This window comes from Macrotis lagotis, chromosome X (assembly GCF_037893015.1).
Source record: "Macrotis lagotis isolate mMagLag1 chromosome X, bilby.v1.9.chrom.fasta, whole genome shotgun sequence".
NCBI classification, from domain to species: Eukaryota; Metazoa; Chordata; class Mammalia; order Peramelemorphia; family Peramelidae; genus Macrotis; species Macrotis lagotis.
This window is the reverse complement of record NC_133666.1, coordinates 689,646,953-689,717,450: the sequence shown is the minus strand read 5'-3', so window position 1 is coordinate 689,717,450 and position 70,498 is coordinate 689,646,953. Positions and strand designations below refer to the sequence as shown.

Here is a 70,498-nt window from a genome sequence, read left to right as displayed (position 1 = left end):
GTTCCTTAATGACAGGGGCCTCCTTTTTGCTTGTATTTGTATTTGCTTAGCATAGTTCTTGGCACATGGTAGGGGCTCATTAAATGCTTCTTTAGAAAAACTTAACTTGAACCAGAAGGAAGCTTCCATCTTATTGGATTTATGTCTGATTATTTTATTGGAATTATTATTTGAATGAATTAGTTTTTTGCAGATTCTCCATGGTTTTCTAAACAGACTGTCATGTCAGGTGCTGATTATAATAATTTTGGCTTTTTATCAGTGTTTATGCCTTCACTTTTCTCTCTTGTGTTTTGACAATGCTAACATTTCTAGAAACTGTCAAACATAAGTGGGTAGAGAGACTATTCTTGCTTAACGCTGACTCTACTAGAATAATTTTGAACATTTCTCCATTGTCAATAGTCAATAATTGGTTTTAGATATTTAAAAAGACCTTAGAAACACTTTGGAGACCATCAAACCATGCTTTTTTAGAGATGAGGAGTAGAGGAGTAAAATGACTATAGCTAATTAGACAATAGAGGTGGAACCAGAAACCAGGTCTACAGAGATATATTTGATGCAGATAAGGTCTGTAAATGGAAAAGTGTCTCCTCTAACAAAGTGAACACTCACTTAAGTGTATTGTCAACTAGTTGGGTTTTTGACAATTGGGAGATTGGCCAGACCCTGGGGACACTAAGAGGCCTGGCAGGGCCCTCTATTTGCCCAAGGAGTTATGGGTTGGGCCTAGTTCCAAGTCTTCTTGTTTGTCCAGGAAATATCACCTAGGCCCCACCAGCCACAGTGTTGACCAAGGGACTGGAACCTTTAAAGAAAGAAATGTATTGTTGGTAGCACCTTTCAGACATCTCCCAGCTGTGGCCTTCCTCCAGGGGTAAATGTGATGTCAATCACCCTAACAAACCAACCTCTCTGGATGGATCAAAAGGCCCATCATTCATGGTAATTACAGTAGAAAAAGGTTTCTCAGTCCCCTAGATTGTCAGCCTTGATGGCTGAATTAGCTAGTCTTGTAAAATTGCTTTTTCCACCCTCTCTTTCTTTTTCATTTTTTTATTATAAGAGATGTCTCTCCATGAAGGGAGAAGGAATATATTGGGAAATGAAGGTGAAATTAAAAAATAAACAAGATACTAAGACAATCTTAAAATTAATACACAGAAACACAGAAACATATGCAGACAGAGACAAAATAATGGAGACAAAATAAACCAGATTATATTCTCCTCCTCTTTGAAAGGTCAGAAGAACCACCAGAGAGGTCCAGCAATTGGAGTTGATAGCAGAACACCAGCTGCATCAGGCAACCTCAGGAAGAGACCAACCCCAAGAAGGGACTTGTTTGTCCCAGTCATGCAGTGAATTGACCCAGTATCTGAGACATCATGTCTTGGAAGGGAGTGTCTCATCCATCAGCTCTGCCCCATCCAGAAATAAACTTTATTTGGGAGATGATGGTAATCCATTTTTAAGTTTGAATCCACTCTGCCTGAAGGTCAATATGATAGATGAAAAAGTTACAGCAGTAACTCAGTTATTTTTCAATTGAGTCACATTTCATAGCTCCATTGAGGGTTTTCTTGGCAGAGACACTGGAGTGGTTTGCCATTTGCTTCACCAGCTCATTTTACAGAAGAGGAAACTGAAGCAAACGGGGGAAATGACTTGCCTAAGGTCACACAGCTGGGATGTATCCGAGTCCAGATTTGAACTCAGGAAGATGAATCTTCCTGAGTTCCGACCTGACATTCTATCCACTATGCCATCTAGCTACTTGTTCCAGAGGTTAGCATATTCCATTTCTTACCGTACCTCCTCTGTAAATATTCTTCAATACAAAGCTGACTGATGCTCACTGATGAATTTACATAGAAGGATGAATCAACCGGTTAAATCATATTGGAGATGTGTTAACTGGTGATTGATAATGAGGGAGGAGCATACAAGAGGAGCTTTTGGTTTTAGATATTTAAACAGGCCTGAGAAACACTTTGGAAACCACCAAACCATCCTGTTTTGGAGATGAGGAGCAGAGGAGTAAAATGACTACAGCCAATTAGACAATCGAGGTGTATTACTATATTAAAAAACTGTATTAAACACTATATTAAAAAAAACAACCTTCCAGAAACCCTTAGGGTTGCCCCTAGAACACTGAGGAAATGCAGTGGGCTTCTCCTAGGGATCCAAACTTCTAGTCAGAGTGAGGGTCAGAAGAATGAGAGCCCAGAGCTTTATACTACCATAGTGGAACTCATCTGGGATAAACATTGGGTTCTTTACATTTTCATGGCTTGACTACAAAGATTCTCCTCCCAGGACTCTCTTCATTGAGTTCCCTGGATTTCAAGATCTACTATAGAAAAGTTGAACAGCTAGGTAACAACGAAGAGAGATCTGGGCCTAGGGTCAGGAAGACCAGACTTTCTGAGTTCAAATCTGATCTCAGACACTTCCTAAGTGGGTGACCCTAGGCAAGTCATGTCACCCTGTTTACCTCAGTTTCCTTAACTGTAAAATGAGCTGGAGAAGGTGGGTTTTTTTGCCTTCATTCCAGTGTCTTTGCTAAGAAGACCCCAAATAAGGTCATGAAAAGTTGATGACTGAACAATATAGAAAGAATTGCATTTTTTCTCTCTCTTTTGTTTTAGGCTACAATTTTATAGGTAGTTTTGCAATTCATTTCTTTACTAATCAGACCAGATTCTTTAGGACGACTTTTGCTTATTTATTTTTGCAAGGCAATGGGGTTAAGGGACTTGTCCAAGCTCACAGAATTAGGTAATTATTAAGTGTCTGAGGCCAGTTTTACACTCAGGTCCTCCTGACTCCAGGGCTGGTGTTCTATCCACTGTGCTACCTAGTCGCCCCAACTTTTGCTTATTCCTGTTGTATTATTGTACCCAGTATGAATACTGTAGTTAGTATGAGAAATACAGATTTCGCTTCTCTATAATCTCTACCCCTCTTTTTGTTTTTGAAAACAGAGCTAAGCTACCTTACTAGAAGAACCTTATGGATTAGAGATATAAGGAGAAGGTTTGCCTGCTGTCCTAGAAATCCTAAATAGTCAATCCCAAGGGCATGATCTCTTTTAGGATCAACCTCCTCATCCCTATCCCTCCCCATTCCAGAGAGCCTGTTTTCTTCTCAAACTGAGGTTGCTTGTCTCATTTCAGAGTCTGTTTGGAGCTCCATTCAGCTTCCTTTTATATTGGTGAAAGTCTCCCCTGCCTCTCCCCATTACACTTACATGAACCAATACACAGTGAAGAAAGTAGAATGAGGGAAAGCAATAAATACAGTGATGTGGATAGCCACAAAGATGGAAAGTGAGAACTAAACTTGCTTCCATAGAACAATTCTGAAAACACATCTCCCACCTGATATTTGCAAGAGTGGTGGACTCTGGGTGTGGAATATTGCATACACTGTCAAATTCAGTTGCTATGTTGAGCAATTTTGTGGAACTACCTTTTTTCTTCTTTTTTTTTTAAATTCATTTTTAGCCAGTACAGCTCTTTGGGTGGGTGAGGAGGGATATGTTTGAAATGGAAGGTAAAGAAAAACAAAAGAAAGCAATAAAATATTTTTAAAATTCTTTTTCCCCCTTAACCATTTATGCTTTTGCAGTGTTCAATTGTTTATTATAGTTACCTCTGGAGTTTAGAGTTTGCAAGCCACACACTTCACAGTCTGCTCCAACCCACTTATTAACACCATTTCACATTACTGCCTCTCCCGATCTCTAGCCAACCATATTGACTTTCTCCCACAATCCTCTATTCTCCCTCTTTTTGCCTTGCCTCTGGCTGCCTCTCATTTCTGGCAGGCCCTTCTTTCTCACTACTCACTATTTCCACGAATCCCTGGTTTCCTTCAAAGTTCAGATCAAATGACCCTTCCTCTATGGAGCCTTTCCCAACCTGCTCCAGCTGTGAATGTCTCACCCAAAAGTTGACTTATTCATTCACTTTGTATCTCTCTTCATATTTCTCTCTGATCATTGAGTCCCCTTAATAGAAAGTTAATTCCTTGAGGTCAGGGATTATTCCATTTTGGTCTCTGAAGTTCCAGGACCAGCCCAGGATCTGGCCCTTCCAATGCTTATTGAATAAAACGAGTATTGTTGAGTTGAAGCAAAAGGCCGGAAACATCCAAGCAACTGAGGATTTTCAAAGGGCAAAAAAGGGGGGAGCAAATGTCTTCTTTTTGTGGGCAGCCAACCACTCTCTCCGCCTTCCCCCAACCTTCTCTACTGGTAACTTTACCTCCCGAATCAGTTTTCAACCAGAGGCCCCTGCTCTTGACCCAGGATATGCAAACAAGACCATTTACTGGAACCGTGGCCTCCTACATTTCAACAGCAGTCCAAATTCCCAAGAGAACTGGTTGAACTTGAAGAGCACTTGGCCCGTAGCCAGGCTCAGTCTCAAGATGGGCATTTCCATCTTCTCTATTTTTTATTTAGCTTAGAAGGATTTATTCTTTTCTCCCTCTTGCTGGGCCCCCCACTGAACAATTTTTCAAAAGTGAAATTGGAAACCCAAAGAGAAAATTCTAGAAACATCAATGCAGCGTTAGAGCTGTGGAATGAATGCTCACATTGGCCATGTCCCAAAATACATGCTTTCCTCTGCCTCCTAGGGCCCACACCTCCAAGGCAGGAGGTGGGTGGAATGGGTTACTTAGGTTCTCTGAGCTCTTGGTTTATCTTAGAGTAGATCACAGGCTTCACAGTTCATAGCAGCTTGGGTTTTCCCCTTTGGGCTTTGGTGCAAACAAGGCTCAGGTGGAGGAGATACGAATAAGCTCAAGGAAGATCAAGGAGGAAATTGGACTGGGTGACAAAGGCCTAGGGTTTAGTGGGTTACAGCTTGGGACATATTGGGACTTAGAAACCCAGAGCGTGGGGAAGGGTTGGCTCACTCACAGAGTATGAAATAGGGAAGTCCATGGGCTGGGTAAAAATGGCAGACTCTACAACTCAATCCATCAGTTGGCATTTAATAATGGTCTGTTATGTGGCTGGTAATATGCTAGGCCCTAGGAATGTAAAGGAATATCTATCTATCTATCTATCTATCTATCTATCTATCTATCTATCTATCTGTCTGTCTGTCTGTCTGTCTATCTATTTAGCTACCTAGCTATCTGTGTGTATGAACACACACACACACACACACACACACACACACACACACACACTTACCTGCATAGACACATACCCATACATATGCAGAGAGGAAGAAACACAGAGATAGGGAGAGAAAGAGAGAGAATCAGAGACAGCGAGAGAAAGAGACACAGAGAGAGACAGAGAGAGGTGTCTACATTCATAGGGTGGGGAAGGTCTTAAAAGATTAGAGGGGGCAGCTGTGTATCTCAGCCAAGAAAACCCCAAATATATTCACAGTCAGACACAAATGAACTGTAACATAATAATAAATATTTCATACCATTCACAAGCCACCCTTTGGTTTGGTCCTTCCTGAGTTGGTAGGTATCTACTTTGTTTCCAGTTCTTCTGAAGCAAATGGTATTGTTCTCACAAGCCAGGTAAGAAGAGATTAACTGGTCGTGGTACTAGTTAATGTCTATACAGAACTTGCTATTGTCAGTCCTTTATAAAGAGCAGCTTGCTTGATCCTCACCACCAACCTATCAGATAGGTACTGTTATTAGCTCTATTTACAGATGAGGAAACTGAGGCAAACAGCACTCTATGTGACTTGCCTAGGCTCACACAGCTGTCTTATTTGATCCTCACAACAAACCTATGAGATAGGTACTGTTAATATCTCCATTTACAGATGAGGAAACTGAGGCAAACGGAGCTCTGTGTGACTTGCCTAAGGTCTCACATCTGGTAAAGTATCTGTGGCTGAGTTGGAAGTCAGATCTTCCTGATTCCAGGTCTACATTTCCAACAATAACATTTCCACTGTCAACAGAGTGAACTTGTAATAAAAAATATTTCCTATTAATAGACATCCAGATATAATACTTAAATATATATACATATATGCCACTATATAATTTCTATATACTGATTTCCTATTGACATGTGTAGATCTACACATATTATATGTCCTTATGATAATATACACATAAATATGTGAGATATATAGATAGAGAAATATAGATATGTATAAGCCATACATGTATATGTCTATGAAGACATTTATTAACAGAAAATCAGTAAATATACTATATCCCTCTATTTATCTATCCAACCTTCTTTCTATCTAATTTATCCATCTATCTATCTATATCTATCTATCTATCTATTCAACCTTCTTTCTATCTATATATCTACCTCTCTATCTATCAGTAAATACACACACACACATAGATCAGTAGGAAATCAATATCCCACATCTATGTGTGTATATAATATAAAAAACAGCCAAAATGGAAGGCCCTTAGTTCAGACCATCACAAACTAACCTTGGAGAAGGGGAAGAGGCTGACAAATCCATCACTGGCCTCAGTGGAGCAGAGCAAGGCAATTTCATCTTGTTCCATGGCTGCCTCGCTGAGGGACTAGGAAAGAGCAAAATCCATGGTTGGGAGAGGGATTTCATTTCACACTGAAATTGAGGCTAAGTTGATAGATGGAGTCATTCATGCCAGGAGAGGGAAGGTACAGGTACTTTGCTTCCAAGTTGTCACTGACTTGCTAGCTGTGACCTTAAGGGTCTTTCCCTCCCAGGAACTCCAAAGAAACACTAATATCACCCCTAGGCCATTGGATGATTGGATCTTGAGGAGGAAGGGACTTTATTGGCTAATGGTGTATCTGATTCAATGGAAAGAGCATTGGATCAGGAGCCAGTGCTCTTTCCATTGAATCAGATACACCATTAGCCAATAAAGTCCCTTCCTCCTCAAGATCCAATCATCCAATGGCCTAGGCATTGTTCATACCTGGGCAAGACATTTACGGCCCTGGGCCTCAGGTTCTTTCTCAGTCCTGTTCTTTTTTGGCCATTCTGTTGGTCTTTTCTCAACCCTCTTATTCTTGCTTTATCTGCCACTTTAGAAAACTACCTAGGAAGACTCTATCCCTTAGCTTGTAGCTCTTTTATAAAAATTTTTTTAAAAAAATTTTTTGCAAGGCAAATGGAGTTAAGTAGCTTGTCCAAGGCCACACAGCTAGGTAATTGTTAAGTATCTGAGGTCACATTTGAACTCAGGTCCTCCTGACTCCAGGGCTGGTGCTCTATTCACTGTGCCACCTAACTGCCCCTCATTTAAAGCTCTTCACTAGGGGGAGTCCTTCATTCATGTAGAGTTCAATCTATCACAAACTTTCAACCTGTCAATTTATCTGCTGCATTTGCCACTGTTGACCACCCTCTCACCCTGACTACTGTCTCCTCTCTGGGTTTTGGGGATCCTCCTCTCTCCTAGTTTTCTTTCTTATCTGACCATTCCTTCTCAGTCTATTTTGCTGGTTCATCAACATATCACTTGCTCTAACTGTGGGTGTTCCCCAAGGCTCTGTCCTGGGTCCTTTTCTTTTTCTCCTGTTTACTTTCTCTGGGTAACCTACTCAATAATCATGGTTTTAATTATCACCCCCATGCAGATGACTCCCAGATCTGTACATGTTGTGTTATATTGTGTTATATCATATTGTGTCAAATATTCCCAATTTCTCACCAGAATTTCAGTCCTGAATCATCGTAGCCTTTTAGCCATTGTAAGTCTTGGAAATATCTTTTTTTTTTTGGCAAGGCAATGGGGTTAAGTGACTTGCTCAAGGCCACACAGCTAGATAATTATTAAGTGTCTGAGGCCAGATTTGAACTCAGGTCCTCCTGACTCCAGGGCCAGTGCTCTATCCACTGTGTCACCACCTAGCTGCCCCATGTCTTGGTCATATCTTAAACACAACCTGTCTAAACCTGAACCCATTATCTTCTTCCTCCCCACCAACCTCAAACTGTTCCTTCCTCCAAATTTACCTATTGCTGTCGATTCTAGAAAACCTGCCCTAGGGATTCACACGGCCTATTTGTTCCCAACCTGTGGTAGAGCATTTTGAACTTGTCCTGGTCTGATCAGCCACAGTTGGACACAGTGCACCCTGACCCCAACATCATGATCTCATTTTGGTCTTCTTTAATAATAATGAACAAGAACCAACCATTGCTGTCAGAGGCACCCACCATACTTCCCCTTGATTCCTCACCCTTCCTCATCCCACATAGCCAGTCATTTGCAAGCTCCTTCTACCTTTGTGACAACTTTCACAACACACTCCCGGACCCACTCTTCAATAAACTACCACCTTGATTTAGATGCTCATCCTTTCCTCGAGACTATTTCAAAAGCTTCCTAATTGGTCTCTCCCTTCTCCAGACCAATCTACACACTGTTGCCAAAGTCATATTATTTATGTACAGTTCTAATACTGTGATTATCCTATTCAATCAACTACAGTGGTTTCCTATTGCCTCTTGCATAAAATAGTAAATTCATCTGCTTAATTTTTAAAGTCTTACACCTAGCTTTGTACCCTCCTGCACTCTGTGATCCAGTCAAACTGTCCTCATGAGATACCGAGTTCCCATCTTTAGGCCTTTGCACTGGTTATCCCTCATGTCTGGAGAGCTCCTCTCTGTTCTCTTCCATTAAGAAGCTCAAGCACCATCTTCTATGGAAATCCTTCCTGGATATCCCTGGCCATTAATGCCCTCCCACCCAAACTACCCAATATTTAATTTTCTGTAGTTAACTATTTCAAGTCCTACCCAAAAATTCCATCTTTTCTAGGAAGTCTTTCCCATCATTCTAATCCTTTCCCTTGAGGGCACTGGATGGTATAGGAGATAGCCTTGGATTGGCCTTGGAATCAGAAGGTTGGGAGCTCTAATTTAGCCTTAGACATATACTAGCTATGTGGCCTTGGGCCAGTCATTCAACCTTGATTGCCTTGCATCCAAGGGCCATCTCCAGTCATCCTGATTCCTATCCAGTCACTGGATCCAGATGACTCTGGAGGAGAAAGTGAGGCTGGTGACTTAGCCCAACCCACCTTACTCAACTCCAATTCATGTGATATCATGGCATCACCTCCCCGACATCATGTGTTCTTTGAGAATGAAGGACAAACGTTATTATTACTAATCCTTTCCCCTTAGTTGACTATCTTTGATGGATCCTGTCTAGATCTTGTTCATATCTAGTCGTAAGTCCTCTTCCCCCATTACACTGAGCTTCTTGAGAGGAGGGATCGGTTTTGCCTTTCTTTATTTCTCTAGGACTTAGCATAGTGCCTGGCTGGCATATAACAGGTACTTTTAAAAGGCATTGATTATTTATATTTTTGTTGAATTTCTGTGTGGCAGCTGGGTGGCACAGTGAATAGAGAACCAGACCTGGAGTCAGGAGGAATTGTATTCAAATTAAACCTCAGACACTTCCTAGCTATGTGAGCCTGAGCAAGTCACTTCACCCTGTTTGCCTCAGTTTCCTCATCTGTCAAATGAGCTGGAGAAGGAAATGGCAAACTGCTCCACTATCTTTGCCTAGAAAACCCTATATGGAGTCATGAAGAGTCAGACACAACTGAATGATTGAACAACAAATGCATCAGGTGCTATGCTAAGCAATGAGGATAAGAAAGCCCTGCCCCCCAAATCCTTGCCCTCAAGAAGCTTGCAGTCTAATGAGGGAAACAACAAGTAAAGAACTAGGGACAAGCAAGATATCAACAGGTTAAATTAGAAGGAAAGTGCCAGCATGAAGGACCAGTGGGAATGGCCTTCTTATTGAAGGTAGACTTTTGGGGAAGCTAGGTGGCACAGTGGATAGAGCACTGGCCCTAGAGTCAGGAGTACCTGAGTTCAAATCCAGCCTCAGACACATAATAATGACCTATTTGTGTGGCTTTGGGCAAGCCACTTAACCCCATTGCCTTGTAAAAACTAAAAAAAAAAAAAAAAAAAAACAACAGGGGGACTTTTTTGAGGGGGACAAGGCAAAGCTAGGTAATTATTACCAGAGTTGAACACAGGTCCTCCTGACTCCAGGGCCTGTGCTCTATTCACCTAGCTGCCCTGAAGGCAGACTTTTTTCCAATGATGATTCTATGCTTCTGTGATCTAGGGACCCCAAACCCCCCTGAACTCTGACCACCTTCCTACCATTCACCCGCCCCTGCACTTATATTTTCCACCACTTGCTCTGGAAAGAGTTGACTTCCAACTCAAAGTCCTCTCCCTAGACACTGTCTCATCCATGTAATGTCCAATAGAATTTAAGGTCCTTGAAGGCAGAGACTCTCACTTTTTGTGTCCTATCCTATAGTTGGAACATGGTTAAGGCCTTCAGAAATACTTTTTCATTCCTCCATTCAGAGTGGGCTTCATACAGAGACTGGCTAACCATTGCTCAGGGAGGCTGCAGAAGGAGCTCCTACTCAGATATGGTTTAGACTAGCTAGCCCCTGGGGTCCTTCCTATGCTAAAATCGGGCAATTAGCAAACATTTATTGAGTGTGCAAAGCATAATGTCCTCAGGAAGGATTCAGCTTGGGACCACTTAAGGATATTAATTTATTATAAAGGCTGTGGCTATGGTTATAGGTCCCTAAAGGCCCTTGCAATAATAAATAGTCAGATGCAAACCATCAGGAGGGGAATTTCCCATGGTGCCCCAAGGTTTTATAATTGCATTTCTGCTTTCAGCCTCTCAAGTTGTGCCTGTTTACTGGCCCCTCTGTCCCTTCCCCAAGGACACAGTCCTTTAGATGAGTCACTAATGGATTCCAAGTATGAGATGTCCAAAATATCCCTGCACACTCTGTCCCCACACACTGAGGGGGGCTGTCTGCAGACCCGTCTTCACAGATGAAGGGCCTCCTAGAGTTGACCTGCTGGGTTTCCAAGGCAACAGATCCGAGCAAGTCTTTTGCGTAATAAAGCTAGGTCTGAAATGGAGAGCCTTGGATTTAGAGGCTAGTGTTGTTGTTCAATTGTTTCTTGGTAGTGTCCAGTACTTCCTGGTCCTTTTGGGGGGAGATGGGGGCGGAGAGGATTCTTGGTAAAGATACTGGAGTGATTTACCATCTCCTTCTCCAGATCATTTTATAGATGAGGAAACTGAGGTAAACAGGATGGAGTGACTTGCCCAGAGTCCCACAACTAGTAAGTGTTGGAGACCAGAGAAGATGAATCTTCCTGACACCAAGGCTGGCACTCCATCCACTGTGCCACCTTAGCTGCCTGGGATTTGGAGGTAGATTTTAATAAATATTTGTTCATTCAAAAAATGTATTAAACACTTCCTGTGCCCAAAGCTTGTGTGCTAAGATGTGCCTTGATGGGTCAGTGATCTTGTGGGCTTGGCGCAGATCACTGCCCATCCTTGTCCACTCATCCTGTGTAACTCTTGTCCCTAATCTCTCACAAGTTCGCCACAGCATAGAGAATTCCTGTTGTGAAAATTACTTAATAATGACCTAGCTGTGTGACCTTGGGCAAGTCACATAACCCCACTGCCTTGCAAAAACCAAAAATTTGAAAAATAATAAATAAATAAGATGACGAAGCTGGTGGTCTTTATGTTTCTTTCGAGGTCTAAACCTGATCCTGACTTATTTCACCAATCTGGTTAAATAATATTTTTGTCTTTCTAGACTTCCCAAAGTCTAGAACAATGTCTGACATTATCAAATGTGGCTGCTTGATTAATTGTCATAGGAAATAGTGAGGAAGACCTCTGGTCATGATGAGTAGTTTGGGAATACACAACAGGTTATTAGGGTCATCTCTAGATTCCTTCTCTAACTCCTACCTGCATTGCCAGTCAGGTCCCTAGAGAATAGAGTCCATCAGGACTTAATGGATCACCTGAGAGATGGGTTTATAGGCTTTGAAAACCCCCAACTGTGTGTTATTTATTATTTTTTTTTAGGTTTTTGCAAGGCAAGTGGCTTGCCCAAGGCCACACAGCTAGGTAATTATTAAATGTCTGATGCCGAATTTGAACTCAGGTCTTCCTGACTCCAGGGCTGGTGCTCTATCCACTGCACCACCTAGCCACCCAGTGTTATTTATTATTAATTAATCAGTAGAAGTCTATTATCTTTTAGAAAAGAATTTGCTAATAAATGATAGCAAGATCAAAAGTTACAAAATAATTACCCACCCAATGTCGTGCTGCCCCATCACACATTCAAGTTCTTTGAGGAGACAGTGGACTGAAACTTATAGTACAAAGGCACATGTGTACAGAACAAGTGGGGCTAACAAGTGCCTCCTTACTCCTGATCCTCCAAAAAAATATCCTTTATTCCATTAAACCCTTTCATGGGTAAATCTCCACTGGATCAGAGCCTTTCTAGAGTCTATAGATAGTATTTCTCTTTATTATAAGGGGATATGATTCTGGAAGTTGCCACTTTCCTTATGCGACGTCTTTCAACCTCCATCAATAGGTTCTTCCTCTGAAATAAGCCACTAGCACTCCGTCGGACTCTTCTACTGACTGGTACCAGCGTACAAAGCCTTGATGCTTTGATAAATCTCCTGCTTGCCTGGACAATCTGTTCTTAGAATGTCATTTCATCTACAATCAGGAAAAAATGTAAAAGAGTGGCGACATGTGCACATGGACACATGGCAACTAGGTGGGAGAAGGGTAGTCATATTATCTTCCACAATTCATAGATTTCTGTCTCATTGATACTTCAAAAAGAAGCATGAGAGTCTACATGGTCCTTTTTCTGGCTCTGCACTGGCTTAGTCATGGATCCTTCTGGTTCCTTGGCCAATCAGATGATCTTTCATCATAGCATGGTACCAGTCCCTAAGACATATGGCTAGAAGTATGTGCTCATACTTCACATAACCCACCAGGAAGAGTAATTCTGAGGATTCTCCAAGGACTTGTCTTCATTGGCCATTGCCCCAATTACATGACAAATTCTCTAATTCTCACATGCCAGGGAATATGAGGTTATTTTTGTTTGTCTTTTATTCTCAAAGAGGACGGGGAGGTGATGTCATGATTGCAAGTGAACTGGATTTGAGTAAAGAGGTGTTGTGCAAAGTTACCGGCTTTCCTTTCTCCTCTGGAGTCATTTGGCAGTGGACAAATATAGATCAGAATAACTAGAGATGGCCCTGGATAAAGTGACCTTGGCCTTTTTTTTTTTGGTGAGGCAGGGGTGTTGCAAGGCAATGGGAGTAAGTGACTTGCCCAAGCTCACACAAGTGAGCTTAAGTGTCTGAGGCCAGATTTGAACTCAGGGTCAGTGCTTTATCTACTATGCCACCTGGCTGCTCTGACCTTAGCCTTTTTAAGCTAAGGTCTTTCCCAGACCTCAGTTTGACTGAGGCAACATCCATTCAATGATTAAAGTTAGGTAAAATACGAGGCAAAAAATGGCCTCTTAGGGGCAGCTAGGTGGTGCAGTGGATAGAGCACAGGCCCTGGAGTCAGGAGGACCTGAGTTCAAATCCAGCCCCAGACACTTAATAATGACCTAGCTGTGTGACCTTGGTCAAGTCATTTCACCCCCATTGCCTTGGCAAAAAAAAATGGCCTCTTTTACCTAGTCAAAAAAACAAAAATATGGAAGGGGAAGATCCTCAGCATTTCAAATTTTTTTTTTAGGTTTTTGCAAGGCAAATGGGATTAAGTGGCTTGCCCAAGGTCACACAGCTAGGTAATTATTAAGTGTCTGAGGTCGAATTTGAACTCAGGTCCTCCTGTCTCCAGGGCCGGTGCTCTATCCATTGCGCCACCTAGCCACCCTAATCCTCAGCATTTCTAAATAGAAAAATTGCTATTAGACACTGTGGTAGAGTAGGATAGAATAATACTTAGAACACATATTGGCTGTCTTCTTCTCAGTTCTCCCAGGTGACTGTCTAAGACATTGTGTTATCAATCATTTTCTGGACTTGGTGGACAAAGGTAGAGCCCTCATTGGAATTTCTTTGTACCAGTGATATCCCAGGTACAGAACCATAACAAAAGTCCACAGCAGTTCTAAAGAGGATATAAAAAATACTGGAAATCTAAGATAACAGAGAATGTGGCTTGTTTCCATATGGCACAAACTCATGTGTTGAATAAGCTGCTCAGATTACATTTTAATCATCAGTTCAAGGGAATCAGAAGATCCTTGGTTTAAAGCTGGAGGGGATCTCAGAGGCCATGCAATGACACTCCTGCACTTTAGAGATGAGTCAACTGAGGCCTAAACCTGTGGTAGAGTGACTTATCCCAGGTCACACTACTTGTAAGTGACTGAGCCTGGATTTCACCTCAGATCTTCTCCCTCCAAAGCCAGGGCTCTTCCTACATCCTCATCAATCAATAACAAACAACCAATAATCATTAAAAACCAACTATATGTCAATTATGGTGCTAAGTATTGAAAAAGGAAAAAAGAACCTAAACAGTCTTTGCCTTCAAGAAGCTTACAATCAATTATCTTACATATGGGTAAACTGAGGCCCAGAAACATGCTGGACCTTTCCCAAAATCACACTGCTAGTAAGTAGCAGAACAGGGATTTGAACCCTGGTCTTCTGATGCCACTGTTCTCCTTGGTACTCAATTGATCAACTACCATTTATTAAGCACCTACTGTGTGCTTAGTGCTATCATTCTGTGATACCTAAAATGCTACCATTCTAGGCACTGGAGATAAAAAGACAAAGATGCAAATTATCTTCCTCTCAAAGGACTTACATTCTATTTATTTTCCCCCACACCCACCAATTTCAAAAATGTTTGTATATAAACACAGCTTTTTCAACCTAGTCTCTTGCTCCAAACTATGGGGTAATGTGAACTCTGTCCTTGGACCCATCCACAGGTCCTAGATTGTTTACATGGTAGATGTTTGTAGTCCTCTGCTGGAATTATGCCAGGTCATCTAAGTAATAGGTGTCATTACTAAGTAGTAATTTCATTAATTTGTGACTGAGACCAATTAATCAATTGATTAATTAATTGATTTTTTTTTAGGTTTTTGTGAGGCAAATGGGGTTAAGTGGCTTGCCCAAGGCCACACAGCTAGGTAATTATTAAGTGTCTGAGGTCGGATTTGAACTCAGGTCCTCCTGACTCCAGGGCCGGTGCTCTATCCACTGTGCCACCTAGCTGCCCTAATTAATTGATATTTTGATGTCAGAGGGACTGCCAGAATGGCCTATCATACCTAGAATTCTGCCTTGTATCTTGAGAATATCCCCAAGGGATTATAGGTCTAGAATTGAAACAGACCTTAGATACCATTTAGTTCAACCACTTCATTTTACAAATAGAGAAATTAAGGCCCAGAGAACTTTCTCAAGATCATCCAGGGAGTAACCAATCATTAGAGGTGGAATTTGAACCCAGATTCTTGGATCCTGGGGCCAGTGTTCTTTCTACTGTGCTAAACTGCCTCTGATGAACTGTTCTGTCTTCCATTGGTATTGAATGTCAAGTACTTTTGGCACTTGATATCAATGGAAGACAAAGACAGTTCAGTACTTATTAGCTATGTGATCTTGGGCAGGTCACTTCACCCTGTTTGCCTCAGTTTTCTCATTGGTAAAATGAGAGGAAATGGCAAACTATTCCAGTTTCTTTGCCAAGAAAACCTCCAAATGGGGTCATGAAGAGTGAAACATGGAAACAACTGAACAGCAACAGTCAAGAGAACTAAAATAACACCAGAACTTCTTGGATGGAAAGATCTGAGGGAAGATTTAGTTCAGAAATGAATAGGCTTGATGGCATGGATGAGCTCCTATTTGTTTGGTGAAGTACCCTTATCTCTGAGATTCCAAAGTCATTGAAGTCTTTTTTTTTAGGGGTTTTTTTTGCAAGGCAATGGGGTTAAGTGACTTGCCCAAGGCCACACAGCTAGGTCATTATTAAGTGTCTAAGGTCAGATTTGAACTCAGGTCCTCCTGACTCCAGGGCCGGTGCTCTATCCACTATACCACCTAGCTGCCCCAATGAAGTCTTCCATAAAGTCAATGACAGTCCAAAAAAGCAAAGGCTTTTCTCCCATGCCTGAGATGTTCTCTTTTCTGCCCCTTCCTTCCCTCCTAACTGTAAGCTCAATTCATGGACCAACAACCATAGGGTACCTCTCTTAACCCCTCCCCCTGACTTACTAATGTTTCATCCCCCAAATTACTTCACATATATTTGTATTTAATTTTCTATGAACATGTTGTCCATAGAATATACATTAGAATGGAAGCTCTTTGAGGACAGTGATGGTCTTTTGCCTTTCTTTGTATCCTTGGAAACTAATACAATGCTTATAAATGCTGTTCAATTGTTTCAGTCCTGTCTGACTCTCTGTGACCACATTTGAAGTTTTCTTGACAAAGATACTGCATAGTTTACCATTTCTTTCTCCAGCTCATTTTAACCAATGAGGAAACTGAGGTCAACAGGGTTAGGTGACTTGCCCAGGGTCAAATAGCTGATAATTATCTGAGGCTGAATTTGAACTCAGGAAGATGGAATCTTTTTGACTTCAGATCCAGGATTCCTTCCCCAGAACTACTTAGCCACCGCTATGTATGTGCCCCTACTAGGTCTGATGGCATGATGACTGACTGGTGCATGAATATAATAGAATATTCCTGCATCCTAAAAAAATGGTATATTAGAAACATGGGAAAATGTCAATGAATGGATTCAGAAACAAAAACCCTACATATAATGATCACAAGAACATAAACTGATTAGTACATAAGAAAGACAACTCAACTGATGCCATAAAGTGATAACTGAGCTTGGTCCCTTAGAAGACATAAGAGAAGGCCTCTCTGGGAATCTCTGCAGAGGTCAAGAACTATAGGTATGGATTGCTAAATATAATGCCCAACTTTGGGGGATGTTGGTTAGTTTTACTGAATTGTTTTATTTTTCCTTCTTTTTTATTCTTTATTAGAAGAGATGTCTCACTGGATGAAAGGGGGAAGAGTACGTTGGGAAATCTCTCAAAATGTATTTTTAAAAATAAAAACAATCTTTAAGAGAAGGATATCATGAGATCCTATGAATAAATCACTCACATTTCTGTAGCATGGTAAGAATTACAAAGCTCCTTTCCCATGACATTTATGTGAACCATGTTAGTTCTCATGTCCAACTATGGAAGGTTCTCATTTGCAGATGAGAAAGTTGAGGCTCGGAAATGCTCACCCAGCTAATGAGGTTGGAGCTGGAAGTCAAATTAAGTGTCAGGCCTTGGGAAAGGCTCTGGTGATACAAAAAACAAAACATAACAAAACCCAATTCCAGCCCTACAGGAGATTATATTCTTGTACACTTTCCTGTATGGGGAAAGAGGGGGTATAGTTTATAATGTCACTAAGACTTCATCTGTCAGCAATCTTTCCATGTCATTCACCCTAGCCAGGTTTGGTTTTCATTTTCTCCAGGTGGCCATTTGGAACAAAGCAAATACAGGATGTTTGGGGAAGAACAATTGAGAGAAGCCGGGAGGTCTGGTTGCCTGCCTCTTTCCCTATCAGTTCCAGACTTAACTGGAAATTAAAGGAAGGTTTCTAAGAGCAGAGGGCCCCCAGATCATCCCCAACACCACACCCAACCCAGCCAGCCAACAGTCCTAGAGAAAAATCTCCTGGGATATCCAGAGGGGTTAGTTTTCAGAAACCTCTTGTACAAGCCAGGTCAGGCAAAAAGAAAACAAACAACCAAAAACTCAGTGCAGATCTGGGGCCAGTGGCACCAGACTGGGGAAGGGGGAGACTGGCAAAGAGCCAGCTCATCCAGTGGCATCTGAGCAGCAGAAATAAAGAGCAAATGAAGGAAAAAGAAAAGATAGCAAAGAATAAAAAGCAGTTTCCTTTGGAAACTTAGAAGCCTCCCAGATGCCACATGAAGGAAACAAACAGTCCTGCCAATTTCCCCATCCCCCAAAGCTGATGAAGGGGCCAACAGCCATGAAGGAAAGAGGAAGCATCCTGTGGAAAGCAATGCCCCCTTCCCCCCTTCTGAAGCTGGGAGATTGAAAAGGCCCAAAGCAGTGGAACCCTGATGAGATGTCACTCTCATCTGAAAGAATCTGGAGAAAGCCACAAAGCCACTGGGGATGAGGAGGGGCAGACAGCTCCATGCCAGGGACATAGAAGGATGACGGAGAGTTTGGACACTGTCCAAGTTAATCTTCTCCTCTTGTTGTCCCACCCTCCTCCACGTCCCTGATCTGTTCTACTCTGGCAGCAGTTGAGGACAATGAAAACCGAGTGGGAGATTTCTTAGTATCTGAGAACATAGTGAGATCTCCAGGAAATGATGCAACTCCAACATTCAGAAAGACTCATCCTCCCTCGTCTCCCTCCCCCAGCCCGGCCTCTTTCCGGGAACACCCTTCAAAATCCCCAGGATTTCCTCACACACCAGTCATCAGCCAGCTTGCAAAGAAAGTAAGTAGAAGGAGTTTCTGTAACCCTGTCTGAGAGAAATGACATTGACTTAGGCAGCTGGTGGAGGGAGACCTGAATTTGGCAACAGGAAAGACTTGAATTCAAGTCCAGCCTCAGACACCTACTAGCTGTGTGATCCTGGGCAAGTCACTTTATAATCCTTGTCTGCCTCAGTTTCCTCATCTGTAAACTCAAGGGGCTGAACTTGAGGGTATCTAAGTTTCTTTCTAGATCTAAGTCTGAGAGCATAGATCAGAGGTGTGACCTTGGACATGCCACTTAATTTAGTTTCCTCATCTGGACTCAGGAGCTTCTCCAGCTCTAATTTATCTGGTAGACAGACTACAGCTAGACACATGATAGAAATTATTTCAATGAATGTGTTGGATGAGCTGCCTCTGAGGTCCCTTCCAGTTTTAAATGGTTTGGTCCTCTCCCCGGTACCCAAAATTCTTGACATGCCATAGGTGTAAAATAAATGTTTGTTGCCTAATCGATTGACTGTGCTGAATATCAAAGCTCATTTTAGGACACAGATTTAAAACTGGAAACAGAGTCCACCTAGCCCAAGTCCCACCCCCACCCCCTCCGAGGTCCAGAGAAATTAAGGGTTCAAGGTCACATAGGTAGTGTCAGAGGTAGGATTTAAACTAGGACCTTTGACCCCAGTTCCAACACTTACTCTTTTTTCTTTATTTCTAGAGGACTAATAGCAAAAGTCTGGAAATAGAACCTTGGCTGAGGCCTGGGACATTCCAATTCAATGAGTAGAATGAGATTCAGAACCCTGCCCTTGATTCCTCACTCTCCCCAGGATACTTTCAGAGCTTCCATTTTGGGGCTTCCCCTGAGAACTGTGTAGAGAAAGTTTACTTTTTGAGCTTTAAAAAAATACTTGAGGGGTGGCTGGGTGACAATAATGACCCAGCTGTGTGGCCTTGGGCAAGCCACTTAACCCCACTGCCTAGCAAAAACTAAAAAAAAAAAAAAAAAAAAAAAAAAATACTTGAATAAATTTGTGTCCTCATTGTTGTGAGTATTCTTTCTACCATGTAAACCCTCTTCAGGAGGACCTGAGTTCAAATGTGATCTCAGACATTTGATGCATTAGTTTGGTGACCTTGGGCAAGCCATTTCACCTTAATTGCCTCACATCCAGGGTCTTTCCTGATTCATATCTGGTCACTGGGAGGCTCTAGAGGAGAAAATAAGATTGGTGACTTAGCATAGCCCACCACTTAAATCCAATTTCCTTGCTTGTCATGGCATGACATCCTTTATGTCATGCCCTGAATCTGGCTCTGGAAGACCTGGATTCAAATGCTTTTTATGACCCTTACCAACTGTGTGACTCTATAAGTCACTTTGCATTTGTCTATCAGTATTTTTATCTATAGAATGGGACTAATAACATCATAGTGGATGAAGTGTTACACAAACCTTAAATTAGGCTTAGATTTAGAGTTAGAAGGAATTTTAAAGACTGTCTAATTCACCCTCCTCCTTTCACAGTTAAGGAAGCTGAGGCTCAGGGAGTTCAAATTATTTGCCTAAGATCTTATAAAAAGAAAGGATGAGAGGCAGAATTTGAACTCAGGTTTTCTAACTCCAGAACCATTGCATAGTATTTTCTCAGTACTTCTTAGCTATTCTCAACCTTCCCAGTCTGGGTGCTTATTGTTGCTGTCTTTCAAAACAAAGCCAAGAAACTCTTCATAGAGGTCCCACCCAACAAGCAGAAGTCTAGGCTTTGATCCTTTCCACATTTCAGGGTAGATCTCAATGGGTCATCTCTATATTATCATCCTCTACTGTCCCACTTCCACAATGAGCCTTTTGCTTTTTTCACATTTTCACAAGATGACCCAGATCCTGGCTCAGAGGTCTTTGACTCCTCTTCCTTAGAACAGCCTCATTGGGAATTTGTTGTGTTTTACCCATCTCTTTTGCAGCAGGGAAAATAAATAGCTAAACTTGATAGAGTGCTGTAAATTTTTTTTTTGTTTTTTTGCAAGGTAATGGAATTAAGTGACTTATCCAAGGTCACACAGCTAGGTAAATATGAAGTGTCTGAGGCCACATTTGAACTCAGGTCCTCCTGACTCCAGGGCTGGTGCTCTATCCACTGCTCTACCTGGAAGCCCTTGCCCTAAAAGTCTTAATGCTATTTTAAGCTATAGGGTTTTTTTTTTAGGATTTTGCAGGGCAAATGGGGTTAAGTGACTTGCCCAAGGCCACACAGCTAGGTAAATATGAAGTGTCTGAGGCCACCCAAACTATAGTTTTAAGACTTTTGGGATACCCCAGCTGGATGCTGACCTACAACAGAGGTGGCAGTCCAGTTTTGTCGGCCATGGTCTGCCATATATCTCTCTTTCACTGCTTTGGATCTTTTGCAATCGACAGTACTTTGATATCAGGATATCCTGGGAGGTGTCACCAGAGAGAATCACTTGGAAGGAATTAGTAATGATAGGTGAATAAAACATTTTTACTTATCCAAAAATAATATTCTTTGGAAGAGGATATCAATTCCATGCTAGGATCTGCCTTGGAAGAATGACACAAATTATTTGTAGCAGCATTCGAAAATTGTCTTGGTGTCAGAACCCCTTTACGTTATTAAAAATGTACTGAAATTCTTCTTTTGGCGAGTTATGGCAGTTCATAATTACTGTCCAGGAAGTTTTCTAGGGTCTTTACTGCCCCAGAAGGGTATTGGCTTATAGGTTATGTTTTACAAAATTTGTGTTAATGCTCAATGTGATTCTGTTGCATTTTAACATTCTTTTTGAGGTGGAGAAAATAAAGAGTTGACTTAGACTTGGGTCTACTATTTGGTAATTGAGTACCCTTGTATAGGGCACTCAAAGACAGGGCCCTTTTAATCCCTTTAGGGGATTCCTAGACATGAATCCCACATAAGGTGGTTTTAAGAATTTTCCTCAGTACTCTGGGGTGGGAATATAATGAGCTAGAGAGTGAGAATAAGCCAGGCTCCTCTAGGCTTGAATCCATTTCCCCTAAAACCAAACCTGGAGTCCTGATCTTTTCTAGGAAGGTCCCCCCCCCCCAGTTCCAGATTATATAGATTAACAACATTTCTTCTTTGATCCCATACTATCTAGTACAGGCCTACATCTTTTTTTTAGGTGTTTTTTTGTAAGGTAATGGAGTTAAGTGACTTACCCAAGGTCACACAGCTAGGTCATCATTAAGTGTCTGAGGTCGGATTTGAACTCAGGTCCTTCTGAGTCCAGGGCTGGTGCTCCATCCACTGCGCCACCTAGCCACCCCTAGGCCTACATCTTTTACTTCTGGATTATTACAACAGCTGCTGGTTGATCCCACCCCAACCCCCCCCACCTCAAGTCACTCCACTCCAGTCCATCTTTTACTCAACTATCAAACCTTTCTTCAGAAAATAGAGGTCATTCCTCAACAAGAAAATATAAAACCCTCCATCTGGCATTTAACGTCCTTCATAATATGGTCCCTTTCTACCTTTCCAGTCTTCTTAAACTTCTCTATCATCTGATCTCTTCTCCTTAGCCTGTTCCCCCCTCCCCCCATAATCTGCAATCCAGTGATCCTGGCCCCCTTGCCTTGCAGGCAAATAAGACACTCTCCTCTCCATCTCCTGATTTCCTTGGCTTTCCTCAAGTCCCACCTGCTACAGGAAACCTCTCCTGGTCCTGATTCATGTTAATGCATTTCCTGAGCAATTATCTCCAATTTATCCTTGTTTGTACTTAGATGTTTGCAGCCCCCCTTAGACTGTGAGTTCTCTGAGAACAGAGATAACTGGGTTTGGGTTTGGGTTTTTTTTGTCTTTCTTTGTATCCCCAGAATTTAGCACAATGCTCATTGTAGGGTGGGTCATTAACAGATACTCACTGGCTTGGCCAGGGGCTCAGACTAGTCATTTATCAGAGTCCTGGAACAGAACACAAGGTTCCATTGGGGGGGGGGGGGGTGGCGAGGGGCAGAGTTAAAGAATGATGGGGAGGGTTGGAATGCAAATGGCATGGTCTGGAATGACCTGAACATGATTTAGAGCCCTGGTTCTAAAAAGCAGAAAAATATCTCATCAGGGCCTAGGGACCCAAGATCAGAGTCCAGGTTCTGGTGGGAGCAAGGACGAGGAATTAAAAATGAGCATTGCCTGGAAAGTCACTGGAAAAGCATGTTGTAGGCAAGGTCAGTCACAACACGTCAGGAATTCCAAAGAATCTAATCCAATAAAAATGTATTATGGTACTGTGCTAAACACCGGGGACACAGTTAACAAAAATAAAGTCTCTACCCTCAGGGAGCTTACAATCTAGACAACCCACAGAAGGAGGCAGGAGGAGGGGAAGCAAAGACCAGGCAGCTTGCTATACAGAGTTGAAACCAGTACAACATGGGCAAGGGTAGATGTTGTAAGGAAGCATATGAAAAACCTCTTTTTTAGTTCCACAGAAACTATTTCTCTAGTCTAAACCCCTTCCCAGACTTTCTTATTTGAAAATACATAATAGTCAGCGGAGAACAAAAGGAAGGTCCCAGATCAAAGGTGGAAACCAAGCTTAATTCTTATCTAGTTAAGATCAGGGCCTCCCCCAGCCCCTGATGTGTTTGAGACATGATCTACCTAAGGGCAGAATTCTCTTTTCTTTTCACAAAGGTTTGAGATATTGATCCAGGGAAGGACTTCTGGATGACTCCAGAAGAATCCCGGGAGTTGCTGAGTCATGGCTCTTACAGAGTTAACCTCAAACTGTAACTTATTAAGATCTTTTCCTTGCTTAAAGGTTGGGGAAATGTTTGCAAGCTTGGGAAAATTATACCATTCTGAACATATCTCTCTTCAGGATAGAAATGCCATTAGGATTCAGAATAATAATGTTAAATTAAGGACAACTGCTTTTGGCAAAAAGAGTAATAATGATAATATTTATATTATTGTTATGGTTGGTGCTGAGTTCTTTACAAATATTAACTAATTTGATCTTCATAATAATCCTTCAAGGTAGATTCTATTATTATTTTCATATTACAGTTGAGGAAACTGAGGCAAACAGCTCAAATGACTTGCCCAAGGTCACAGCAGGCTTGGTATCTATTCAATTTTTCTTTGCTAGTTGCAATCTTAATATGGTTGGAGGGGACATCCTTATGGATGAGATCACAAATCCATTTGCCCAACTATGTGGAGGATTTTACGTTGATTCTTTTATCAAATGTCATCTCGAGAGATTTGATCTGACTTTCTAGTAGAACAATTTCATTTTGTGTCTTGACATAGTCAGCCAAAAACTTTAGCTATCTCTCCCAGATTTTGTGTCCCTGGCAAATGCAATTTGCATGCCAATGATGCCTTTAACCAATAAAGCTCAGGGCCCAGGACCAACCCCCTGGGGCACTTCCCTGGAAATCTCCTTCCCAGCTGTCCAACACAACATGTGGTCACACTCTTTGACTCTGGCCATTCACCCAGTTCCCCACCCACCACTAGTCCAAGGTTTAGCACAGGCCTTTGTTTGCTGCCCCTGGATCCAAATCTCTCCATATTTTCTACAAGAAGAGCATTAGGAAGGAATTTTGTTAAATACTTTCCTAAAAATCTAGACTAACTCTAACTAATATCCCCTGGCCTATAAGTCCAGTAACTGTAAAAATAAAAGTGGGGGAAACGAAGTTGGTTTGTTCTTAAGGAAACCATTCCGATTCTGTGTGTCCTTTGTTTCTTTTTCTGTGAATTACAAGACTTTTTTCAGTTGAACACACCATGTCCAGAACTGGACTTTCAGTTCCTGACTGACCACTTGTGGCTGACTTAGTATTGAGGCGCTGGGAACTTTGGTTGGTGAGGAAGTTCCCTTATTGGCTGAAGAGCAGGAAGAGCTGTTGACTCAGTTTACATTTAAAAGGGAAGGAAGACCCCCTCAGTGACACTGTTGATTACTCCTCCTTAATCCCCTCTTCTCTCTAAGGATTTGGGACCCTGCCAGCCCTCTTCTCTGCCTCCCTCTCTCCTCTGTCTGTCTCTCTTTTTCCATCCTTCCCATCCTAGTTCTCCTCCTACCTCTCTGATCACTCCTTCTCTCTCTCCTTTCTTGACTCTGCCTTCAGATCATGCCCTTTAACTATATATGTATCTCAAGGTTCTGTTCTGGGGCCTCTTCTCCTTCATCTCTGCTTTCTGGTGTTCCTAGTTGCCTTTAAATTCCAACTAAAAATCTCATCTTCTATGAGAAGCCTTTCCCAACACCTAATTCTAGTTCCTTCCCTTTCTTAATTATTTCCCATTTATTCTATCTATAGCTTATTTGTACATTTTTGTTTTCTTGTTGTTTCCCCCATCAGATTGTGAGCTACGGTGCCTGTTACCAATAAACAAATATTTATTGACTGGCTGACAGATCTGTCAGGTGATGATCTTTTCAGGTCTATTTTGAGCCATTTTCTATAATGGATGGGGGTAGGGTAGCTTTCTCTATCCATCACCCTGGTTTCCACTGGGCTAACACCAATTATCCTGATCAATGTCCTGCCACTAGACTCCTATGATCCTGAAGGAGAGAGTGAGGCTGATAACTGTACAGCCTTGCCTCATTCAAATACAATTCACTTGCAAGTCAAGACATCTCCTTCAGATCGTCAATGGTCCTCTTTGAGAACAAAGGACAAATAATGATATTCTGGCTTCTATATGGCCTGAGCATGTATGATATCTAAGGCCTCTCTACTACCTGGGCAAACCTGAGCCTCAGCTCCAGGCTGCTTCTTTTTTGTGATGGCCCTTTTTTGATCTTAGGTAACTGAGTTTGGATTCTGAGATTGCTTTGTCCAATCTTAGAGGTGATTTTAAGAGTTTGAGAGGTCTGAAAGCCCAGAGTCCCTTTGGTTGGAGCTGACTGGTAGAGTGAGAGAAGTCTTCAGAAGCTATTCCAGCCCTTTTGGAGAAGAGTTCTACCAACAAAAAGGGCCCAAACTTGATGAGTTTTGCCAGAAGATGTATACTGAGACCTATTTAGACAGTACAGAACCAAGGTGAAATATAACAATGTCTATTCAGGGATTCTCCAAACTGCCTTAAGCTGATATCTAATTATAAACTTTCCAGGAAAGAGTAGCCATAGTTATAAATAGAAATCCTGAATCCCATTTTGAGTTAGATGAATGTTCACTGTGAATGCTTCCTTTAGCAATATGTGTGTGTGTGTGTGTGTGTGTGTGTGTGTGTGTGTGTGTGTGTGTAGGAAATAAATATTTGTCCTAAGCTGGATTTACATTGGACATTGTGTACGCTTCTATTTTCCCCTCTTGAGGAAATTCAAGGTAAACTAGATGTCATTTTTCTCCAGATTAGATGACACAATGAGTTGAAGAATGGGAGAAGAAATTCTCTCAATAAAGACTAGGCTCTACCAGTAAGGAACCCATGTATGGATCTAGAGCACAGAAGGATGGAGTATAGCATCTCAGAGTTTAGAATCAAGAGAACTCTTTATTGTTAGACAGAATTTACATCTTACTCACTGACTCATAATTTTCAAACCACCCTCTCCCCAGTGTGACCCCTATGTGACTAAGAGCCATAGCCTTGGAATGCTGCTAAGTCCACTTTGGGATACAACTCTGACAGTGTGCTCTTCGATCCTCTGGGATTGTTGGTCTCCCTTATCTCTTAAGTCTTTGTATGTCAGAAGCAGAGGATGGAGACAGGCTCTGGTTTGTCTCTCTCTCTGAGAGACTTCTGTGTTTTTGTGTCCCTTGTTTTGACTTCTGAGACTGAGGAGTTCTTATCTCTCTTCTCTTTCTTATTATGCTTATTCTTCTATGTAGCTGCCAGTCTCCACCTTTCATCTTTTGCTTTGGGGCCTCAGTCTTTGTTATCTCTGGGTTAACGGAGTGATAGATGGGGGGCTGGGCAGGGGAGGGGGAAAGAATCTTTGTTAGGGACTGTTGTGTATGGGAGCATTATAAACTATCATCACCTGGTGGCCATGTTTTACTAAGTGCCACAGGAGTGGGAGTGGAATAGGGTCTGGGAAGGATATTTAAGCACTTGTATTCAGGTGAATAAACAGAGCACTTGGAGATCTTGATGGAGTACATGTCTCCCTTGTCTCCCTTGTCTCCCTTGTCTCCCTTGTCTCCCTTGTCATCCTTGTCATCCTTGTCTCCCTTGTCTCCTGCCCCTCCAAAACGTTCACCTGGGGAAGATTGAGGGAATCCAGAAGGGGACTCAACATGAGTCCAGACAGGGACTCAACACTTCTTCATTACTTCTCTGATCCTTGTGACTTCTTCCTTCTCTTGGCTTCCTTTTCTCCTGTATCTCAATCTCTCTCCTCTTCATCTCTCTCTCTGTCTTTGTCTGTCTCTCTCATTTTGTGCTTACCTATGACCCAAATGATGGCTCCCTTGAGAGAATGTAACCACCTTGAGGGCAAGGACTGTCTTACCTTTGTCTTTGTATCCCCAGTGATTAGTACATGATGGTTGCTTAATAAAAGCCTTTAGATTGGTTACAGAGAACCTACAGAAAAAGGTCCCTTATTTGTCAATGGGCACTCATTTCAAGGGTATCCAGTGAGTTCCTTGAGAGAAGAGCCTGAGGGGCAGCTAGGTGGCGCAGTGGATAGAGCACCAGCCCTGGAGTCAGGAGCACCTGAGTTCAAATCCAGCCTCAGACACTTCATAATGACCTAGCTGTGTGGCCTTGGGCAACCCACTTAACCCCATTGCCTTGCAAAAACCTAAAAGAGAGAGAGAGAGAGAGAGAGAGAAGAGCCTGTCTGATCGATCTATTTGTATATCCAGTGCTTTGCCCATATTTTATTGTTCAGTCATTTCAGTCAAGTCTAACTCTTCTGGACCCCATTTGGGTTTTTTTTGGCAAAAATACTGGAGAGGTTAGCCATTTCTTTCTTCAGCTTACTTTCCAGATGAGGAAACTGAGGCAAACAGGGTGAAGTGACTTGCCCAGGATCACATAGCTAGTGTCTCAAGCCAGATTTGAACTCAGGAAGATGAGTCTTTCTGGCTCCAGGCCTGGTGCTTGATCCGTTACAGAGCCCCCCAACTGCCTATAGTAAGTACTGAATAAATGCTTTGTTCATTCATTCACTGTTCTCCTTTTCCTTGCAGTTATCCCTTTCTCCTCACATCTTCCTCCTGGCTTTCCAGGTTGACTTCTAGTCTCCACTAAATTGTCAGCTTCTACAGGAAACCAACACCTAGCCCCCTCAATGTTAGCATTGTCTCTCTCCTGATCATATCCAATTTAACCTGTACATAGTTTGTACATTGTCTTTCGCTCTCCTGCTATTAGTCTGTGAGCTCCCTGAGAGCAGGGATTGGATTCAGGGCCTAGGGTTTTTTTTTTGGGGGGGGGGGCGGGGCTTTTTGCCTTTCTATCCACAGAACTTATCACAATACCTAGGACATAGAAGGCACTATCTACCAGGAAGTTTTTTTGGTTAATATTTCATTCCTTCCTCATATGCCAAAGTTGAACACTTTTAAATTATCTGTCTTTCTAGTCTGGAAGAAAGAACAAGTTTCCATTGCTCATATCTATGAACAGGGCTTATGTGTATTTGTGTCTGCTGATAACTTTGTAAAATGATAGCTCCTTCCCAAGACATTTACTTAAGGGAACCAAGGCTTTCTTTTGAAACCGAGGGTTGAAACCGAGAGCCCTGAGTTTTACAGAAATGGTTCCTTATCATGGGTACTCAGTCAATTTTTTTTTAAATTACCATCTGATGCAAGAATTATCTGAGACCCCTGGAATGGCCTCTGAAAGAGGATCTGAAACTGTTTGAGCTTGGGGAGGAGATAAGTGCCCTTTCAGAAGGGCAAGAACAACACAGTTAAATCACAGCTTGTGAACAGGCAAAATTTGTTTTGATCAAACAAGAAGAAAATCCCCAAGTATGAGGAGAAAAGGTTTCTTGTGTGGATAATCCCCTTTCCTCCAGAAGCCGAATCTTCCTCCAGAAGCTGAATCCCTGTCCTTTTCTTCTCTCCCCTGCCATGGCTCCTCCAATGGTCATGTGGGCCTCAACCCATCCTGCCCAGTTATAGAATTCCTCATTCATCTCTTCTTCTTCTTCCTTCTTCCTCCTCCTTTCTCCTCCTTCTCCTTCTCTTTCTTCTTCTCCTCCTCCTTCCTTCTTCTTTGTTTCTTTCTTGGATTTCCTAGCTACCTATTAGTCTTTTGGAAAGGCATTATAAGAATAAAGAAATGACAAGGTTCAGGTTTAGTTTTTGACATATCCCATCATCATGACTGCTTAAATTTCCCAGGACCCCAGGTAGTTCCTCGAGTCTCGATTATAGCTAATCTGCATTAGTGGAAGGAGTTTTCACACCAGGAGTTTCCTACTTCAGTAAAATCACTGAGATCATAGGCTTCTAGATTTAGGCCTGAAAGGGACTTTAGTGAGAGACAGCTAGCCCAACCCTTTCATTTCAAAATGAGGAATTGAGGCCCAGAGAGGTTAGGGGAGTGATCATCTGGCTCACACATACCCAGGATTCAAACCTAGGTATCTGAAATGTCAATTTATATAGTGGCTAGCCCAGTTTCTTGGCTATTGGGTTTAAGAGCTATATGTGGGAATGAATGTGTTCCTCCATAAAATGGGTAATAGAGGAGTTAAACTAGTGTCATTTTGCGTTCCTCTTTCCACATCATAAACTATTCCTGTCATTGTTGTTCATTCTTATCCAATACTCTCTCTGACCCCATTGGGGGTTTTCTTGGCAAAGTTACTAGAATGGTTTGTCATTTCCTTCTTCAGCTCATTTTTACAGATGAGGAAACTGAGTCAAACAATGTGAAATAATTTGCCTAGAGTCAAACAGTTAAGTGTCTGAGTCTGGATTTGAACTCAGGTCTTCCTGACTCTATGTCTGAAGTTCTAGCCACTGTACCACTTAGCTGCCTAAAAACTCTATGCCTAGAATATTAATTGACTGGAATGATGTCACAAGCCAAAGACATTCCCTCCTCTGGCAGAGCCCCATTTCTCCTCCGAATGTTCTCTGTGACAGAGCTGGAGATGGAGGTCCTCCTGAGTTAGTCTGTGAAAAGCATTTGTTACTGTGCTTGGGACACGTACCTCCCTTGCGGCCAAGAAACTTAATGTTGTCCATGAGACCATGGAGGGAAAAGTTTTAAGATTCTTAGCATTTACAAGTCAGAGGAATAACCAGGTTCTCAGCAGCTGGTTCCTTGACTGGTGCTACATCAGAAGCTTGGATCTTCACCAAATGGAGATGCCAATCATGGATTGGCCTTCAGGCTTCAAGAGAGCCATAGATCTAGATGAAAAGTACCAAGGAACTGGCAGGAGGCCCTGTCCAAATGGAACACTGACTTGCCTCTGGGGTCTAACTCTTAGCCTATGATCTCAAACACAGTCCTTAAGTCCAGATCACAGAATGAGAGTTCAAGACATCTAAGAGACCACCTGGTCTAAAGCCTCCATTTTGGGGGATTGGTAGGGAAGAGAATCTAGAAATATTTATTCCTCTATCAAAGCACTTTTCAAGGCTGGGAGAATGGGGCATTCATGGAGAGGGAGCATAGCCAAATGCTGATGCCTGAGAGCATCCCTAGGTTCAGGGAGTTGCTGTTGATGTCAGTCTGTCTTATTCTGAATTTCACCTCCATACCACCCCCTTCCCCCAAATCCACCGAAAGCCATCTCCAGGAACATCCACTTCTATGGTCTAGGTCTATTTCGATGCTTAGAAACAAGAGGGAATACTGAGCAGCAAGGAACACCCAACCCAGCTCCCATAGTCCCCTTTTCTGATGCTGCTCTCCTAGGAAAAAAAAAAATTGAAATTCATTGAATGGAACCCAAGGAGCCTTAAACCTTATTCCTTCCTCTGTCATTATAATAGATTATTGGCTTTGGGTTAGTAGGGCTTTTAACCCTCCCAAACCATGGGGATGTGTAAAATTCCAATGTGTTTAGAAACCTCATTCCCTTTTCCTGGAAGCTGAGGATGCTTGTAGCCAAAAGAAACAAATGGAAAACTAGTTCTACTTAGAAGGTGATAAGAGATCTATTAATTGGGGAAAGGCTGAAATATTATTGAGTTTGGGAGGCCCGCGGAGATGGGGAAATGAAGCACTGTCCCTTTAAACAGCCAGAAGATTAGAGGCTATAGCAAATAGTGGGCTAAGGCATGTGAGATAATGTGGCCAGGGTCTCCTCGGCAGACAGGTCTCAGCCAATCCCATCTGACTATTCTGGGTTACTTCTAGCCATCTGTGTCTTCCCTTTGATCCTCCTCAAGAGGGGGGAGTGGGGTCTTCCTCCAACAAGGCAGGGAGAGCCTCACCCATCCACACCTCTTGCCCATCTATATCTTCCCTTTGATCTTTCTTGAGGGAGATCTACTATGTCCTCCTCTCCCCAACAAGACAGATAGGTCCTCTCACCCGGCCCCGGCTGCCTCTTCTGGGCTCCTTCTGACCCTCTGTGTCTGCCCTTTGACTGGTGGGCCATATATATTTCTTTTCATCTTCTTCAAGGGAGACCTACTATATGGGGGGGGGTCTTCCTCCTTGGCAGACCCTCATTTATCCATGTCTCTTGTCCATCTGTGTCTTCCCTTCAGCTTTCTATTTTTTTGAGTTTTTTTGAATTTTACAATTTTCTCCCCTACCTCGCTTCCCTCCCCCACCCCCACCCCCAGAAGGTGGTCTGATAGTCTTCACATTGTTTCCATGCTATTCATTGCTCAACATGGAGTATGTTGAGAGAAAAATCATAATCTTAGAGAAAAAAATATGAGATAGCAAAATTACATAATACATAACTTTTTTTTAATTAAAGGTAATGGTCTTCAGTCTTTGCTTACGTGCCACAATTCTCTCCTTGGCTGCAGATGGGATCCTCCATCGCAGATATCCTAAAACCCCTGCAATTTTCCATAGGAGGATCATGTAGGTCAGGGGCCTTCCTCTGGACCCGAGGGTGTCGGGCCAACCTTTTGGCTCTCCTGGGCCACGTTGTCCAGGGGCTGACTACACCTGAAGCCGAATATTCATGGCTACCAGCCCTTCTCCCCATGAGCAGAGTAATCAATGTAATCAAGCTGTGGGAACGGGCTGGGCAGCCCCATGTGCCCTTGGCTGGCGGGCTGAACCCCCTGCCCCCCAACAGTTGACATCCCTGGGCCCTGACATACCTGTACCTCTGATCAGCCTTGTGTATCGCGCTGCAGCCTCACGGCCGCCCTGGCGAGGGAGCCCCCCGGGGCTGCGGGAGGCCGAGGAGGGCCCACGAGCTGGGCTCCTCTGGAGGCCGAGCCCCCTCCCCAGCTCCCAAGCCGGTGCCACCCGCCGGGCTGATGGGCAGCTCATCTCCCTGGAAACATGGAAGTCACCCGGGTGACCGGGGCATGCCGTGAGGAATGAAGGGCACGCGTGGGCCTCTGACGGGGGGGCAGCGTCACCGTGTCCTCCCCCTCTGCTTGCCCATGCGGGTCCCCACGCGGGCACGGGCAGGGGCTGTGGGAGGGGTCGGTGTGTGGGGGCGCAGTGGGGCCCCCCGCCTCTGACAGCCGGCGGTCGTCCTCCACAGCGGCCCGGGCCCCTGGTCCCCGGGGAGCAGAGCGGGGCCTGCAGCCCCCCATCGTGTGAGTGTCCCCGCGGGGCGACCCCTGCCCCCCCGCCTGACCGAGCCACGGGGGCGCTGGGGGACCCCGGGCTCTGTCCGAGGCGCCGGAGGAGGGCAGCGCGCCCCGCGGGGGTCTCGGCCCGCGTCGGTCCCAGGAGAGGGCTCGGACCCCAGGGGTCCCTCTCGGGGCCTCAGTTTCCCCACTGGTGTCACGTGGGCGCGCTCTCCCCCCGCTCCCCGCGCGCGCGGCCGCGGCGCTCTCCCCCGGCTGACAGCGCCGGGCTCCGCCTCCCGCCCCTTCCTCCCGCCCCCGCGCCACGAGGAGCCAATCGGCGGCGGGAGGAGGCGCGCGTCATCGCGGCGGAGCCAATGGGAGGCGGCCACGCCGGTTATACGGGCGGGCGGGCGCGGCGGAGCGGCAGTCGGAGCGGCGGCGGCGGCGGCGGGGACGGGCCGGCGCGCAGGACCAGGCCCAGCCCCAGGACCAGGCCCAGGACCAGGACCAGGACCAGGCCCAGCCCCAGGCCCAGGCTCCGGCTCCGCTCCCTCGGCCCGCAGGCGCGCGCAGCCCCGCACGGCCATGGTGGTGGTGGCGCAGGCCCCGGGCCCGGCCGCGCCCAAGCTGCTGCTCCTGGCATCCGGCAAGACTCCGGGGCCCGGAGCCGGGGTCCCCCCCGCGCCCACCCGCGCGCTGCCCCTGGTGGAGGCCCCGGGCGCCGCCCCGGCCCCGGCCCCGGCCCCGGCCCCGGCCCCGGCCCCCGGCTCCGGCCAGAGCCCGGCCCGCAAGCGGCAGCGCCTCACGCACCTGAGCCCGGAGGAGAAGGCGCTGCGCAGGTGAGGCCGGCCGGGCCGGGCCAGCGTGGCGGGGCGGGGCCGGGCTGGGGGCCAGGCGGGGTGGCACGCAGCGCCCGGGCGGTGCCCGCAGGCCCCCGGAGGGCCCCCAGGCTGCTCACTCCCTCCGCCTCGGGGCCGCCCGGCCACCCGCCACCTCCCCTGGCTCGGCGCTGCCCCGCTGGGCCGGGCCCATCTGCCCCGTGTGGGGGCCGCCCCGGCCCCGGCCCCGGCCCCCGGGGCGGGGGAGGGAGGGGTCTCGGAAGCCCTGAGTGAGGCCACACTGGGAGAGCGCCCCGAGGCCCGGGGGGCCAGCGGGCAGCGGCGGCCGATTTGGGGGAAGGGGCCTGAAAACCTGGCGCCAGGATTGGAGCCGTGGACAGTGAGCTCCGGGGGGTAAAGGCCCGTTTTTTCATCCCCAGGAAACTGAAAAACAGAGTCGCGGCCCAGACGGCCCGGGATAGGAAGAAGGCCCGAATGAGTGAGCTGGAGCAGCAGGTGGTGGACCTGGAGGAGGAGGTGAGGCTGCGCCCCAGGAGCCCGGGCCCTTCGGCCACCCGGACCTGCCCACCGCGGCCCCTGCTCTCCTACACGCTCACTTGCACGATGTTAACTGAGCCAGTCCCCTTGAAGCACATTGAGTTTAGTTGGTGTGTGTGCGTGTTTGTGTGTGTGCCTGCGTGCACCGTGCAGTGCCATTACGCCAGGTGCCAAGATGAGGGGACACAGCTGTGATGCTGATGACTGACAGTGGTTTCGTTGAATTCTAGTAAAGCATTACTGTTTTACTGTTCTACCCTCTGCCCTGTGCCCAAAGTTGTGAAGGCCCACACCAGCCTCCCAAACATTCCACTGGGCAAAACCCAGTCTCCCCAGGGGTGAAGTAGGCAGCTGAGACTTCCGGGATGGGACAGTCCCTGTGAGTGATTCATGGAGCAGGCCCCAGGGGTAGTCGAGGCATCAGCTTCAAGATCCAAGGCCTCACCTAGACCCTGGTGGGCGGATCCGAGCAGAAGCCCTCTGAGAAATGTTGCACTTCTTCATCTTTGGTGGTATCCAGTCTTCAAAATGACTGCCAGCCAGTGTAAAGACTCTTGATGCATGCATGCCTCCTAACTTTTTTTAAGAGTTAATTGGGGGGCAGCTAGGTGGCACAGTGGATAAAGCACCAGTCCTGGAGTCAGGAGTACCTGGGTTCAAATCCGGTTTCAGACACTTAATAATGACCTAGCTGTGTGGCCTTGGGTAAGACACTTAACCCCATTTGCCGTGCAAAAGCCTAAAAAAAAAAAGTTAATTGGCTTCTTGCCATGAGCTTTCCCTCAGAAACTCAGGCCCACTGTTTTCTTTTCACCGTGGCTGTGCCATGTGAAGCCCTGAGTGTGTCACTTACGGACAGTCAGTACCTAGAATTAGAGTGAGGGTCCTTTGGACTTGGAATTTTTTTCTCACCAGGACCTCTTTGGAATCTCCCTTAGGCCTCCCGGAGGCTTTCAAAAATAATCCTGCACACTTGACTCAAAATGTCCATTATTTATGCAGTAATATTCTCCAAAGAGAGAAAAACATTCCCTCTGAGGCCAGATATGCCAGTTTCTCTGAGCTAGGGTTCTAGGTCGTCTGGCAGTCTCAAATTAGATGTTCCTTTCTTTTCCAGAATCAGAAACTTTTGATTGAAAATCAGCTTTTGCGTGAGAGAACCCATGGCCTGGTGATTGAAAATCAAGAGTTAAGACAGCGCTTGGGGATGGATGCCCTAGGAACCGAGGAGGAATCAGAGTCCAAGGTAACAAGGGTCTGTAAGTAACAGAACCGCCACCGTTCTGAGTGATGGTCAGTGTCAATTCAGGACCTTGGACACAAAGTTAGGGGGAGAGAGTTCTCAAGAAGGGATCCTGGTCCAAAGCACCCCTGAGCAACAGGCAGGGGCCCCCCAGGTGGACCCTTGCTCCCTGGTGTTGAAGGGCTGCCCCCTCCTGTCTCCTTCCCAGGTGAGCGATGGCCGGCTGGTGACCGGGTCTGCTGAGTCCGCAGCACTCAGACTACGTGCACCTCTGCAGCAGGTGCAGGCCCAGTTGTCACCGTGCCCGGACACTGCCCCGGGGGCACTGACTCTGCTGATTCTTCAGACTCTGAGGTAAGGATGGGCTGGCCCCTAAGCAACTGGTGCACATACACCCCCTTCCCTACATACACACACACACACACACACACACACACACACACACACACACACGGTGCAGTCTCTTCCTGACTCCAGTATAATCTACAGTATCTCTCCAGGAGCAGAGACTGGCACATCCCTTCCCTCTCTATGGAGTTATGGGCACTTGGACTCTCCTCGGAGGTACCACTAACCATCTTGTCTCTTACAGTCAGATATCTTGTTGGGCATTCTGGACAACCTGGACCCAGACATGTTCTTCAGATATGTCAGCACAGAATACTGCCTGGAGGAGTTCAAAGAGGTGGGAGCAGAAGAGCCCACCTCCTTACCAGCCTCCCCCTCTCCTTTGGTGGGGCCCCCATCAGCCAAGCTGGAAGCCATTAATGAACTGATACGGTTTGACCACGTGTACACCAAGCCGCTCATCTTGGAGATTCCCTCGGAAACAGATGGTCAAGGCAGCGTGGTAGTGAAAATCGAGGAAGCCCCCCCCCTTAGCCCGTCTTTGAAGCAAGACCCCCCTGAGCCGCTCACTGTGTCTGTGAAAGAAGAACTGCCCGAGAATGACCTGATCCCGGAGCTGGGCATGGAGAACCTGCTCTCCTCCAGTCACTGCCTCAAGTCCTCTCCCTGCCTGCTGGAGGCGTGTAGTGACTCTGGCTACGAGGGCTCACCCTCCCCTTTCAGTGATATGTCCTCCCCCCTGGGCACAGGCCCCTCCTGGGAGGACACTTTTGCCAATGAACTCTTTCCCCAGTTGATCAGTGTCTAAAATAGTATTGTTCACTTGTTGTCCAGTCTGAAGGCCCCCCCGGGGGGGGGCATTCCCTCGAGGGCTTCCCCTCTTGGGCCAGGCTTTGCTGGAGCACCCCCAGTGCTGGCCTCGGCTAACTCACTGGACTCGCTTTGTCACCTGAGGAAGATAGGAAGTTAGGGTCTGAGCCCTTTACTTTGTTCTCCCCTTCCTATTTTGCTACATTTTGCCTCTATTAGTCAAGTCCTTTAGTTTTCTTGGATACGCTGAGAAAATACCTGGCGGAGGGGTTAGCGTTCCCATTGTGTACAGTTGGATAATGTGAACATTAGAAGAAATCTTTTGTAAAGTTAGAGAAATTTACTGTGTAAATGCTTAATGATACGAACTCCTTCATGTGAGCTTGGCTTTGGGGAGGCGCTTTCTCCATTTTATTATTTAAAACTACCCGTGCAATTAAAACGTGCAATGCAACTCTCTGTCTGATACTTCCCAGCAGGCCGGGTTCCTGGACAGTCTGGCCCTTGAGGAAAAACTGCCTTTGCTAAGGATTCCTTGTGGTTGGGGCTGTCTCACTGGTGTAGAAAGCCCCGAGTCAGTCAGGCTTTAAAGGAGCTTGCCCAAGGTCTGTCCACTCTGTCAGAGGATAAGGGGGATCAGGGCTTCCTGACTTGCCCAAGGCCACACAGCTAGGTAATAAGTGTCTGAGTCTGGATTTGAACTCAGATCCTCCTGACTCCAGGGCCCGTGCTCTATCCAACTGCGCCACCTAGCTGCCCTGCTTCCTGACTGTTAACTCCTTATCTCCTGACAAGTAACTAAATATTGACTGTTTGGTGCTCTGGGCGTTGTGGGAATACAGGGCTTCCCATGGGGGGGGGGGGGGGGGAATTATGTGTACACACATAGACAAAACATGTAGAATAAGTGGGGGAAAAGGCAGAAGGTACAATCTCAAGGCAGGCAGGGATGGGATAGGCCACAGGCTGAAGAAATGGGAATAGCATAATCAAGTATCTGTCAGAGCCTTACATCTGATTCGAGAAGGGGGGCCCAGGTCAGCTGAGTGGGGAGGCAGTATCAGCCCAGGCCTAGAGCAACGAGGGGCCTGAACCAGTCAGTCTTTATTAAGAGCCTGTGTGTGAGTGGACAGATCAGGACACAGAAGATGTGCTAGGAAGATGGGACCCTTTAGGGACAGCCAAAGATGATGCCATAGTTGGGGACCTGGATGTGTCTAAAGATGGCAGCCTCAATGGCAATAGTGAAATGGGGTAGAGAGGGAGTTTCTGGGGATCTCATCACCAAGCACTGTAGTATGGAGAAGCAGGAGCCAAATAGCTCTGAAGGGAGATAGCCTATGACGACTGAGGAGAGGTCAGATAAAAGAGGTGGCCTTCCCTATGTTCTAGAACTTCTCTATCTTATTAATATCAACTTAAACACATACTGGACCATTCTTCAAGACTGGCAGCCATGGAGTTCTAAGTTAATTTATTTAAAACTACTTTTTACTCAACCAAAAGCTCTGGTATGAGAAGGTGGCATCATTACTGGAGTCCCTGGGCAAGTCCCTTCATCTAAAAAAGAGAAGGTTGGTACCTCCCAGCTGCAAATCAGAGACCGAAATCTACAATCTAGAAATGAGTCTGTAGTTCTCTAAGGAGAGTCTAAATATGATTTGAATAAATATTTCAAAGAGCTTTCAGAAGGAGGGGTAAATACAGCTATTCTTAGGAAATCACATTTTTCTTTTCAAATTTTAGGGTTCTAAGTTTTGTTCTGGAGCAGCTAGTTGATACAGATAGAGTGCTAGATCTGAAGTCAGCAAGATGCATCTTCAAATCCAGCCTCAGACATTTTGTGTGACCCTGGTCAAGTCACTTAACCCTGTTTGCCTCAGTTTCTTCATCTGTTAAAAAAAAAGAGCTGGAGAAGGAAATGACAAACCACTCCAGTATCTTTGCCAAGAAAACACCAAAACGGGGTCACAAAGAATCAGACATGACTGAAAAATGACTCATCATCAAAACCCCGAGAGAAACCTTAATCAAAGAGGAAAATAACTATTTTTAATGTAGCCTGCCTCATGGGCACTTTTGTTTAAAAGACTACACAAGGAACTGAAATTAAGGTGGTTTCAAGGTAAAACAAGTGGCCACTTCCAACTGAGGCCCAGGAAGTGTTGCCCCAAATTCAATTGCATCTGAAATTTGGGACTCCAAAATTCCATTGCATTTGCCAAAAATAGGAGAGGTTGAGGCTGCTTTCTCACAGTGACAAAAATGGGATAATGGGGTTTCAGATATTTCTTTGAAATCCTGGGTTTCAATGCTGGCAACACCCCCATTAGGGAAAAAAATATGGAGATGACGTGATTTTTGAGCCAACTTTCAAAAAGAAATGATACCACCACAGGCCCAATTTACTTTTTGAAACTGCAGCTGTGAAGCTGGGCCATGGGCCTTATACACAAGAATAACTCCAGGGAGACCCATTTCAGACCATCACAGATCACACCATGAGTTTTGGTTCCTGCCCAGGTGGGTGAGAATCAATATTTTACTAAGAATTTGTCGCTAAAGGTTTAGCGTTAGGACACCTGGTTATTTCGAGGCCTGTTTGAAATAGAAATAGGCCAGATTCAAATTGAACATTACAATCAGTTTATTCATCTATTCAAAATGCTTGTTATACTAATTAGCAGAGATAGAGAACTACTGGAGGTTTTTTCCTCCCCTTAAGTGAGGGGCTTCCTAATGAGTTTTTAATTTGGAGAGAATCTGGGATGGCTCGTAAGTGGGGACGGTGCCATCACAGCTTTCAGAGAAGAGTTGTGGATAGGAGAGTCAAAGAAATTGATAGCAATGGGGCTACCTGGGAGGTGGTGGGCTTGGGCTTCCCCCTCCCTGGCAGGGTTAGGTTGGATAACCATCCTTCTGGTCTGCTGCAGGGAGGAGAGATGAAGTGACTTGGTCAGGCCACAAAGCCAGGAAGTGTTTAAGGAATGGATTTGAACTCAGCTTTCGGACTCCAAGTCCATCTATCCGTTGCACCACCTAGCTACTCAATGATGACAAAAATGAAAGGTTGTCTGCCCCTCAATAAATGTGCCTTCTCCTGGGAAATATATAATTTCAGGAAGCAGCAAATATCACCAAGGAGACTGGGAAAGAGAATGAGCTAGCAGCAGAGTTAAGCAACTGAGGCTGAGCTGAGGAGGGACGGATGAAGGCCTCCAAGAGCCCAAGAATGACCAGGTCCCAAGGGGGAACTACTTTGCCTAGAACATGGGATGAAGGAAGGTGAAAGAGTAGGCTGAGGCCAGGCCTTATCCTGTGGCCTTGGGGGTCTGTTTCATCTCAGGAATGATGGAGTTAGGGTGTGATATTCCATCTCCAGGTAGGTCTGGCTCCTCCTCCGGAGTTAGAACCCTGTTAACTTTTGCATCGTCCTCCCCAGAAAGCGACTAGGCTGCCCCCTAGTGCCCGGACCTATCACAAACCTTGCACCACCATGGGTTCTGAGGGCAAGGTCTCCTAATCTGGGCCCTGTACGACTCACACTGATTTTCAAAAAATGTGTAAGTGTTAAGTGTCTTCTTTTGAAATTCTCCTTTAAACATGATTCTGAGAAGGGGTTCATTCAGGTTGACTACGCAATAGAATTCAGGTCACAGAAAATGACCGAGTCCCATCCCAGATAGTTACTCAAATACCAAAGGAGGCTTCCTTTCTCGGAGACCCTCCCCCACTAAGCATATTACAAATATCATCTCCCTGGATCCTCATAACAATCCTGAAAGGGAGATGCTGTTACAATCCTTTTACAGATGAGACAACTGAGGCAGAGAGGGGTCAGTTATTTGCCTAGAGCTAAGAAATGAGGAAAGGTGGAAAAAGGGCCAATCTCCCCTTCCAAATGACAACCTAAGCAGACAGGCCAACTTAGCTGAGGCGACAGGGCAACCCCAAGGGAGAGATGGGAGGGAGCATCATCTCCCTCAGACTCTGATGAGGACAGCCCATCAAACCCTGAGCCTGCTGCCATTGAGGGCACTTTACAGAGGATAAGGGGCCCACCATCTGCTGACCACCTGCCACAAGAGGCAGGGGCACAGGGGCCCTGGTCCAAGAAGTGGCAGCCCCTCCCAGACCACCAGTCCTGACCTCAAGGCTGACATTCTTCACTTTACTACATAGTGACTCCCCTGTAGAGATCTGTTTCACCCTAAAAATATGGGAGAAATAGGAAAATAAGCAAAGGAAGAAGACAAAGGGCATTATTTGAATCTGGTAAGAAAAGAAATTCTACAAGTATGTATTAAATAGCTAAAAATGGGAAAAATTCCCCTTTCTCATATATTTTCTTTTCTAGGTTTTTGCTAGGCAATGGGGTTAAGCAACTTGCCCAAGGCCACACAGCTAGGTAATAATTAAGTGTCTGAGGTCAGATTTGAACCCAGGTCCTCCTCACTCCGGGGCCAGTGCTCTACCCACTGTGCCATCTAGCTGCCCCTATGCATATATTTTTACTGGGATCCTTTAGCCATTATGGACAGTTATCTTAAAACTAATTGTTTTTGGAGCAATCCAACTTTTAAAAAATGAATGTGCAACTTTCAGAAATCTCTTCCCTTTAAACATAAAGGAGATTTAAGACGGGTCTTTTGTCTAGTGAGGGGAATGTTAGACCTGAATGATTCACAAGAATCACAAGTTTTTCTAAGCTAAAACCAACCTCAGAGATTAGAGAAATGGGACACAGGCATCTTAAAGAATCCAAAACACAGAAGATTTATTGAAAACTATGACATACAGACAGACCAGATTTTCTTTTGAAATAAAACAGCCAACAACTTCCAGTATTCCCTGGTAGTATATTGTTCTTGTCACCAGTTAGTAACAGAGCCCTAAGTTCCAGAACCAAATTAACAAATGAAGCTTGTGCATCAACATTCATCTGTAATACCGCTCAGTTCTCCTCCCTTTTTCAGGATGGAAAGAATTTCATTCTTGTCATCAACCAAGTCTATAGTAATCAAAAACCCTTCACCTTACGTCAGAACTTGCAGAAATCTACATTTACTTTTTCACGTGAGAGTCCCCTCTTCACAATTTCGACGCTCACCGACTCCTGGTCCAAGCAACAGGATCCAGATGAAACAAAATATACAAGTTAACTCACTAGGAAACCTCTAAAGGCTCTCAAAAAGCAGAAGCTTGATGCTACAAGAAGGGAAAAAAATAAAGCCGAGGCAAAAGGAGGGCAGAGGGAATGGCTCAGAGGAGTCAGCACCAAAGGGGGTGGAGAAGGAACAATGTCTGCTGTCAATAGAAGAGAATGAAAGTTCAAAAAGGAACATTAAAAATACTTACTTTTCTGCAGAAACAAACAGGTATGAGAGTCACAACTCCCCTGACCCCAAGTTCCCCAAAGCTGCCCAGGTAAGAGACCCTCGTCCAGCACCAGGCCAGGCCTGCCAGCTCCGGTCCTCCATGAGTCCACTCCTCCCTCACACAGAGTTAACCTCAACTTCTGGGGGCAGTCACCCAGCCACCTCCCCCAAGAGTACTTGGCACTCCGACAATCTTTTTGGCTACACTGTTTACAATACAAGTTGGTCCCAGGAAAGAATGACCTGGAGGCCAGAGCTGGCAGGTTGCCATGACTGAGAAATGTCAACCAGCCTCCAAAAGAGAGGAACGAGAAGGGGCACGTTTCTAAGGACACTTTACATTCAGCTCCAAGTCCAAGTATAAGAAATGATTAGCTGGTTTCCATCTGGCTTCAATACTGGTTTGAAATGTGAATAGCTTTTTCCTGTATAGACATTAAATAGTTTAAATATTAAACATTACATTTATTTTTCCTGACTATACAGGCAGAAATAGTGAAAGCCAAAGCAAAAGAGGCAAGAGCAGAGCCAGGCCCAGTGGCAGCCGGCCTTCTCCAAGGCCAAGGAGCCAAGTTCTAGAACGCGATTCTGCTGGACACAAAGCAGTGTTTTCCTATCTGGATCATCAGGCTGCTACAAAGGGAAAACCTGGAAGAGCGTTCTGAGAGTCAGTCCCAACTTGCGACACAAGCTGTTCAGTAGCCCTGGGACCAAAGACCTAATCCATCCAGCATCTCAAGTTAACCAAACCCTGGACCTGAGGTCTCCAGATGCAGAAGCTCAGAGAGTTCCCTAATGGCAGGAGAATGATCAAGTGTGAGGTTATTGTGACAGGCGGAGCACCAAGCCCAGGGGCTAGTTCTGGACATCCCAACTGAGATCCCCAACTCATCCCGGGCCTTCTAAGGCATCTGTAGAAATGCCTCTGGCTAAAGCAATGGCACCATCTGAGAAGCCCTCAACTCCAGATTGAGTGGAATGAAAACCCTTTCTCAGGATTGCCCAAATTTACCCGAGCTACACTCTCAATCATCAAAGTTCGACTCAAAGCACTTAGAACATCCAACAGCAAGGAGGCTGGAGCCATCACTGAAACACCGAGTGAACCGAGGCAGAGCAGCAACTGAGTATTGAGCCCGCCAAGGCCCCCACCCAGCAGAAAGCTGAGCCCCTGCAGACTGGCAAAGCACTCCAGTGAGCAGACCACAAGCAGCAAGCACCAAGCTCCCCGACCCCGGGGCTCTTCTTTACCAAAAGCCTCAGACAAACACTTTACCTTCTTTCTATAAATTTAATAGAAATGGAGAGAACCTGAACTCTCTGCCAAGACTGAATCTGTGTCTTGACAGCCAAACCCTCCTTCCCTGATCTGTTTTCTGAACATATCAAGGAGAACATCTTCCAAAAGTCTTGTAATTCTCAGAAAATGATATGGCGGGTGACTCTAGCACCCCGATACTCAACTCCTCTACCTCTTTGCCACAGGCAGTGATTTGACATTCCCAATAAGCCTCCTAGAAGATGGCTCCAAAGAGAAGATTCCTTGGTAAGAAGCTGCCCAAATCAAGATTTTTTTTTTTTTATAAATCACAGGTAGAGATATTATCTCCCACATTTCATACAACTTTCAAGTCCTTAGGCTAGGAGGGTGATACAGCCAACAAAAGAGCCTTCAAGAATTTGACCCAAGTTTTAGAATTGGTTTTCTAAAGTTCCATCTCTTCCTCTGTGCAGCCAGCTGTATCCAGGCTACTGTAGAGAGGGACCCCAATTTGTTGGGGCTCTGAGAAGAGCTCAGTCTGTTGGTGGAAGGCAGTGCTGGCTCCTGCATGCTTACTTTTGTCCCCTCCAGCCTCTTCTTCGTAGTTCTTAGCACAAGGTGAAGGCTTTGGCTTATCAGGAAGGAGTTCTGGGAGAGGTTTCCAGAGCACCAACTCCATCGAAGGCCGGCTCCTAAGAAATGAAATGTAGTTTTAATGGAGACACAGAACATATATGAATATTTTCTATCTATTCCTTAAGCCTAGAAATGGAACAGCTTTGGAAGAGGGGATGGCTGGTCATGATGATCAATCCAGAAGTAATTGTTAAACACACCTCTGAGCTAAGTAGGCACTATTGGGGCTGAGAATACAAAGACAAAAATGGAGTCCAGACCCTATGGGAGCTGACATTGTATCAGGGAAGATAACACATAGAAGTATCTAGAGAAGAAATACAAAATATTAATAAGCTGGTAAACTAGGAAGTAGTTGGGGGGGGGGGTTCACAAAGGGAAACAATACCAATGAGTTGCTGAAAGAGAGCAGCTGAGGGGCCTGTACCTGCACATTCAGAAGGCGTGTGTCCAAAAGGATGAAGGAAAAGTAAGAAAATAGAGAACAAGTATAAGAGAGGAGCACAATCCTGACTAAAGAGGCTCACACTTCATGAGCCTTTAGGCCTAAGAATGAGCTGAGTCTGGGCAAGGAAAGCTAATGACAACAAAAAGGGCTAGTTTTAAAATGTTTATATATCTTTAGTCTATATAAATTTCCTTAGTACTGCACATTTTATAAGCTGGAGGCAATGACAATGAACAAAAACTAAAAGCTGCTGTTGTTTGTTGTTCTTCAGTCATGTCACAACTCCATCTGGGTCTTTCCTGGTAAAGATACTGGAGTTGTCATTTTCTTCTCATTTGACAGGTGAGGAAACTGAGGCAAACAGAGTGAAGTGACTTGCCCAGGGTCACATAGCTAGTGTCTGAAGCCAGATTTGAACTCAGGAAGCCAAGCAGCCATGTCTTCCTGACTGCAGCCCGGCGCTCTGGTGCCACCCAGTGGCTAACAAAGAGGACACTACCATCCCAGGAAAGTAAGAGAGCCCTCAGCTGGCCTGCTCCTGTTCAAATCCTGGCCCAGTGAAGGACCCAGCAGAGAGGGCCTGGCCAGGTTCGCTGATAATAATGTTTGTCCTTAATTTTTGAAGAAGACCATGACATCAGGGGGATGATGCCATGATAAGCACATGAATTGGATTTGTTTGTTTTTTTTGTATTTTTAAGATTTTTGCAAGGCAAATGGGGTTAAGTGGCTTGCCCAAGGTCACACAGCTAGGTAATTATTAAGTGTCTGAGGCTGGATTTGAACTCAGGTCCTCCTGACTCCAGGGCTGGTGCTCTATCTACTGTGCCACCTAGGTGCCCCATGAATTGGCTTTGAATGAGGGGGCTGTGCTAACTCACCAGCCTCCTTCAAGAATCATCTCAGAGGGGCAGCTAGGTGGCACAGTAGGGGCGGTGCAAATCCTAGAACATATTAAAGATTAAACCATCAATGGAAAGACAGGTCATGTCAGACTAACTTCATTCTCTTATTATTTTGACATGGTTACTAAATAGGTAGATTAAGTCCCTGAGTGATGCAGGCTATCATTTATCTAGATTTAGGAATGTGCTTGATAAAGTATTATTTTTTCAGAAAAGATGTAGGCTCAGTAGAAATGTAGGCTCCATAATACAGTGAAAGGCTCTACAGCCAAAGTAGCCATTCCTGGTTCAGGGTTGAGGATGGCAGGGAGCAGTCTGGTCCTGGGTTGGTGAACACTCGTAACAAGGCTGAGAAACAAAGTTCAGAAAACCTGCCCATTCAATTCTAAGAAGGATGCCCAGGGAAGCTCTTGTAGTAAATGTAATAGAGATAACAATAGGACCCAGCACTCAACAAGATGGGGAAGAAGCCGTATATTTAAAGATCTGGATTCAACGGGTCAAGAGTGTGTGTGTCCACCCAGGTGAAAGAGCTAGAGAGACTTTGGCCTGCACGAGGCGACACTTAGTTACTTGGAAGGCAGCCAGTGTTGGGTGTAATGCGAGCACCCCCTTCTGGATTCTGAGATTGATGGGACCTTCGGGGTGGGACCGAGAAAAGGAATCACAACTGTCTGTATGCAGCTGCCTCCTGAACTGATGGATTAAGCTCCAAACTTTCCCCTGCACTCCAGTTCTCCATCAACAGCCTGGGTCGCCTAGCTATGGCCCCAAGTCTGGGTCTTCCTCAATCTGAGGCCGAGGCTGCCTCTCAAGACACAAGACTGTACTTTCTCTTGACAGACCTTTACAAACTGGTTACTCTGCTTACTGAGTGTGAGCCTAAAGCCCTCCGGCCCCAGACTACTGATGGTTTAGATGTTTTTGCTCAAGTTTCCTTGTGTCCCCTCTGTGTGGTCACTCCCTGACTCTGGCAGCTCCTCAATATTTACACCCCCTCTTTATTTGGCAAAAATTATAAACGATGTTACATTTATGCATAAGAGGAGAATCTACAGTGAGCTCCATCAAAAACATCTCTTCCAAACATATCTAGAAAATACATCAGGCCAAATTCTCATCAAGAAATCCAAGGGGAGGAAAAAAAAAATCTCACCGAGTCATTTTCCCAGCTAAGATCAGCAGAGGGAGACAGAGGTGTCTGTGGACCCCTGGCATGAATTTGGCCAGATTGTACTTGGGAGAGGGCAAAAACCATCTCAGATACAACACAGTGGAACTCAAATCTCTACATGGTGTAGAAACAGATGACAACAAGAGGTTCCAAGAAATAGGTCTGGGGTAAACTGAAGAGGGGACCTGAGACTGGGGAGCAGCTGCCTGATCAGAAGCCTGCAGGATAATAGCAGGACAGGAACCTCAAACCAAGAGGTAAGTCTGCACATCTGAAGGAGCGGAGCTTCCCAGCTGACTGACAGTGGCCAAGTCCAACAGGAATCTACTCAACCTCTGGAGTGAGGCCACAGGCCTGCTGCTTAGACTGGGGGCAAGAGATCAATCTTTGCCTTGGATCAGCTCCTTCTGGGAGCACTGGGACTGTGAAGGTCCCCAGCCCCAACTGTCCCTGAGAGCCTGGAATAACCCATCAAAGTAACAGCAGGATCAGGACCTTCCCTCCAGAACTGTGCAGAGCCTGGTTCTACTATGAAGTCTGAAATCAGGAAATAAGTTAGAAGAATAAGTAAAAACTAAAAGAATCTTATCATGAAAAGTTATTATGGTGACAAGGATGTTTAAGAAACATAACCAGAAGAGAATGACTTCAAAACATCTATAAATACTCAAAGGAAAACACAGATGCAAATCAACTAGAATTCCTGGAAAAGAATTTAATGTGTTTATAATGAGAACTCTAGAGGGAAAAAAAAATGAGGAAAATTTGGCCCAATAGGTACAAAACCTTGCCCAAGCAATTTAAAACCCTAAAATAGGAATGGAAAAATTGAAATACTGAAAAATCATTTTCAGTATCACAGAAAAGAAGAGAGAGCTTGGAATACAATCCAGAAAGCAAAGAATATAGGTGTAAAACCAAAAACAACTTACTCAGCAAAACTGATTATAATTTTATAGGGGGGGGAAATGGACCTTATTGAATATATATGTGACTTAAAGGGATGGTTTCAGAGAAATCTGGCAAGATTTTTATGAACTGATGCAGAGTGAAAGTGAGCAGAACCTAAATTTATACAACAGTATTGTAAAGAGAAGCAACTTTGAAATCTGTGACCAATGCAGCAACTGATAATTCCAGAGAACTAATCATGAAACACACTGCCCAAACCTTCCAGAGAAGTGATATACTCAGAGAACAGGATAAGACATATTTTGGGAGAAGATGGCTATTGCCAAAATTTGTTTTGCATGTCTATTACAGATTTCCAACAAGAGTTTTATTTTTCATTCTTTTCCAATGATTAGTGGAGAGAGTTGGAGGGAGAAGACATATTTTTGCAAACTGAAAAAAATTAACTTTAAAAAATATCTCTGCAGAGGCACAAGGAGGTGAAATCCTTGTTACAACTATTTTAAATGCAAAGAAATATAAAGAAAATTTTATGAAGAGTGTGAGAAACTATCAAAGACAGTATATTTTGGAAATTGCTTCCTGAGAATACTGAAAGACAAAAGGAAATTCTTTAAAAGATTTTAATCATATCTAAAGTAAACTCAATCAATCAATAAGCATTTATACTATGTCTGAAATACTAAGAAACAATGAAAGGAATGGGAAACGACTCAGAAGAATTGTTTTCTTTCAACTGGATAGAAAGTTACTAGGTACAAGAAATCCCAATAATGCATCTTTATTTGTTTTCCTGCAAGGCAATGTGGTTCAGTGACTTGCCCAATGTCACACAGCTGAGTACTTATTAAATGTCTGAGGTCAAATTTGAACTTAGGTCCTCCTGACTCCAGGGCCAGTGCTCTATCCACTGTGCCACCTAGCTGCCCCCCTTATTTGTTTTTGACCTAGGCTTAGGATAACTTTTATACTGGGACCATATGACATGGTACCTTCCCTGACCTGCATTCACCACCCAAAAGGGAATCCTAACTAATAAGCAAGAGGCAAGGTTAGTAACTGTTTCTCAGGTCTAGGTCCTGGATTCAAGGAATGGGCAAGGAAATCACCAAAAGCTGAAGGTCATTTGGAGAGGTAGCCCAGGATGCAAGTATGTTTTAACAGCTCAAGAGGCAAGTGGTACCTGGAAAGTGAACTTACATGGACTCGATTATTTTCTTTGTAAGGACTTCATCAAACCCACTCTTCAGGCCCTTCTTCAGAGTATCCGATAGAACAAGACTGGGCAGGTTGCTGACACGTCTGTCAGCTTCAACTTCTTCATCTTCATCAATTATCCTGAATAAATCAAGGAAACGGGGGAGAGGCAAAGAAAGTTAATCTGATGAATCTGTAAAACCTGGAAGGGAGTTAAGAAAAGTAGTAAATGGGGACAAGTTGGTAGAGTAATGGATAGAGTTCCAGTGTGGAGTCAGAAGGACTAGAATTCAAATCTGGCCTCAGACAAGTACTAGAAGTGTGACCTTGGCCAAGTCACTTAACTCTGATTGTCTCAAAGGGAAAGAAAAACAAAGCAATAAATGAATAGCCTATGGTTATCATATACAAGGAAGACTCACTAGAGGGAGAAAGTGGCATACACACCAAAACATTGTTCAATGACGGTTTCAGGAGTGGGATATTTTAAAAAATGTTAAAAATAGGTTTTACAAGTAATTAGGGAAGAAATATTAATTTTAAAAAATTAGTGTTTCAGAAAGCTTAGTTAAAAAAAATTCTATTTGATTGTAAACTCTGTATCCCTCAGAGTTCCTTATATTTCGTAGAAGTAAAATAATTAGCTTAGTTTTAAAGAACTAAAGTATGCTCCTCTTTCTTAAGCTCTTAGAAGTAGGAATGAGCCCTCATGGATTATTAGCAGAGCCTCCTGTCCCAGGAGTCTCCCTAGTCCTCCAGCTGCTGCCCCCTTTACCTGTCTTCAATCTCTTGTAGCTTCCTCCGGGCAGCCTCACACTGCTGCTCTCCAGTTGTCTGATCCATTTCCTCACAGAGAATGTCAAACATGCCAGATGCGGAGAGGCTGCCACGGCACTCAGTGGCCCTGGGTCCTGCTATGTCCTGAGGGCCACACAGGAGCCAATCACCAGGACTGGCACAGAGCACAGGTTCTGTCAGTCTTTTCTTCCTTAGGGGACAACTAGACAAATCAAGTTATTCAATAAATACCAGGACATTGTAAAGCTTGTTACAAACCAAAGAGAAACTGCTTGAACAGGAGAAATCCCTTATCAACATAAGGGGCAAGGTGAAAAACAGCCCCATATCTTCTGTCAATCTGACACCCCTTTTTGTTTTATTCTACAAAGTCAGGGGAGAAACATTCAGCTTTTTAATCACATGACCACAGAAGCATCAGGAGTCCCAAGCAGCCCGGCCCCCATGTTGACCTATGCTTACCATCTCCCCATAAAGGTCACCCTGCTCTAGGCCAAGCTGTCTCTGGCAGCTTTGGGTGACAGTGAACTTTTTCTGATATCAAGTCTGAAAGTTTCTGCTGATCTCTGGGTTCTGCCCTGCCAACCAAGTAGAGGAAGCCTTGCATTGAAAAGCTCTTCTAATATTTGAAGATAGCCATCAGGCTCCTTCCTGACACTTCTCCAGATGCAAAGCTCAAATTCCTTCAACCAACTCTCCCAAGGAATGGACTAAAAGCCTTTCCTCATTCTAGGTCCCCTTTTCTGGACACAGTCCACCTTATAAACAATATCCTTAGATAACAGTGTCCAAAACAATACTGGAGTGATGTGGTCTGGCCAGGACAGAGTACAAATGGACCACATCCCGAGAAAACCTGCCCTTCTTAACGCAGCCCAAGATTATATTAGATTGGCTTTTTGGGTGGCCACCTTATACTGTGGACTTCTGGAGGGTTTGCAGTCTACTTAATCTGTCAGATCTTTTCTAGATAAACTGCTGCCATCTAACCAGAAGTCCCTGATCCTACAGTTATGAAGTAGATTTTTTATATGCCTGTATTTATCCTTACTGAATTTCATTTTATTCAATTCAACTCCATGCTCTTGTCATTGCAACTTGTGTCCCTGCTCCTTGCTAATGTGACAAGCATGCCAACTCTACCACCTCTGAGGTTCTTCATTAGAAACCCATCCCCACTGGAAGCACCCCTCCACCGGCTCTGAATGCATCACCTCCTTAATCCCGTAGCACTGTGCTCTCATTTTCTCTACAATAATAACACAGCTACTTAATCAAATACTTGAATAAAGCTGGGAAAATTCTATTTCTATCATTCCTTTCATTGACCGAGTTGGTAACCTTTTTTACAAAAGGGCTAACAAGGCTCTTTCTGGCCACCTGCTGCTGCTATCCAAAAGCCTGAGACCATTCTGCTGCAGAGGAAGACAGAAGGGGATAGCTTCATCCTGTTCTCTGGGAATAGACCTTGATGAGGTCTGCTTTCCAAACTTTCCAGGTGTTAGTAATGTAATTTTATTATTTCTTCCCATAAAGTCAGAAGGCTGCCTTTTGGATTGGTCCCTAACTTAGGTAGGGGACACTTTTTCTGCCTGAGGCATGCTCCCTTTACAACCTAAAAGAGTTCTCTTGCGCCAAGACATATTATCCTAAGGTGGCATTGGCAAGTGCCAAGAACAGAACATTCAGTTAAGAGTTGTACAGCATTTAAGAGGCAGAGTCTCTCCTACTTGCTATCTTCTAGCCCTTCACCTGGGCACTGACCAGCACAGCTAGTACCCTGTCTTGAAAGACCCAGGGTCAGCCCTCTGGCCAGAAACAGACATTCTTGACTTGGGTCACTGCCCTGAGGTAATGACAAAGTAATATCATTTTTCCTAGGGAAAATTCCCGCTTTTGACCAAGACTGAAAAGGATAGCAGAAAAGGCAACGCTGAGCACCATTTAGGAACTAAATACATCTGAGAGGAAAGGCATCTTAGCTAGATCATTGAGGCAGAGCTGGATTTGAACTTTGGAAGAGGTGAGTCAAGGTCCTACCCCTATCCTTACTAGCCATGTGACTGGAGGCCAGCATGGGGAAGTGGCTTAGGCATCAGGAAAACCCTGAGCTAGTCATTCTCACCCTCTGAGCTGTGTCTTTGGGGTGAAGTTAGAGGGGTGACTACAGCTTGGTGCAAAACAGAGCCTCAAAGCCTTGGCTCTGAGTTGTACTCTTGCAATTTTGTAGCCATTCAGATCCCTCTAAATGAGAGAAGCTACAAAACTCTTTAGCTTGCAAACATGTTACCAGGATGAGAAATTCTGCACAAAGACCCAAAGATGTGAGAGAGATCAGTCTAAGTTTCTTCACCTGTAAAAGGAGGGGTGCTGGTATTCAGAAAGCACATTAGAGTTCTTTCCAGATCTAAAATTCTATAACCAAGAATCTCACGGAGACATAAAATCTTTAAAGGTCTCTCAACTCAATAAACCAGGAGAAAAAAAATCCAATTTAAATGAATATTCAGAAGCAGAAATGAAGACAGACTCACCTATCATCTTCCTCTTCTCGTTTGTGTTTTTTTCTATAGTGAACTGAGATTCTGTGAATAGAAGAAAAATTCACTAATTGGAAAAAATGCTTAGATTAGTAACCTTTCACACAACACAGCAAATTAAAGAATGACAGCTTTTCAGAGAATATTTGGTCAAGTTCTGCACAGTATTAGAAATATTATTCTTTGTGAAGCTCACCACAGGCCCCCCCACCCCCTGCCCTGGAGTCTTTGGGTCAATTCATGAGCATTCGTCCAGGCCCCATTCTGGGAAGGTCCTAATGAGGGGACAGGAGACAAGATAATAAAGGAGGTAATGGGGGGGGGGGGTAGGAGGAACACCACATAAACCCCTTCAACATAGGTCAGAAAAAGCTAAATCCAATAGCTCCAAGTGTTTCTTCATCCATTGCCCTTATCCCTGTCTGCCCCGATTGCACTTATCTAATCAGCCCATGCACTGTAATGTGTGGGATGCAGAGGCAGCAAGGTGGTGGAGTAGATAGAGAGCTGGGCCTGGAGTCAAGAAAGCCCAAGTTCAAATCCACCCTCAGATCCTGGACAAAAATAGTCATTTTAACAGCATCTATACAGTTCTCTAAGGTTTGCTAAGTGTTTGACAAGCATCACCCCGTCTTCTATGGTCACAGCCACCCTGGGAGGTGACCTACAATGTACAGAAGAGGAAATTGATTGACCATGGCCTCAAGTTTTCTCATCTGTAAAATGGGGAGTCCTCATAGCACCTACTTTCTGCTGTGGTTGTGCATAAAATAAGACACTAAAAACCAGACCACTCTGTAAACCTTAGGGCACCCCGTAAATGGCAGCTATTCTTATTTCACACTGCCTTCCCCCCAATAGCTCACTTTTCCCCTCTGCATCTGTCTATCCGCCTATTCCTTAGAATGTCCCAAGGTGCCTGATGGGCAGAAGTCTGGTAGTTCTCGGGGGCACAGAGGACTTCTAGAGGAAGGCGGCAGAAAATCATGGAAGATGTTAAGGAAGGGGACCAGCAGGCCTTAGGCTTAAAAGAAAATCACCCTCAGGTGGGGGAAGGGAGGGTGGTTCCAGGAATGAGGAGGTTGGGCTCAGAAGGCCAGGAAGCAAGGGAAACAAGGAATCCTCCAGTTTGAGTAAGGCAGGGGGAGTTGGGTCTTAGGAAGTGGGCCTTGAATGCCAGGCCAAAAAGCCTCTATTCTTTCTAGGAAGAAACGGCTGAACCAGTCCAATGAACACCTTCCCTCTCTGAACAGAGCAGAACGCTGATCCTGAGGGCCTGACCCCCATGAGCCCCCTTTTCTATCAATCATGGAGGCTGGACCAGGAGACTTCTAAGGTCCCTGGTCACTTTAAAGCTCATGGTCTGACAATTCTAAGGGAGATGGGATGCAGAAAAGGGAGGCGGGAAGAGACCCATCTAAGAAGAGGGCTGAAGTAGGGTCTGGCTGAGAGTGGAGGCCAGGGGAAGAGAAAGCTGGCCTCCTCACAGGCTGCTTACCTCCCAGGGCTGTTGGGGGATCCAATGAGATCCCACTGGGCAAGTGTTTTTTTTTACAAAAGTTAGAGCACTATAAAAATGCTGACAGGGATATTGCGGGGCAGGTGAGGAAAGGGGTGAAGGCTCCCAACTGAAGGCGCTTTCTGAGTAGCTAAGCTACAAGGAGCCAGTCTGCTGGGGGAGGGGGAATGTGGGGGAGGCCCCCCAAGTAAAGTGGGGTGCTCAGTTCCTCATCTGTCCTCCACCGGGGCCTGGGTCCCATCTTGCACACCCCAAGGAGGCACGGCCCTCCTGTCACGCATCCCAGGGTCCCTGAGAGGCTGAAGGGGAGGCGGGAGCCCACGGAGGGGGGAGCCGATGGAGGGGGAGCCCACGGAGGGGGAGCCCACAGAGGGGGGAGCCCACGGAGGGGGAGCCCACAGAGGGGGGAGCCCACGGGGGGGAGCCCACGGAGAGGGGGATCCCACGGACGAGGAGCCCACAGATGGGGGAGCCCACGGGGGGGGGAGCCCACGGAGGGGGCAGCCCACGGAGGAGCCCACGGATGGGGGAGCCCACGGACGAGCCCACGGAGGGGGAGAGCTGATGGAGGGGGAGCCCACGGACGAGGAGCCCACGGAGGGGGGAGCCCACGGAGGGGGAGCCCACGGAGGGGGGAGCCCACGGAGGGGGGAGCCCACGGACGAGGAGCCCACGGAGGGGGAGCCCACAGAGGGGGGAGCCCACAGATGGGGGAGCCCACGGAGAGGGGGATCCCACGGACGAGGAGCCCACAGATGGGGGGAGCCCACGGGGGGGAGCCCACGGAGGCGGGAGGCTGGGGTCCCCGGCACCATGGCAACTGCATCTATCCCTCCGCCCGGGGGTCCCGGCTGGGGGCGGCGCGGCCGCACGCACTCACCGGCCGCCTCGGGGCGCGGCGGGGCCGGCGGGGCCCGGGCAGGGGCGGCCGCGGAAGGCGGGCTGCGGCGGCGGCTGCAGGCTCAGGGGCAGCCCCGGGAAGGGCCGGCCCAGCGCGGCCATGGCGGGCGGCCCGGCGGCTCCTTCTGCTCCGCGTCGCCTTCCTCCGCCTTCCTCCTCCTCCTCCTCCGCCGCCGCCGCCGCCGCCGCCTCCTCCTCCGCCTCCTCCTCCGCGGGCTCCCGGGCGCGCCCCCGGCCCCGGCCCGACCCCGACCCCGCTGAGGCGCGCCGCGGGCACGAGCGCGGGCGCGGACACGAGCGCCGGCGCCACCCCGAGCGACCCCGCGCGCGCGTCACGACTTCTAGAAGCCTCCGCTTGGGGCTCTCCCGGGGCACGGCGGGACGCTCCCGCGGGATGCTGGGAAATGTAGTCGGGGGCCCGGAGCCCGCGCCGAGGCGAGCCAAGATGGCCGCCGCGCCGCAGGGCGCCTGCGTGGACCCCCCCCCCCCCCCGCTGAGCTTTGAGGTAACGGGACCTCGGGGTCACCCAGGGGTCACCATGCCCGCCGGCCGGGGCGGGGCTCGGGCTGCCGCACGTTAACAGTGATAAATAAGACACGTAATAAATAATCTCGCGGCCCCGCGGGTCCCCCTGTCCTGAGCCCACCGACCCTGTCAGTCCATGAGGCGGGAAGCATTTATTAGGCACCTACTGTGTGCCAGCCGCCGATAAGCACCTATCGGGCACCTGCTCTGTGCCAGCCGCGCACCGCTTGCCCTGTGCCAGCCTCTCCCTGAGCAACTATTAAGTGCCTGGCACGTGCCAGCGCCTCTCATCCAACTGTTTCAGGCGGTTCTGAGCGCTCAGTCCCTTGGGGGGGGGGGGGTCTTCTTGGACCCCCCACTGGGGTAGCTTTTGCCATTCCCTTCTCCCGCCCATTTGACAGATAAGGAAACAAAAAGGCAAAGAAAGTGAAGTGACTTACCCAGGGTCACGCGGCTGGCTCTGAAATCAGCCTGAAGTCAAGGAGGCGCCTTTGCTCCAGGCCTGGCGGGGGACCCACCTGGCTTATGAAGCACCTACCCTGTGCCAGCCCCTCACCAGACATCGCGAAGCACCGACCGCAAGCCAGGCACTGTGCTAAGCGCTGAGGTTTGTCTTCCTCCTTGAAGAAGACCATGACATCAGCGTGACAAACGTGACTTGGATTTGAGTGAGGGGGGACTGGGCTAAGTCACCAGCCTCACTTTCTGGGTCCAGGGGCCACATACAGATCGGGATGATTCGAGATAGCCCTGGAGAGGAGGTGATCGGGGTGAAGTGACTTGTCCAGGGTCACCACAGAGTCAAGATCTGAACCCGGGGCCTCCTGACTCCAGGACCGCCCCTTTAACAGCATATTTTACTGATCTACCAAGATCCAGAATACGGTCCCACAGTCTTAGGGAAATTTGAATCCAAAAAGAAAGTTCTTATTTGGAAGAGAGGGTTCACCAGACCAGAAGGAGGGGCATGCCGTCCAAGGACCGAGGCCAGGAGAACTGCGCACCAGAATAGCAGTCGGGCTGTTTGGTTGGGAGAAGTGTCTGTGGAGTGCTCCACCTAGGAAAACACTGAAGAACAGAGCAAAAACAGCAACCAGGAAACAATGCTGGTCTGTCATCATTCCTTGGGGTCAGTGCAAGGACCAGGAACATTTTACTCCCTCTCCCTTTCTCCTTGCTCATGGTCTTTTCCATTTCGCTTGGATATTTCTAATTCCTGATTTTTTTGTCTCCTATAAAGGACCAACTATACTAGATCTGGGACTCATCTTGTAATGACATACAGAAGGACTTCAAAGGAGAAGCCATAGAAATAAAGGGATGGAGAGGATAAACTTTTCCCATCTGACTTGCAGGGAATGGGTGTATCAGGGAAAGGCATCCTTTTTCCTTCTATCTTCATACCCCAATGGAAATTAAGACAAAGGAAAAAGAATTCTATGATTTTGATTTTATTCCTAACTCTTCTATGTAGCTGAATAGGAGAAAGACATGAACCACCTGGTTGGGGGTGAGTAGAACATTTCTCCCTGAATTGTGAGTTAGCAATACTCAGGTGGCTGAATTACTGGGGGGGGGGGGGGGAGGAATTACACATCTAAACCACTCCACTTGTCACACGATGCTGCTGGGTGGCTATACTAGTTACAGAACCAGAATTTGAATCCAGGCATTTTGGATCCCAAATCTATGGGTTGTAGTAATTAGAGTTAATTTCTCCACACTTAGAGTGGAATCTCCTTGAAAGCAGGTCAGTTTTATTTACATACATATATATATATCCCCTGATCACAATGCCTGGTACAGTTTATAGTAGGTCATTAATAAGCACCTGTTGATTAATTGATTGACCCCACCTGCTTCTTATTAAATGTATGAATGTGGGAGCCCAGTTGCTTTGGTACCACAGACTACTCTTTTTCCTTTTACAGGGAGATATTAGGGTGGCAGCAACTACTAAACATCTCAGAGACTCAAGACAGTCCCTCTTTGAGAGAACCAAGGGCTGGATACATAATATAAGGAAGCTATGCAGCTGGAAGGGTCCATAAAGATCATTTTCCAACTCCCTCACTGTATAGAAGAAACCAAAACTGAGAGGAGGAGGTTCACAGTGGCAGTCAAGGTTTGAACCTAGATCTCTAACCATAAATCCACTTCACTTTTTGTTATTTTAAATATTTTTTCTAGTAATCCAAGATTCACTTTTTTCCCCTTCCCACTATAACCCTTCTCCCATTGAGAATATAGGAAAAACAAAACCTGTTACAATCATGTATAGTCAATCAAAACTTCCACATTGGTCATGGCCAAGTAAAATTGTCTCCTTCTGTCTTCTGAGTCATTCACTTTCTTTCAAGAGGTGGACAGTACGTTTCATCATGTCCTCTGGAATTCTGTTTGGACATATTATATGGATAAGAATTCAACCCAATTGCATTCCAAATTCCCAATTTATGGGCATCCCCTCAGATTCCTACTTTGCCACCTCACAAAGAACTGAAGATATTTTTGCTTTTTTTCCCAGTATTTCCATATTTCTATATTTGAATTTAAACCACTTTAGTTATATTATTATTATTCATTCATGCTGACTTTTTCATGTTTCTAATCATTCCTGTATTTGAACTTCAAACTTCCTCAACAGTTCTTTTCTTTCCATAAGGAATGCTTGAAATTCCTCTGTTTGATTAAAAAGCCATTTCTCCCCTTTGTACTGAAGTAGAGAAAATATTAGACAGAAAAATATCTTTTATAAGTAATCTATTCTCTCTGCCCAGACCATGCATCTAACATTAAGACTGACACCCCTCCCCTTTCCTATTGTCCAAGCTATGAGATGAGGTCATTGAACATTTAGTAAAAATGTCTTGTCCCTCCCTGGCAAAGGACAAGGGTAAATCCCTGTCCCCAGGTGCAAAAGAAACCCTATCAACAGAACAATGGATCCCTGCCCTAGCCTGAAAGGATTAAATCTTTGAGCTACCACCCCTTTATCTGTATATCTCTAATTACCACTTCTCTGCTCCCAGAGTTACTGCCCCCATCAACATATACCTAAATTGCCTCATCTTCTTAACCCTTTTAAAGCTCACTCTTTTCACAGTTGGGTTGCTTATCTTCCACTGAGAGGGCAGCCTGCTCTGGGGGAGTAAGATTCCTCAAATAATCTATCATACCCCTATACTTTTCCTTACTGCTTATCTCCTCATGAATCACTCTTTTTCTCCCTTAACTTCTGCTAACCCCGGCAATACTCAAATACTTAATAATTCTTAAATAAACCTTTTTGTCACTAAAATTTCTTCTGTTCAGTCTTTATATGAATTCTTTAATGTTCTGCCTGAACCTTTAGCTGGTTACATTTTTCTCAGACATCAGTATTCTCATTTTTGCTGGGTAGATTATTCTTGGCTTAAAGCCCCTCAAGATACTATTAGGAGACACCCAGTTTTCCAGAGCTAAGTAAGGCCCAGTAAGTAAGCTATTCCCTTGCCTTGGCATAATAACAATCCTTTGCACTCACCCTTTGGATGAACACTGTTGCAACTAAATCATAGAAATGGTGGTCCCTGACATTTGGTTACTAGACAACCTTGCTTCACTGTTTCTGTTGTGCCTCACTGCTGTTGTTAGACTATTACTATGTTATTTAACTCTGTCTAGCCACAAGTATATAAATCAAGGTTTGACTACACTGAGGCAGGTCCCCCCGAAATGAAACGTGGCACCAGCCTTAAGTTCTTTGACCACCAAAGAATTTGTTCCTCAGCTACAGTGAAAGGATAAGAGACAAGAGCCTCTTTTCATAGGAACAAAAAGACCACTTTATTGAGTATCCTTAACTTCTATATAAATCTTTCCAATGCCCTTAGACAGCACAAACATATCTCATGAGTTAATCAGTGGAAGCCTATCATATAAAAAAGATCATAAAGTTGCTTGCCCAAATTCTTGTCATACTTCCTTATCTATACAGTTTTGGTATAATCCTGTTATCTCAGGATGAGCCACTTCCTGGGCAAACACAAGAGTAGGAGAATGAAGATGTCCCAAGATACTGAGCCAGCAGTATTGCAAAACCACAGAGGGGCAAGAGGGTCTTGGAGACCTTTGTCCTTGTTATCTCACAGCTGTGGTCCTCAAGGGTCACTAACACCCCCACACACACCCCATTGGGGTGGACCCCGGCACATGTGTCTAATTTCCCTGCTTGCTTGGAAATTGTTTCCCTCACTATGAAATTAAAGTTCTGTTTGGTTCCTGACTCTCCCGTCTCTAGCTTGCTTTTTCATTTACTCCAAGTTCAAGACCCTTTTCCCCCAAATTCAAAATGCCCATTCTGACCATGGGGAATTTAATCAGGCCTCCCCCACCCCCAGGAAGGGCAGTCCTTAGTCCTCTACTTACTAAATTGTCAGATAGGTGATGCAGTGGAGAGAGCACTGACTTTGGAGTCAGGAGGATGGGAGTTTGAATCCAGCCTCAGACACTTACTTGACACCTTAGCTGTTTGACCTGGGGCAAGTCACTTAACTCTGATTCCCTCACATTCATGGCCATGTCCAATCATCCTGAATATCTGTCCACTAGATCTAGATGGTTCTGGAGGAGAAAGTAAAGTTGGTGACAGGACAACAACCCCCCCCAAATCCCAGTTCAAATTCAAGTCATGACATCACCTCCTGATGTCATGGTCTTCTTTGAGAATGAAGGACAAACATCATCATTATCATAAACAACTTAAGTATCAAATACCGAGTTAGACACTACAGATACTTAGATACTGAAGCAGGGCACAGAGTAAATGTAATCTTTTGAGGCTTTTCTGTATTGTGGAGATTGTTTTTCCTTCTATGTTGTCTATGTTGTGATCTCCATTTCCTAAATCTTGTAATCTTGTTGGAGTTTGGCCATGCCCTTTGGGGCAGGAGAAGGTTTTAGCACGTAGTACTAGAACTCTCCTCATATTCAATGAGCACTGTCTGAGCCTTGGAGACCATCCCGTGGTACATTCATTAGAGAAAATCTGGAGCCAGGTGCTAACCACTCCTTAAGTTCCACCTTTGCCCAGTCAGGTAAAGGTATTTGAGTGAACTTCTGCCCAGCTCTCTTTCTGCTTCTTGTTTTCTCCTCTTCTAGATTCCCAGCAAACTTGACTAGCTCTCTCTAAGAGAGTTAATGCTCTATCTGGTCTGGCCATGTGGCTGGAACATTATGACTCCAGCCCCATGTGACTGGATCCATGCTGATCTAAGATTCTTTACTCTCTTCTAAGCTTCTTCTCTTTCCATTTTCCCTTTTAACTTGGCTACTCCTTTGTCAGCTTGCAACTACCAAGCCCATAGGACTGGATCTGTGTCGATCTAAGCTTCTTTCCTTCCTTTTTCCCTCTTTAGCCTCAACTTCTGCTATTCAGCCAGTCCTTTAAGCAGCTCACTATCTTGCTGCTTCACCAGAGAGCTTAACCTGTGAATTATTTATGTCATCTGTGAACTTTTTGTAGTAACAACCTGTGAATTAAAATCTAAGCCTTTCTCATCCTCCTGATTCAGAGAGTTGGTGACTTTTTCACCCCCCACCAAACGAATCCCCATATATCTATCTTTAAGACCCTTTCCCATGAGATTGTTTTCCCATCATCAATACCAAAGACAAAGAAACAGACACAAAAGTCTTATACTCAATGAGCTTACATTTCACTTATAATCAAAATCCTTACTTTTTTCTCTGCTGGGTAAATTTTCACCCAGCTGCTAGATTTAGAGTTGGGAAGATCTGAGTTCAAATCCAACCTCAGAGATTTCATAGCAGATAACTCTGGATACATCACTGAACCTGCATTTCCTTCAGTTTATATAAACTGCAAAATAGGGATAATAACAGCCCCTATTTCACAGAGTGGTTATGAGGATAAAATAAGATAATAAAGAATATTACAAAAAACTAGTACAGTTTTAAGCTTTTTGCCAAGTACTTTGCAAACCTTCAACTGCTATGCAAATAGTTATTCTTATTGTCTTCTCCCTCCTCAATTGTACCTAAAGTCCTGTTCCCCCCCCCACCCCAGGATCATTCCCTCATATCTACCATTTTCTTTCTGGTGTTTGTTAAAAAGTAGACTTGGAAGAGAACATAGCTGGACTCCCTTTAGTCTTTTATTTGAAATTATTTTGCCTCTTTTGCTATAATCTCCTGCAGGATCTTCCTTTCTCCCAAATCATTTGCCAATTGCAAAAGAAAACTTGATTGGGCTTCCCTTAATCCCAGGATCTCCTCTTGATGCAGTAGGCATAGGGGGTGATGAGAACAACTGGAGACAAACTTTGTAAATCTTCTGTTTGCATTTTTAAGGGACTCTTCCCTCTTCCTTTATCATCTAATTTAGGCCACACCTGAGGGCCTGATTTTCAACCTGATTTTTATTGCATGTTTTCTGGTGGGGTGGCCAGGGAGAACAGGCTCTGGAAACTCTCAAGACCACCCAAAAAAGACCCCTCCCCAAAAGGCAAAAATCTCCAAAGTGGGATTTGGGTCACTCACAGGTCACCCCCTCCCATGGATTCTGGGGGAGAATTTAAGGAGATGGAGGAGGGGGCTCCTGCTCTTCTACCTCCCAGTCTCTGGTTGAAGCCTTGGTTAGCTGGCCTGACCAATTTAATCAGCAATCCCTGTGGTCTTCTCTTTAAACTCTTCTTAACTTTTCTATTACTTTAACTTCTTTTAATAAATCTCTGTCTTCTTTCCAAAACCTGCATTCCCGAGTCTGAGTCCCAATTCATTTAGGGGCAGTTATTGAACTCAAGAAACCTATTCTTCTGACTGATAAAGATACTGTTTCTCAAGTTCTGGTGGAAATGGCTGTGTCAAAGGACACATTCTTTCTTTTATAACAATTTAAATTCTTTCTTTTTTTTTATTTAAAGAAGTATCTTTTCTGTTGCTGCTAGGTAATACTGTAGAGAGAGTTTTGATTCAGAGTCAGGAAAACCTGAGTTCAAATTGGATCTCAGACACAAGCTGTATGACTCTGTAGAAGTCACTTTACTCTGTTTATCTCAGTTTCCTCTTCTGTCAAGTGATCTAGAGAAGGAAATGGCAAACCACTCCAGTATTTTTGCCTTGAAAACTCAAGCACATTCTTGAAGAGTTGGACACAACTGAAATTGCTAAGATCACCAAACTTCAGTGAAGGACCTTGTCCCCTTGGCAAGGACTCAGTATGTCCCTGCCCCCAGGCATAAGACTAGCCCCTATCAATAAGATAAATCCATGCCCTAACCTGAAAAGATTAAGTCTCTGAGTTACTGTCTTTCACCTTCAGGACCTTGATTACCTCTTCTTTCTGCTCTTTTAAAAGCTCCCTCTCAGTTGAGTTCTGTCAGTTCTTGGGGAATATGATTCCCCAACATAAATGCCCTTTATTTAACTTGGAGAAAATTGAGTCTGGATTTTTTGAAAGATGACCTGCACCCTGAACTTCAACAAAATGTCTGAACAACGAAAGACAGCATTGTGCCTCTCAGAGTAAATGTTTAATAAATGTTTCTGGTTAGAGAAGCTTCTTGTAAACCTTAAACAATAATAGAAATGTGAGTAATGAGCATCCTTGCTACTCTGAGGAATGAAAGAAAAAAGAGTTCCATTTTCATTCTTCCATTTAATACTTCTACCACATTTTGCACCTTTCCATCAGCCTCTTCTGAACATCATTTGTAAAATGAGGAACTTGGAAAGACCACTGGTTTAAACCCACCTCTGATACTAACAATCTCTCTCATGTTAAATAAATAATGCAACCTCCATAATCCTCCATTTCCTTAAGGAAATTGAACTGGATGGCTTTTATGGTCCTTTCTGACTTCAGCTTTAGAGCTTAGAACTTCTAAAGTCTTTTCCTATGCAAGAACAGAACTGGAAGTGATGGAAGAAAGTGCAAAGAGACAAATTTTGGCCACAGGATACAGTAGGTTCTCCTTTACTTACTAGTAGTTCAATCGTGTCTGACTCTTTGTAACTCCATCAGGAATTTTCTTAGCAGAGATATTGGAGTGGTTAGTCATCTTCTCCAGCTCATTTTCCAATTGAGGAAATTGAGGCAAACAGGGTGAAGTCACTTGCCCAGGACCACACAACTAGTAAGTATTTGAAGTCTGAGTTGAACTCAGATCTCCTTGACTCCAGCTCCAGTGTACAATCCAATGAACCACTTCTCTCACTGGAGTTCTTCAAATAAAGGTTTGATGACCATATATCTAGTGTGTTGTAACAGGAGATTGTTTTTTAACCCATATGGGTTTCTGAATTCCTTAGACTCCTTACCTCATTCCAGGGGAATATTCAAGGAAAACTTTGATATGAGGACTGCTGAGTCCTTTTCAAGGGCTGCTTTCCACCTTTGATGTCCATCTGAGCCAACTAACTCTCACCTGTGACTCCAAGAAACTGTAGCATGCAGAGCAGTCACACCCAAGTAAACTGTTTCAGCAGGCTGGCTAAACAAAGTTGAGGAAAACTGAGGGAGTCCCAAACTCATCAGTGAGTTGTGGGGAGTGTCTACCCCAAGCATGTAAAGTCTTCCACTAGTGGAATGGACAGAGGAGAGCAATTCATTCCAACAGCCATGAAGCCAGCTGAAGCGGGTGCTATGGAGCACTTAGAACCTGGTTAGACATCAAAGATGTCAAGGTCATTTACTGCCTCTAAGCCATTACCAGTTGTCTTGATTCTGTCTTGCCAGGCTAGATCATGATGACTTTGGAAGAGAGAATGAGGCAGATGACTTCTCATGCAGCTCTATCTCACTTAAATCCAATTCATGCATGTATCAAAAGACATCACCCAGGGGGGCGGAGCCAAGATGGAGACATGAAGGGATCGAGTCTTAGGAGCTCTCTGATAAAAACTCATAAACTAAGGACTCTAAACTTTTGAGAGACAGAACCCACAAAGGGACCCAGTGAGGCAGTTCTCCTACCCAAGGTAACCTGGAAAAGAGCAGAGAGGCTCTGCTCCCCGGGGCCGGAGGGGCGGCCCGCTGGAGGGGGTGGCCCGCCAGAGCCAAGGAACTTCAGCCTCCCAGAGGCAGCCCCAGGGTGCTGGGGGCCGCAGCTCGCAGCAGCGGGGGAGTCTCCTGAGCTGCACCCCAGGGAGCACCAGCACAGAGCGGATGGAGCCCAGCCCTCAGGGCACACAGCCAGCAGCCTGGTCTTTTGGCAGCCTAGACCCGGAAACAGAAGCCGGTGGAGCCAGTAAGCAGGAGCCCCCAGGGCATGAGCCCATTGAACCTAGGGAGGGGAGTGAAGAGAGACTGCAGAGCTCTGTCCTCTGCCCCTGGAACAGGACTCTGGAGCTCTGACCACATTCAGATCCTGATCGCAGTCTAGGCCCCTCCATAGAACAACAGGGCCCCCCCACCTCAGCCCCATGGCAGAGGGGGGCACATATGGTCATTCACAGACCAGGAGGGAGGACAGAACCTCACACACTGAGACCCTTGTGGGAGTGTCCCAAAAGCTCAGGAAGCACCCCAAAAAAACAGGCTTAGGCTGGGAAAATGAACAAACAAAGAAACAAGAGGAAGACCATTGAGAAATATTTTGCAAATGAGCCCAAGAAGGATCAAAATACTCAGTCTGAAGATGAGGAAGCACAAGCTCCTGCATCTAAAGACTCCAAGAAAAACAGAAATTGGGCTCAGGCTATGATAGAGCTCAAAAAAGACTTTGAAAATCAAATGAGGGAGTTAGAAGAAAAACTGGGAAAAGAAAGGAGAGAGATGCAGAAAAAACATGAAAATGAAGTCAGCAGCTTAGTCAAGGAAATCCAAAAAAATGCTGAAGAAAATAGCATGCTAAAAACCAGCTTAGGTCAAATGGATAAAACAGTTCAAAAAGTTATTGAGGAGAAGAATGCTTTAAAAAGCAAAATTGGACAGATGGAAAAAGAGATAAGAAAACTCTCTGAGGAGAATAAATCCTTCAGACAAAGAATAGAATTCAGGGAGATTGATGAATTTACCAGAAATCAGGAATGAATACTTCAAAACCAAAAGAATGAAAAATTAGAAGAAAATGTGAAATATCTCATTGAAAAAACAACTGATATGGAAAACAGACTTAGGAAAGATAATTTGAAAATTATTGGAATACCTGAAAGTCATGATCAGGAAAAGAGCCTTGACATCATTTTCAAAGAATTACTACAGGAAAATTGCCCTGATATTCTAGAAGCGGAGGGCAAAATAGAAATGGAGAGAATCCACCGACCCCCCCCCCCCCCAAGAAAGAGATCCCAAAAAACCAACCCCCAGGAATATTATAGCCAAGTTCCAGAACTCCCAAGTCAAAGAGAAAATATTACAAGCAGCCAGAAGGACACAGTTCAAATATCGTGTAGCGGCAGTCAGGATCACACAGGACTTAGCAGCAGCTACATTGGAAGCTCGTAGGGCTTGGAATACAATATACTGGAAGGCAAAAGAGCTTAGAATGCAGCCAAGAATGAACTACCCAGCAAGGCTGAATGTCCTCTTCCAGGGAAAAAGATGGGCTTTCAATGAACCAGGGGAATTTCAAAGGTTCCTTTTGGAATGGCCAGAGCTGAACAGAAGGTTTGATCTTCAGATACAGGACTCAGGTGAAGCATGGAGATTGGAGGAGAGGGGGGAAATATGAGGGACTTAATGAGGATGAACTGCATGTATAGAAAAATGATACTGATAATATTCATATGAACCATCTCAGTTAATAGAGCAGGTAGAGGGAGCTTTTATAGATGAAGCACAGGAGAAAGCTGAATTCGAAGATAAAATATGGTGTAAAAATGGAGTCAATAAGAAAAAAAAGGGAAATGGAATGGGAGAAAGAAAAAGGAGAGGGGGAATAGTCCAAGCTATTTCACATAATAAGATTTTTTTTTATTACAATGAGCTATTGCAATGATATGGAAGGGGGGAGGCAAGGGGGAATGAGGGAACCTTTGCTCTCATCAGAGATGGCTAGGAGAGGAAAGAGCAAATATACTCAATGGGGTATAGACAACTGGAGTAAGAAGGAGGGGGGAGCAGGGGGAAGAGGTGGGATGTGAATAAAGGAGGAGAGGATGGACCATGGGGGGACAGTGGTCAGATATAACACATTTTCTTATTTTACTTCTTGCAAGGGGCTGGGATTGGATGGCCTGCCCAGGACCATAGGGCCAGGTGGATTCTGGGCCTAAGGGGTGGTATGGGGGCTCAGGGCTTCTTGGCCCCAGGACCAGGGATCTGTCTGCTGTGCCACTCAGCAACCCTACAGCAGAGTCAGAGTGAAAGGAGAGAGAAAATATAGTACATGGTAGCGGAGAAATAAGAAAGGAGGGAGTTGCGATCAGCAATGGCAATGTTGGAAAAATATGGAAGTAACTTTTGTGATGGACTTATCATAAAGAATGTGATCCACTCACGACAGAGTTGATGGTGTTGGAACAAAGACTGAAACACATTTTTTGTTATTATTATTTGGGGGAGGGTGCAGGGCAAGTGGGGCTGGGTGGCCTGCCTGGGGCCACATAGCAGGGTGATCATTGGGTGTCTGGGGCCAGATTTGGACCCAGGTGCTCTTGGCTCAAGGGCCAATGCTCTGTCTGCCACCCAGCCACCCCTATTATTATTACTATTTTATTTTATTTTGGGTCTTTTTTTTCTTCTTTTTGGTTTTTGCAGGGCAGTGGGGATTGGGTGGCTTGCATGTCACATGGCTGGGTGATTATTGGGTTTACGAGGCTGGATATGGACTCGGGTGCTAGTGGCTCCAGGGCTGGTGCTTCGTCCATTGCGCCACCTGGCCATAGCTACAATTATTACTATTTTTTTTATTTTAATTTTTTTTCTCCCCCTTTACTTTTTTGCCCAAGCAAGTCTATCTATATTCATGGGGGGAGGGGTATTTTGTTTACTTGTAAACAAGTATATTTTATTAATGTAAAGAAAAACATTTGTACAAAATGAGAATAAAAATAAATTAAAAATAAAAAAAATAAAAAAATAAAAAAAAAGACATCACCCATATTTTGCCATTCTTCAAAGCCCTGTGAGAACTGTAGTCACAACTCTGCACACAGGTGACCCAGGCCATGGGGTCATTTCTCCACTGAAAGCAACAGTGAGATTTGGCAGCCCCCTGAGTGACTGATGATGATAATGATGATGATGTTTGTCCTTAATTCTCAAAGAAGACCATGGTATCAGGGAGGTGATACCATGACAAGCCTATGAATTGGATTTGAGTGGGAGGCACTATGCTAAGTCACCAGCCTCACTTTCTCCTCTAGAGCCATCTGGATCCAGTGGCCAGATATGAATCAAGATGACTGGAAATGTCTCTCCATGAGAGGCAATCAGTATTAAATGACTTGCCCAAGGTCACACAGCTAGTAAGTGTCAAGTATCTGAGGTTGGATTCAAACTTTTGTCCTCTTGACTCCAAGCAAGTGTTCTATACACTGTACCACATAGCTTCCCCAGGTGACTGTGCAGCCCTTTTAAGGATCCTACTGCTCACCTCCTGATGTGAGGAAGGGGCTAGAAAAGGTGCCCTAAAAATTATCTGCTTATGCAACCCTGTCCTGGTTACTGAGATGGGTGGAGATCCCACAGTGTGATTGAGACACAAACAAATCTACAAAAACTTCTTCAAAGAAGATTCAACTCACCATTGGTGCATACCACATATGCACTCTCATAGATCACACAAGATCCAATAGACTTGAAAGACCAACAGCTCTTGTTGTGAGAGAATTCAGCGAGTATCATCTCCAAATAGCAGCCCTGAGTGAAACCAGGCTGGCAAATTGAAGAGTAGTTGACTGAAGTCAGAGTTGAATACACATTTTTCTGAAGTGGCCACAGTGAAGGGGAGTGCTATGAAGCTGGGGTAGGTTTGCAATCAAAACTAATCTAGTTTTCTGAGTTTTACAATTTTCAGCCTAATCTTACTTCCCTCCCCCACCCAGAACAAAACTAATCTAATAAACACACTTGAATGCCTACTTAAAGGAGTAAATGACAGGCTCATGACAATCAATTGCCACGTCCAGAAAAATGCCATGCCACCATCACCAGTGCTTATAATCCCACCCTGACAAACAGTGATGAAGTTAAAGAAAAATTTTATGAAGACCTGAAGACCTAAAAGAGGATAAGCTTATAATTCTGGATGCTAGAGTAGGTTCAGATTACCAGATGTGGCAGGGAGACCTTGAGAGGAATGGAGTTGGAAACAGCAATAGTAATGGTCATTTACTACTGAAGATTTGCACATCTTATGACCTCATCACCAATATTGTCTTCCATTTACCTAAACATAATGAACCTTCCTGGATGTACCCTCACAGCAAACACAGACATCTGTTAGACTATGTGATTGTAAGAAGAGATGGACAGGATGTGAGAGTGACAAAGGCAATGTGTGGTGCAGAGTGCTGGTCTGACCACAAACCCATCCTCTCTAAGTTAAATATTCACATTCAGCCAAAGCAGAGACCCTAAGGCAAAATGACTATTAGAAGAATTAATGTCTGGGGCAGCCAAGTGCTCCAGTGGATGGAGCACTGATCCTGGAGTCAGGAGGACTTGAATTCAAATCCAACCTCAGACACACAATTGCCTAGCTGTGTAATCTTGGGTAAGTCACTTAACCCCATTGCCTTGAAAAAAAACTAAAAAAGAGAATATCAAAAGATTAGTGTCTCTGAGTGGGAACAGTATGTTGCTAACTTGGAGGGAAAACTGAGCCAATACACCACATTTGACTACAGAGGAACAGAAAGATAGTGGGTAGTTTTCAGAGAACTGGTGTACAGCACTGCATTTGCTCATCTGAGCCAAAACACTTGCAAACACCAAGACTGGTTTGATGAAAATGATGGAGAAATACAGGAGCTGCTAAATGAAAAATGAGAACTCCACTGGGATTGCCAGCAGGATAGTTCATCCTTTTCTAAGAAGGCAGCATTTAATTCCATCAGAAGCAAAGAGCAATCAAAGCTTAGAAAGATGCAGGACTGTTGGCTTAATAAGGCAGATGAAATTAAGTTTTATGCAGACAGTAACAAACCAAAATGTTTTTATACTGCCCTGAAGGCTATTTATGGGCCAAAGACTTATTGTGCATCTCAACTACTCACTGCTGATGGATCCACATTTATTAACAAGAGGGATATGATCCTAGAAAGATGGGCTGAGCATCATCAATGAATGCAGAAGCCATTGATCATTTATCTCAAGTTGAAGTCAATCAGGCCCTAGCTGAATTTCCAACTGAAGGAGAGGTTTTGAATGCCATTAGGCTCCTTTCAAGTGCAAAGCACCTGGTGCTGATTTTGTTCCAGCTGAGATCTACAGGATGGGGGCTCATCCAAAAACTGACTGAAATTCTCCAGGTTATATGAAATGAAGAGGTTATTTTGTGACAATCATGGGTATTTCTCTTTTAGTTATTGCTGGCAAACATCCTTCTCAATAGGCTGATCTTTTACTTGTAAGATGATCACCTCCCTGAGAACCAGTGTGACTTCAGAAAGGGTTGAGGAACAGTCAATATGGTGTTTGCCACCTGACAACTCCAGGAAAAATGCCAGGAACAGAACAAAATAACCAAGATCTTTGATACTGTCAGTCATGAGGGTTTATGGAAAATTATGTCAAAATTTGGTTGCCCAGAGAAGTTCATCAGTATTGAACATAAATTTCATGATCCGGGTGTGCTTGCCCAGGTTCTGGATAGTGTGGATGATGCTCTCTAGATTTCCCAGTAATGAATGAAGTAAAACAAAGATGAGTCATTGCTCTCATGCTTTTTAACATGATGTTTTATGTTGTCAAATGCCTTCAATGAAGTTGAACATGGCCTCGAGGTCAGCTACTGTTCTGATGGCAAATTCTTCAACCTTTTCAAGGCTACAAGCCAACCAAAGTGGAAGGAGTGTTGGTGCATGATCTTCTGTTTGCAGATGATGGTGCCCTCAATGCAGCCTCTGAAGCTGAGATGCAACAAAGTATGGATCGATTCTCTGCTGCTTGTGCTCATTTTGGTCTACCCATGAACACCAAGAAAACATAGATGCTCCATCACCCAGCACCACACCATCCACATGTGGAACCATTGATTCCAGCATATGGAGGTATTTTGAATACTGTGGACAAGTTCAGTTACCCTGGCAGTGTCCTTTCTAAGGAGGTACACATTGACAATGAGCTTGACACTCACATTGCCAGAGCTAGCTCAGTATTTGGAAGGCTTCCAAAAAAAGTGTGGGAGAGAAGAGGTATTAGACTGACTACTAAATTGAAGAACTGTAGTGCTGACCTCATTAATGTATGTCTGTTAAACTTGGACAGTCTACAGTGCCATGTCAGGAAACTGAATCACTTCCATTTAAATTGTATTAGGAAGATTCTAAAGATCACCTAGCAGGAGAAGATAGACACTGAGGTCCTTTCTCGAGCTAAATTACCTAGCATTCCTGCAACTACAATGGTCTGGTCATGTTGTTAGAATGCCAGACATAGAAAAGACTTGCCAAAAAAGACTATTCTATGGAGAATTCACACAGTGCAAGCACTCACAAGGGGGTCAGAAGAAGCAATACTAGGAATCCCTGAAGGTCTTTCTTAAGAACTTTGGTATTAATTGTGTAGCATGGGAGACAATGGCACAGGACCACCCAACATGGCCCTCATCAGTGAGGGTGCTGTGTCCTATGAGAAGGGCAGAATTGAAGCAGCTCAAAGGAAACGTGACATACATAAGTTTTTCTCATAAACTATTTGTGCCTGACCTGTAGTAGAGGATTCTGAACTGTGATCAGCCACAGTCGGACACACTGTAATTTGTCTCAAACATAGTGATGTCATTTTGATCTTCAATAATAAAGGACAAGAACCAACCATCCAACCACCTCACTCCGGCCTTCCCATCTTTCTCCCCACCACAAGTCTATTACAAGTATACTTTCATTCCATCCCACCCCTCTAGTCCTTGGAATCCTGATCCAATAAACTCTCCCATTGTTCTGGATAGGAGTGTGTGGCCCTCCACTCCACTCTCTAATGTATTGTCTTATCAATCCTTAAATGTGGTATCCAGTATCAGATCAATCAACAAGTATTCATTTTGACATTGTGCTGAGTGCTGGGGATACATGCATAAACAATCCCTTTGGTGATTCTAATAGAGACATCAGTTCATATAAAAAGGTATAAAAGATTTCATTAAATTTGCACACAATGCAGTTATGTACAGGGCAGTTAGGTGCTAATTGGATAGAGCACCAGCCTTGGAATTAGGAGGACCTGAGTTCAAATTTGACCATAGTCACTACTTACTGTGTGACCTTGGGCAAGTTACTTAACCCTGATTGTCTCACATCCAGGGCTGTCTATGGTCTTCCTGATTCATATCTGGCCTCTGGATTC

General features: G+C 44.9%; 3 protein-coding genes and 1 long non-coding RNA gene across 6 annotated transcripts; 2 read left to right on the top strand and 2 right to left on the bottom strand.

Moving 5' to 3' along the window:
• Positions 1-18,288: 18,288 nt before the first annotated feature.
• Positions 18,289-36,303, top strand: XBP1 (X-box binding protein 1). Of its 3 annotated transcripts, none has more exons than XM_074206237.1 (5): positions 18,289-18,437; positions 33,331-33,427; positions 34,566-34,694; positions 34,900-35,045; positions 35,284-35,553. In XM_074206237.1, the coding sequence occupies exons 1-5, from the start codon at positions 18,304-18,306 to the stop codon at positions 35,465-35,467; spliced, it is 690 nt and encodes a 229-aa protein (XP_074062338.1). In that variant the 5' UTR covers positions 18,289-18,303; the 3' UTR covers positions 35,468-35,553. The 3 variants fall into 3 exon arrangements, with proteins under 3 accessions (XP_074062338.1, XP_074062336.1, XP_074062339.1); XM_074206235.1 differs by lacking the exon at positions 18,289-18,437 and adding an exon at positions 32,598-32,911; XM_074206238.1 differs by lacking the exon at positions 18,289-18,437 and adding an exon at positions 32,643-32,911 and having other exon boundaries at positions 34,566-34,711; positions 34,943-35,045; positions 35,284-36,303.
• LOC141496985 (uncharacterized) lies at positions 27,831-32,433 on the bottom strand. Its single transcript, XM_074199564.1, has 4 exons — positions 32,291-32,433; positions 31,647-32,239; positions 31,317-31,488; positions 27,831-28,650 (listed from the first exon to the last, which is right to left on the bottom strand). The coding sequence occupies exons 1-4, from the start codon at positions 32,431-32,433 to the stop codon at positions 28,635-28,637; spliced, it is 924 nt and encodes a 307-aa protein (XP_074055665.1). The 3' UTR covers positions 27,831-28,634.
• A 4,207-nt stretch (positions 36,304-40,510) lies between the features above and the next one.
• Positions 40,511-54,020, bottom strand: CCDC117 (coiled-coil domain containing 117). Its single transcript, XM_074206239.1, has 5 exons — positions 53,498-54,020; positions 51,093-51,143; positions 48,536-48,760; positions 47,764-47,901; positions 40,511-43,180 (listed from the first exon to the last, which is right to left on the bottom strand). Exons 1-5 carry the CDS (start codon positions 53,617-53,619, stop codon positions 42,934-42,936), a joined length of 783 nt encoding a protein of 260 aa, XP_074062340.1. The 5' UTR covers positions 53,620-54,020; the 3' UTR covers positions 40,511-42,933.
• Positions 54,018-58,975, top strand: LOC141501862 (uncharacterized). Its single transcript, XR_012472322.1, has 3 exons — positions 54,018-55,171; positions 55,283-55,552; positions 55,974-58,975. It is a non-coding gene; the product is annotated as an uncharacterized LOC141501862 (long non-coding RNA).
• The last annotated feature ends 11,523 nt before the right edge of the window (positions 58,976-70,498 follow it).

Bases quoted from the DNA above. Each gene is read 5' to 3' on its own strand.
- LOC141496985 (XM_074199564.1), bottom strand. From the start codon at position 32,433: ATGACGCGCGCCTCCTCCCGCCGCCGATTGGCTCCTCGTGGCGCGGGG. The intron at 32,240-32,290 runs GTGACACCAGTG...CTGGGGTCCGAG, and splicing joins CGGGGGGAGAGCGCGCCCAC to CCCTCTCCTGGGACCGACGC. The intron at 31,489-31,646 runs GTATGTCAGGGC...ATTCGGCTTCAG, and splicing joins AAGGCTGATCAGAGGTACAG to GTGTAGTCAGCCCCTGGACA.
- XBP1 (XM_074206238.1), top strand. From the start codon at position 32,658: ATGGTGGTGGTGGCGCAGGCCCCGGGCCCGGCCGCGCCCAAGCTGCTG. The intron at 34,712-34,942 runs GTAACAGAACCG...CTGAGTCCGCAG, and splicing joins AAGGTAACAAGGGTCTGTAA to CACTCAGACTACGTGCACCT. The intron at 35,046-35,283 runs GTAAGGATGGGC...TGTCTCTTACAG, and splicing joins CTGATTCTTCAGACTCTGAG to TCAGATATCTTGTTGGGCAT.
- CCDC117 (XM_074206239.1), bottom strand. From the start codon at position 53,619: ATGGCCGCGCTGGGCCGGCCCTTCCCGGGGCTGCCCCTGAGCCTGCAG. The intron at 48,761-51,092 runs GTGAGTCTGTCT...TGATTTGTCTAG, and splicing joins CGAGAAGAGGAAGATGATAG to TTGTCCCCTAAGGAAGAAAA. The intron at 43,181-47,763 runs GTAAGTTCACTT...TTCATTTCTTAG, and splicing joins AAGAAAATAATCGAGTCCAT to GAGCCGGCCTTCGATGGAGT.